The sequence below is a fragment of the Rhinolophus sinicus genome, chromosome 18 (genome assembly GCF_057876585.1).
Source record: "Rhinolophus sinicus isolate RSI-liver-muscle chromosome 18, RSI-T2T, whole genome shotgun sequence".
NCBI classification, from domain to species: domain Eukaryota; kingdom Metazoa; phylum Chordata; class Mammalia; order Chiroptera; family Rhinolophidae; genus Rhinolophus; species Rhinolophus sinicus.
In genome coordinates, this window is record NC_142518.1 from 74,779,825 (window position 1) to 74,851,913 (window position 72,089).

The 72,089-nt window shown below is 40.3% G+C and overlaps 1 protein-coding gene across 4 annotated transcripts; it reads left to right on the forward strand.

The window, feature by feature from the left end:
- Positions 1–20,466: 20,466 nt before the first annotated feature.
- Positions 20,467–27,537, forward strand: NXT2 (nuclear transport factor 2 like export factor 2). 4 transcript variants are annotated; one of them, XM_088794845.1, is made up of 5 exons: positions 20,467–20,579; positions 21,538–21,622; positions 22,631–22,717; positions 24,296–24,440; positions 25,327–27,537. In XM_088794845.1, exons 1-5 carry the CDS (start codon positions 20,482–20,484, stop codon positions 25,506–25,508), a joined length of 597 nt encoding a protein of 198 aa, XP_088650971.1. In that variant the 5' UTR covers positions 20,467–20,481; the 3' UTR covers positions 25,509–27,537. The 4 variants fall into 4 exon arrangements, with proteins under 4 accessions (XP_088650971.1, XP_088650972.1, XP_019574701.1 ...); XM_019719142.3 differs by lacking the exon at positions 20,467–20,579 and adding an exon at positions 21,199–21,358; XM_088794846.1 differs by lacking the exon at positions 22,631–22,717.
- Positions 27,538–72,089: the final 44,552 nt, after the last annotated feature.

Sequence of the window (72,089 nt, forward strand, 5' to 3'; positions counted from 1 at the left end):
AGCGCGAGCTCTGGGCAACGAGCTCTGGGCAACAATTCCCACATGGGCCAGTGAGCTACACCCTCTGCAACTAGAATGAAGTAAATGAACTGCCGCTCAGCTCCTGGGTGGCCAGATGGCTCAGTTGGTTGGCGCCCGTCCTCTCAACCACACGTTGCCAGTTGTACTCTGTGGGGACAGAGCCTCAGAGAGTAGTTTACAGGCTCTCAGCCTCACGTGAAGGGGTGCTGGCTCAGGTGGTGAATGGCCCTCGGCTGTGGCTGATTGGCCGTCGGCTGTGGCCGGTTAGCCAATTGGCCGCTGGTATAGCTGCTGCGACTACGAAGGACTGCCGAGGATTGCCGAGGAGCCGAGCAGAGCCGAGCAGAGCCGAAGAGAGCGGAAGAGGAGAGCCGAGGAGAGCGGAAGAGGAGAGCCGAGGAGAGCGGAAGAGGAGAGCCGAGAGAGAGAGGAACAGAGGGGAGAGTGGAGAAGAGTCGTCGGTCGGTCGGTTGGCGGAAAAGCGGACGGCAGGTCAGCGTCCGGTGGGCCCAGCCTCCAGTGAGACCGTGGTGGTATGGCTCCCCTACCTATGGCTCCGTGGGTGTTCCTTGTTGGCCTCACCATATCCTGCGTTCTTATGTGGGGAGCGGGACCAGAGACCCCGCAGGCCGCCCCGCACAACAAATGGCGCAGCGAGCAGGATCTCCTGCACGACAGACTCCCTTAAGGGATGGTGGGCTGCGCACCCTGCAACTACCAACACCCTGGAACTGAGCTGTGCCCTCCACAGCGAAGATTGAAAGGACAACAACTGAACTTGGAAAAGTCCCGAAAGTACACACTGTTCCTCAATAAAATCCTGTTCCCCTTCCCCAATAAAATCTTTTTTTTAAAAATGAAAAAAGATATTTGTCAATTCTTGGCCCAGACACTGGGTAGAGAGGGCAACTCCTAAGAGGAAGAGAAGCCACCAGAGCTTTAGGTAATATCACAAGACTGGGAGGGAGAACAAAAATTGAAATTTAAGGTCTGCGAAGGCCAGTTAGGTTTCAAATGGTCACAACCTGGAGAGAGGAGAAGCACAGAAACATGAGCCTGACACTCAGCACAAGAATTTTCCAATTAAGTTGCACAGGGCAAAAAATTAGAAGTCAAGCAGAGTGGCTGAAAAGTTGTGTAGAGTTTGGGGAATTTCACACAGCTGAAGAGACAAAGGTTGGAGTTCAGAAATTCTCTAGGGGGAAGGTCCCTAAGAAACATTCACCCCCTGTTCTCATTTGGGAGATCTCTATCCTAGGAATGAGAAAAACTAGAGATAGGCTGAGTCTAGGAAACAATGTAAAAGAGCCTCAAGTCACTTCAGTGGCTGATTGGATTGAGATAATTTACCCATCTGCTGCCTTGCAGATGTTAGGGTGAATCCCCTCTGGAGGGACATAGGATTTTCTAGAGCCTGTAAACCTTTTCAGGCACAAAATCTGGCAGTCAGTAAAAAATTAACTGACACACCAAGAAACAAGCTCAAGAAGAAACAAAATCCATACAATAGAAACAGACTCAGAGTGATCCAGTTATGGCAATTACATGACATGGATTATAAATATTCAAGAAAATAAAGGACAGCACGGTGCATTTCATGAGAAAGCTAGAATCTATATATAAGAAAGAATCAAATGAAAATTGTAAAACCAAAAAACATATGATAACTGAAATTAAGAATTCAAAAGATGGACCACATAAAGCCCAAGGTTTACCGCTACTCGTCACGACATGCCAACCACCAGCTATGTGATTTCCTTTGGAAGATTCCCCTCCCACATTGTGTGTAACATTTGGGGACAGCTGATCAATGTGCCCAGTGCTCCTCAGGTCAAGAAGTGGGCATGAGATCCAAGCCAAGTCAATTAAATTATCCCAGGAATTTGAATCTTGAGCTGAGCAATGCAAAGATGGAAAACAGTTGGAGCTCATTTACAGTGCCAGTGGTGCCCTAGAAAAGTGGTCCATTAGTTGCCTCTCTATAGATCCTGGAAGATGCCTTGTTTCTGAGACCTGGTTGTTTAGTTTTTCTGTCTGTGAGCTAACCCATTGCCTTCCAAATAAATTCCTTGGTTAGCCAATGTATTAGTGTGGGTAAGTAATGAACAAATCCCTAAATCTTAGTGGCTTTATAATAATGGCCATTTCTCATCCATGCCCAGTGCAAAGTGTGTCAGCAGGAGGACTATGCTCTACTATGGTCAGCAGGGACCCAGCTCCTTCTGTTTTTTGGTTCTGCTCTCCTCTAGGTCTTAGGAATTGCTGTGGACTGAATGTTTGTGAAGCCCTAATCTCCAATATGATGGTATTTGGAATTGGGCCCTTTGGTCATGAAGGTGGAGCCCTCATGAATGGGATTAGTGCCCTTATAAGAAGAGACGTGAGAATACAGCAAGGAGTCCATATGCAGAAGAGAGTCCTCACCAGGAACTGAATTGGCTGGCACTTTGATCTTGGACTTCTCAGCTCCAGAACTGTGGGAAATGAATTTTCTCCACTTATGGTATTTTGTTATCACAGCTTGAGCTAAGACAGACATCGATCTGCATCAGCTAGCAGGATCAAATGTGGGAGGTTTTATGGGAAATGGCACATATCATTTCTGCTTGTATCCCATTTGCCAGAACTCAGTTACATGACCGTACTTAGCTGCAAGGTGGGCTGGGAAGTGTAATCTAGATGGGCATGAAGAGAGAAGAGCACATTGGCATTGATGAGTACCTGCAGGCTATACCACAGCCAAAGTCAGTTCTGTTGCTTGCAAACAAAGGACCCTAATCAATACAGATGCATAGGATTTTAATAGAGCTTGAGGAAGAGGCCAATCAGATAGAAAAAAAAAAACTAGTGTAAACAAAGAGAATAGCACATCATCTACTTTGACTGGAATGTTGAATGAATGATTGGCATTGGAAGAGGTCATCAAGAGGATATGATCACCAGATGACCCGTGAGCTGGACCTGAGCAATTAGAAGCTACTCACACCTTCCCCTATCCTTAGAATGTGCATTCCACTTACTTTCCTGATGCTAGAATCTGCCCCAAGGACACAGCTTTGAGATAGTCATTGAGACCATCTGGATGGTGTATGTGACAGTTAAGGTCTCTATATAAACTTAAGATTCTGGCAGGGAGGTGCATAAATCTACTCATCTGCAGCTGCCCAAGACAAGGCTTAAAGTAAGTTCCCTTGCTTGCTAAACCTATCACCTATCAATTTGGAGTGGCTTGTCTCTTCAGTCTCTCCTTGTGCTAAGTGTACAGGGGCCAGTTTGCAAACCAACAATTGAAAGCAGTTGGAGGCAAGGTTGTAAGAAGCAGGTAGGTTCCTGAATGCCAAACTTAATTCTGTAGTTCAGGGGTTGACAAACTACAGCCTGTGGATCAAATTCCATCATCCCCATGGTTTATTTTGCAAGTGAAGTTTTATTGGAACACATCGATGATCATTGTTAAATGTATTTTCTATAAAGACTTTGTCTATACAATGGCAAGGATGAGTAGTGACAACAGAGAACATATGGCCCACAAAGCCTAAGAATATTTACTATATGGCCTTTTACATAAAATGTTGGTCTACCCCTGCTGTCGGCTATTGGGACCCACTGACGAATTTTAAGCAGGTGATCAGCATGTAATATCACAATGGCACCACTATATGGAAGTAAATTGGAATATGTGAGCTGGTTGTCTTGTTTGGGTTCAGCGAAGAGAGTGGTGCACCTGGAGAGAGAGGAGTCAGGTAGGCCAGTTAGGAAACTATTACAACAGTCTAAGAAGTAATAATAGTAGCTGCCATCTATCAAGTGGCTAGTATTTGAAAGGCACTGTGATATGTACTTTACAAGCATTATAAGATTTTTATCTTCACAACAACACTGTGAAGCACACACTATTTTTATTTCCATTTTGCAAATGAGAAAACTGAAGGTCATGGAGGTTTTACTACTTCTCAGTCTCTTTTGCTGACGTTTTCTCCTCTCTTCTTGGAGGGCAGTATTCTTCAAGGAAGTTAAGAACAAAGATTCCAAAAACAGTACTGCCTAAGTCAAAATCCCAGGTTTACCATTTGCTTTCTATATGACCTTGGTCTAGTTACTAAATCTCTCTGTGCCTCAGTTTCCTCATTAGCAAAATGATGATACAGATCAAAATGATACCTCATAGGGTTCTGGAAAAGGATTGAATGAATCACTGTATATGATGTACGTAAGACAGTACCTGGCACTTACTAGTAAGGGCTATAAACTCATTTGTTATTACAGCAGGTCCTCGAATAATGTAATTTCACTCAACATTTCTTTATAACAATGTAGAAAAAAAGTCAATTTCTGCCTGGGGCCACTGTCTGTATGGAGTGTGCATGTTGTCCCCATGTCTGCATGGGTTGTCTCTGGGTACTCTTGTTTTCTCCCACATCCCAAAGATGTGCATGTGAGGTGAACTGGTCTACATTGTTCCAGTTTGAGTGACTGTGGGGGTGTGAGTGCACCCTGCAAGGGAAGGGCATTCTGTCCCGCGCTGGGTCCCATCTTGCACCCTGAGCTATCCAGATAGACTCCCACCACCCATGGTCCTAAACTGGAATCAACGAGCTGGAAAAAAATTACCTTACTTGTTTTTACGCATCTTTCTTAAATGTACTTATAGCTCATATTTATTTCAATGTTTAAATTAGAAGTGTTTGGGGTCTTTATTTAGAAATGTGGTGATGTTTTTCTGATCAGAAATATGACGTGGGAACTTAACTCTTGTTTATATCAATTAGCCTATGGTAAAATTGGTTTCATTACATGTCATTTCACTTAAAGTCACAGTTTCCAAGAACCTATCAACTACGTTAAATGAGGATTTACTGTATTTTTTCCAACCTTTAAATCCTGGCATGCCCCAGAACTTGGTCCAGGACCCTCTTTTCTTGTCTAGCCACACTTCCCTTATGAATCTACGTAAGATTTCCTCCTCCCTTGGCACTTATTTCTCATTATCTTGTTTTCTTTCCATCAGGGCACAATCTGAAATTATATTATGCATTGTTTAGTTTATGTATTTATAATCTGTTTCTTCCACTGGAATATAAGGCTCATGAAGGCAGGCACTTAGTTTTGTTCATTGCTGAATCCTCAGAGCCTACAACAGTACCGACACAAAGATGACAATCAATAACTATTCACTGAATGAGAGAATGAATTTATCTAAATAAGTGGCAAATATAGAATTCAAACCCACATCTGACCGAGGCCAATGCCCATGCCTTTCATCACCATGCTGTTCAGCATAGTAGCCAGGAAGCTAGAGAGGAGGGGGTGTATGAAAGAAATATTTAGGAGGTAGAGTTGACATAATAGCAACTGATTTGATGGCAGTGGAGGTGAGAATGGAAGGGGTTGTGAGTCAAAAATGATTTTCAGATTTAGACCTGAATGACAGTGGGCTATAGTTATGGGTGTCATCTGCTTACTTGAAATCCAAGTAAGTACCTACAATTAAGGGAATTGGAGGAGAGAGGGAAGAACAAAAGGGGAAGGGACATATCAGGGTCCCAATAGGAAACAGATGCACACTCAAAACAGGAACACTCAAGGAGGGTTTAATAAAGGAATGGTTTATAAAGGTGTGGACAAGGTGTAGCAAAACCTCAAAGGATAGCACTATACACTGGAGGCTGGATGAAATGAGAGGAGGAAGTGATTCCCAGCACCCAAAAGGATTCATGTAGAAGGACCACTCTTTTTTTTTTTTTTAATTTTTTGGGGTGACAATTGTTAGTAAAATTACATAGATTTCAGGTGTACAATTCTGTATTACATCATCTATAAATCCCATTGTGTGTTCATCACCCAGAGTCAGTTCTCCTTCCATCACCATATATTCAATCCCCCTTACCCTCATCTCCCACCCCCCACCCCCCTTACCCTCTGGCAACCACTAAACTATTGTCTGTGTCTATGAGTTTCTGTTTCTCATTTGTTTGTCTTGTTCTTTTGTTGTTTTTGGACCACTCTTAAAATAATTGTAACTTTTTTTTTTTTAATTTATTGGGGTGACAATTGTTAGTAAAATTACATAGATTTCAGGTGTACAATTCTGTATTACATCATGTAAGGGAGATCGAATATATGGTGATGGAAGGAGAACTGACTCTGGGTGATGAAATAATTGTAACTTTTGATAGATGGACACAAACAACTCTCGATAACCCTACAAAGAAGGAGCTAGGGGTACTAAATAGCTTAACCTCATTCTCCTATCTTTTTATGATATCCTGACATAGGCTTCCAATGGCCAAACCTAACTAGAAACTAGTAACTAAAGGACAAGGGAGCCTGTTGAGGGGAACAGGGTGACAAAAAGCAGAGAAGTGAATCTAGAGGAGGAAATGGAAAATACCCAATACACTGCACTTCTCATGCAGTGTTCACTCTTACCCTTCATCGAGGTGAAGAGTTTCTTTCACAAGCCCAGGGTCACGTAAGTCCCACCAACTACTGTATGATCACATGGTGATCTCAATTCAGTCACATTTCCTCCTGAAACCTAAAACAGTCACCACTAGTGCTCTTCACATAAGGTAGTGGGGATAAAAATAGGTTTTTAAAAAGTAACATAAAATACAGCTTCTATAATCTTCATTTTTGTAGTTAGCTTAAGATCATAATCAAAGCTACCTCATCCACCACCCATTCCTCATTCATTCCCCTTACCCTCTGCCGACATCCAGGCTAGTAGGGTTCTTAAACTTGTGGGGAAAACAAACTCTTTATATCTATAGGATATGAGTTCTTTGTGGTCTTATCTATAGTATTGGATTGCTCCATTTTCCATTTTACCAGTATAAGTGGGCAAAAGAGTATAGTAACAACTCAATGAGTCACCTGGGTTCCAAAAATAGTCCTCCTTTCTCCCATTGTGTAGCAGCAACCTGATTTCCCCCTGATAACTGGGATCAGTAACTCTAGCCAATGCCCTGTTCCCTCCTCTGCTTTTTGGTTCAGTAGCATGACATATCCCAAATGACCAGGTGATGTCTCAGCTCTGACTGAGACATTGTAAACATGGCCATTTATCCTGGAGCAAGCATTCCTCCCTCAGGCAATACCACCTCTAAACACACCAAGTCTTAGCCGTAGATATAGGAAGAGAACATTATTTATTAGATATTATAGTAAGAAGGGCCACTCCCAAGTCTACTCCTTGGTTCTCATACCTATACATTCTGGCAATGGGCTGCTAGTTCTAAGCATAAACTGTCCTGTAGAACAGTACTTCAACCTCACAAGATGTTGCCATAACCGGGCCTTCAGCTGACCATTACACATTCTATCCGGAGAGCTATTTCTAGATGATGGAGAACATTACCATGTTCTCCATGATAAGACCAGAGACTTCCATGAGTGTGAACCCACTGTGTTACTTTATTTGCCTAAGTGGACTTCTGGTCAGAGGCAATGTTGGGTGGATGTATTACTCAGGATTCTCCAGAGAAACAGAACCCAAAAAGAGATATATCTATCAATCTATCTATCTATAAATTTATATATACCTCTATAGATATCTACATCTATCTATCTATCTATCTATCTGTCTGTGTGTGTGTGTGTGTGTGTGTGTGTGTGTGTATCTTTTTGAGAGAGAAAGAGAAATGTTAAGAAATTCATGAAATTGTGGAGGTACAAGTCCAAAATCTGCAGGGTAGCCTGGGAGGCTGGTGCCTCAGGAAAGAGTTGTAGTCCAAGTCCAAAGACAGCCTGCTGGCAGAATTATTCCTACTTGGAGCAGATCAGTCTTTTTCTACTCAGACCTTCCACTGATTGGACGAGGTACATCCATGTTATGGAGGGCAGTCTGCTTTACTCAAAGTTCACCTATTTAAATGTTCATCTCATTCAGAAAACATGTTCACAGAAAGATCCAAAATAATCTTTGACCAAATATCTGGACACAGCCAAGTTGACACATAAAGTTAATAATTACAGTATATTGTTTCTGGTATAGATAAATCATTCTTTAAATCTATGAATGATGGTGGCTGGGCAGAAGCCCTATGAACAGGAAAAGCAAATCTATACCAGGATATGTGTCTATCCCTGTGAAGACAAAGTACTGTCCCTTTTGTAATAGGAAAAGTCTGATATAATCAACCTGCCACCAGGTAGTCAACAGGTATTGCAAGGTAGTGGTGCCTTATCAAGACCTCAGTACTGGCCTATGCTGTTTGTAGGCTGAATACCCAGCAAGAGCAGTAGCCAGTATCAACCTTAATGAGCCTTATGCTGCCAAGTCCATGCTGAATCTCTATCCCTGGTTGCATGTCCTTTCTATGGGTTCTTGCACATGGGTCAATTGTGCAAGCACTCGGGTGTCTGAGGAAAGAATGTAGCTGGGTCACCTTTCTCATCTGATCACTGAAAACCTCTTGTGGACTAGGTACCCTCTGGTGGGCATTTACATAGGACATAAATATCTTCACATTCTGTGCTCATTCCCAGATGTCCATCTACATATCTTTCCCCTAGATCTTGTGTCATCAACAACTGTCCAATTATGTATGTTTTTCCAAGCCCCTGACCAGCAAATACATACCTCAGGCTATTTCTCCATCCACACCAAGTCGACAACTAGATGTTCCACTTGAAATTCAGTTCACTGGGAGTAATTTCCTTCGTCAGTGTCTTTCAGGGCCACTCAGTAGACCTGTAGGGTAGTGACCATATAAGTCAGAACAGGGTGAATAGAGTTAAAGTGTTCTATAGTTCTTGTATTGTTTTGGGAAGATGGCAAATATATTGATTTACTTTAAAAACTTTATTAAATGTGCATGTTAACATTTTTGGATACCACAAACATATATAACATATCACTTTCAAATAGGAGAGGAAAAAGTAGTTAAGATAAGCAGAGGTATATTTTAAAATATCAATCCAAATGGAAGCAAGAAATGAGGTAGACAAAGAGATACAAGGGAACTAGGAAAAATGAGAAATATCAAAATAAGATGTTAGAATGTGGAAATAAATCCAAACATATCAGTAACCACAAAAAAATAGACTAGACTAACATCTTCAGTTAGAATCAAAGGCTAGAGAGGAAAAACAGCTTCCAATTCCAGTTGTAAGGGAGTAGCTTTTAGCAGACTAACGTGTGTGTGTGTGTGTGTGTGTGTGTGTGTGTGTATGTGTGTATGTTGACAAACAACCAACACAGGCAGGACTTTATAATCTACTCTCCTTGAAAGATGGGATGCACATGAGGTGAAATTCATATTCATACAGGCATTTCTCAGGGGACATTTTTCCAATTTGTGGAATGGGGGAATAGACCCCAAAGAGAAAGTATCAGTATTTCTGGAATGTAGAGACAGAAGTACTGTTCAGGGCTACCAAAGTGGCTGGAAGTTGAGGGGCAAAGTCACAGAAAGAAGCAAATCACAGAGAAATTAGTTGTAAAATCTGCATATGAATTACTCTGAAATCGTTGGCAGACTCCTAAACTACACATATGCAGGCTGAAACTCTAAGAAACAAATGGTATTTTGAAGCCAATTCACATCAGTTCGTTAAAGGTGATTGTGCACATCTCTTCCCAACTTCACATTCTATGACATCACATTGGTAACTTGACATTGTCCACAGTGGCATTATTTATACCATGTAAATCAGCAAATACTACAAATCAGAACTTTAGAGAATTAGCTTATCAGAACATGAAAGCATACAACAATATAAAGCCTTCTGGTAAAGGTAAATATATAGATGAATACAGAATCCTATAATACTGCTGTGGTAGTGCATAAATCATCTTTAATTCAGGCATAGAATTTAAAAGATAAAACTATATAAAATAACTATAATTCGGGTATAGAATTTAAAAGATAAAACTATATAAAATAACTATAACTATAAAATCATGTTAAGCGATGCAAAATATTTAAAAATGTATTTTGTGACATCAATCATAATATGATAAATCTAGAAATCAATAATACATGGAAAACTGTGAAATTCACAAATATGTGGAAATTAACGCTCTTGAACAATCAATGGATCAGAAAAGAAATCACAAGGGGAATTAGAAAATATCTTGAGACAAATGAAAACAGAAACAAAACATAGCAAAATGTATGCGATGAAGCAAAAGCAGTGCTAAGAGGAAAATTTATAACACTAAAACATCTCCATTTTAAAAAAAGAAATATCTGAAATCAATAACACAAATTTACACCTTAAGGAAATAGATAAAGAAGAGCAAACTAAACCCAAAGACAGCAGAAAAAAGGAAATATTAAAAATTAAGTGGAGATAAATGAAAAAGAATAGAAAATCAATAGAGAGAATAAACAAAATCAAAAGTGGATGGGGGGAGGGGGGTTCACACAGTGTGAGGGATATAAATGATAAACGTCTAAGTTTTGCTTTGTCTTGTGCACCTGAAACTAATTTAAAAAATAAATTATAAAAAAAAAAAAAAAAAAAGTTGGTTCTTTGAGAAGATTAACAAAATTGGCAAATCTTCAGCTAGACTGAAAAGAAAACAAGAGAAGCCTCAAATAACTAAAATCAGGAATGAAAGTGGGGACATGATTACTGATATTACAGAAATAAAAAGGAGCATAAGATAATACTACCGACAAATGTATGACAACAAATCAGATAACCTAGATGAAATAAACCAATTCCTAGACTCACAAATTACCAAAGCTGACACAAGAAGAAATAGAAAATTTAAGCAGAACTATAAAAAGTGAAGATATTTAATCCATAATCAAAAACCTCCCAACAAAGAGAGGCCTGAACTAGATGGCTTCACTGGTGAATTCTACCACACATTGTAAAGAAAATTTAAAACCAAGCCTTCACAAACTCTTCCAAAAAATTAAAGAGGAGACAGCAGTTCCTAAGGCATTCTATGAAACCAGTATTAGCCTGATACCATTGCCAACAACACCACAAGAAAACTATGCCCACGGGGGGTGGGAGATGAGGGTAAGGGGGATCGAATATATGGTGATGGAAGGAGAACTGACTCTGGGTGATGAACACACAATGGGATTTATAGATGATGTAATACAGAATTGTGCACCTGAAATCTATGTAATTTTACTAACAATTGTCACCCCAATAAATTTAATAAAATAAAAAAAAAAAGAAAAAAGTATTAAACAAATACATATACATGAATGTTCACAGTAGCACTATTCGCAATAGCCAAATGGTTTAAACAACCCAAATGTCCATCGATGGAGGAATATATAAATAAAGTATTATTTATCTGTACAATGGAATATTATTCAACCATAAAAAGGAATGAACGGACTGACATCATAGGAATGATGGCAGCAGGGCCCCTTTTTGAGTTCTCCTCCAGATTTTATCACAAACGGGACATCTATAACCCATCAAATTCTCAAAAGAGTTAAAAGACTGCTAGGGCTCCGCTTATGGCCCACAGGGCTGAGGGGGCAGCATATAGCATGGCTGAACCCAACGCTCATGGCAGAGACCTCGGAGAAAACACTGAGGGAAGAAGGATGAAAATGGTGGTTTAAGCCCTCACTGCCAAGCAGACAACGGAAGCCTTACGCACTGAGACAAGCTGCCCCCTCCCTACCCTCCAAAAGCTCGCCCTGCCCCCACCTGCCCGGTGCTACAAGCAGAACAGTAGCAGTTTCAGGTCAAAAGAACAGAATATGTGCTGTTCTGAGAACTGTGGACCGCAGACACAGATTCACAGCCCAACTAGATCTGGCAAAGGGGAGGGAGCTCTGGAAGCAGGACCGGCTGTGGTGGTGGTCACAGCCATAGCTCTGGGCCACCTCTCACAACTCAACCCACCCTAGGCGCCACATATCTGGGCGGAATTTAGATCCCTGCAGGAGTAAACAGAACTGCTGAAACATACGGGCTCTGAATCTGGTGAAGGAAGAATTTTGGAACTTCAAAAGCTCTCCGCATACCCACACGGACACTGAACCCTATGACCCAAGGCAAACTATTAACAGACGGGAAGCCCATCTCCCAGGGTATCCCCCCATTGTGTGACAAGCTGGAATAGTGCAGAGAAAACATAGCACTACCATGTGAGAAAAAAAAAAAAAGGCTGCAGTCGGAGAGAAAATAAAACATTCTACCAACAATTACTGGAAAAGAAAAGAAAGACCTCATTCTATCAACCTGTTCCAGAAGCCACTCCTCTAGATATCTAGGAAGAGAAATACTAAATCAATAATTGCCATGAATAACCAAGGCAACAAGACAGCTCAGAAAGAAAGTTAAAAGTCTCCAGAAAAGGAACTTAAAGATATGGAAATATGTGACTTAAATGACAGAGAATTCAAGATTGCAGTTCTAAAAAAACTCAACGAGATGCAAGAAAACACAGAAAGGCAGTTTAATGAACTCAGAAACACAATCAAACAAACCAAGAACAATATGAGCACTTTACGATAGTGACTGAAATTTTAAATTTTAAAAAAGAACAAATAGAATTTCTGGAGATTAAAAACCCAACAGAAGAAATTAAGAATGAAATAACCAGCTTAGGTAGTAGAGTTGCACAGAGAGTGGAAAGAATCAGTGACAAAAAACTAAACTTAACCATATGCTGTCTCCAAGAGACATATTTCAGCTACAAGGACAAGCATAGACTCAAAGTGAAAGGGTGGAAATTGACACTCCAAGCAAATGGTACCCAGAGAAAATCAGGTGTAGCCATAATGATATCAGATGAAACAGACTTCAGGGTGAAAAGATAACAAGAGACAAAGATGGACATTTCATAATGGTAAGGGGGACTCTACAACAAGAAGACATAACAGTCATCAATATTTATGACCCCAAACAGGGAGCACCGAAATATACCAAGTAACTACTAACAGAACTAAAGTGAGAAGTTGACCAAAACACAATTATACTAGGGGACTTAAACACATCATTGACAGCTATGGATAGATCATCCAACCAGAAAATAAATAACGAAATAGCAGCACTAAATGACACATTAGATGAAATGGACATAATTGACATTTATAGAGCACTTCATCCTAAAACATCAGACTATACATTCTATTCTAGTGTACATGGAACATTCTTAAGGATAGACCATATGTTGGGACATAAAATCAGCCTCAGCAGATTTAAGAAGATTGAAATCATACCAAGCATATTCTCTGATCACAAGGCTTGGAAATTGGATATCAACTGCAAAACGAAAGCAGGGAAAAAAAACACATATATGGAGATTAAACAACATACTATGACTGGGTCAAAGAAGAAGTTAGAGGAGAGATCAAAAGATACATAGAAACAAATGACAATGAAAACACATCCTACCAAAATTTTTGGGATGCAGCAAAAGCAGTTTTAAGATGTAAATTTATATCATTACAGGCCTATCTCAAGAAATAAGGAAAATCCCAAATAAATAACCTCATGTTACATCTTAAAGAACTAGAAAAAGAAGAACAAGTGAAACCGAAGGTCAGCAGAAGAAAGGAAATTAAAAAATCAGAGCAGAACTAAATGAAATAGAGAACAAAAATACAATAGAAAAAAAATAATGTGACAAAGAGTTGGTTCTTTGTAAAGATTGACAAAATTGTCAAACCCTTGGCTAGACTCACTAAGATAAAAAGACAGAAGACACTAATTAACAAAGTCAGAAATGAAAAAGGGGAAGTTATCACGGACACCACAGAATACAAAGGATCACGAAAAAAATACTATGAAGGACTATATGCCACCAAATTCAATAATCTAGAAAAACGGACAAGTTCTTAGAAACATATAGCCTTCCAAGGCTGAACCATGAAGAACTGCAAAATCTAAACAGACCGATCACCAGTAACGAAATTGAATCAGTCATCCAAAACCTTCCCAAAAGCAAAAGTCTGGGACCAGATGGCTTCACTAGTGAATTCTACCAAACCTTCAAAGAGGATCTAATACCAATCCTGCTCAAACTCTTCCAAAATTTTGAAGAAGAGACAATACTCCCTAACTGATTTTATGGGGCCAACATTACCCTGATACCAAAACCTGGTAAGGACTACACAAAAAAAGAAAACTACAGACCAATATCTCTGATGAATACACATGCAAAAATCCTAAACAAAATTCTAGCAAATCGAATACAACAATGCATTACAAAGATTATTCATCACGACCAAGTGGGGTTCATCCCCGGGACACAAGGATGGTACAATATTCACAAATCCATGAACGTGAACAAAATAAATGACAAAAATCATATGATTATATCAATTGATGCAGAAAAAGCATTTGACAAGAAACAACATCCATTTATGATTAAAACACTTAATAAAGTAGGTATAGAAGGAAAATACATTAACATAATAAAGGCCATATATGACAAGCTCTCAGCTAATCTCATAATTAATGGTGAAAAACTGAAGCCCTTTGCTCTACGTTCAGGAACACGACAGGGCTCTCCTCTATCACCTCTGCTTTTCAACATAGTGTTGGAAGTCCTTGCCAGAGCAATCAGGCAACAGAAAGAAATAAAAAGCATCCAAATTGGGAATGAATAAATTAAATTATCGCTCTTTGCAGATGACATGATGCTATATATAGAAAACCCTAAAGACCCCACCAAAAAGCTATTAGAAACAATCAACGAATACAGTAAAGTTGCCGGCTACAAAATCAACGCACAAAAGTCCATTGCCTTCCTATATACTAACAATGAAATCTCAGAAAAAGAAATACAAAAAACAATTCCTTTTGCAATTGCAGCAAAAAGAATAAAATACCTAGGAATAAACTTAACCAAGGATGTGAAAGACCTATATGCTGAAAATTATAAGACATTTTTGAAAGAAATTGAAGAAGACACAAAGAAATGGAAAGACATTCCGTGCTCATGGATTGGAAGAATCAACATAGTTAAAATGGCCATATTACCCAAAGCAATATACAGATTCAATGCAATCCCCATCAAAATCCCAATGGCATATTTTAAAGAAATAGAACAAAAAATCATCAGATTTGTTTGGAACCACAAAAGACCCCGAATAGCCAAAGCAATCTTAAGGAAAAAGAACAATAATGGAGGTATCACACTGCCTGACTTTGGCTTGCACTACAGGGCCACAATAATCAAAACAGCATGGTATTGGCAGAAAAACAGACACATAGACCAATGGAATAGAATTGAGAACCCAGAAATAAAACCACATAAATATGGACAGATAATTTTTGACAAAGAAGCTAAAAACATACAATGGAGCAAAGACAGCCTCTTCAATAAATGGTGCTGGGAGAATTGGATAGCCACGTGCAAAAGAATGAAACTGGACTGCTATTTGTCACCATGTACCAAAGTTAATTCAAAATGGATCAAAGACTTAGGCATAAGACCTGACACAATAAACTGCATAGAAGAAAACATAGGTACTAAACTTATGGACCTTGGGTTCAAAGAGCATTTTATGAACTTGACTCCAAAGGCAATGGAAGTAAAAGCTAAAATAAACGAGTGGGACTATATGAAACTTAAAAGCTTCTGCACAGCAAAAGAAAACATTGACAAAATAAAGAGGCCACCAACTGAATGGGAGAAGATTTTTGCAAACAGTGCCTCCGATAAGGGGCTAGTATCCAGAATATACAAGGAACTCATGCAACTCAACAACAAAGAAACAAACAACCCAATTGAAAAATGGGCAGAGGACTTGAAGAGACATTTCTCCAAAGAGGACATACAAATGGCAAATAGACATATGAAAAAATGCTCAACATCACTAATCATCAGAGAAATGCAAATCAAAACCACAATGAGATATCACCTCACCCCAGTCAGAATGGCTATCATCAACAAGACAAATAGTAACAAATGTTGGAGAGGCTGTAGAGAAAAAGGAACCCTCATACACTGTTGGTGGGAATGGAGACTGGTGCAGCCGTTATGGAAGGCAGTGTGGAGGTTCCTCAAAGAATTACGAATAGAATTACCATATGACCCAGCAATCCCTCTCCTGGGTATCTACCCAAAAAATCTGAAAACATTTAGAGATAAAGACACGTGTGCTCCAATGTTCATTGCAGCTTTGTTTACGGTAGCCAAGACATGGAAACAACCAAAATGTCCTTCAATAGATGAATGGATAAAGAAGTTGTGGTATATATACACAATGGAATACTATTCGGCAGTAAGAAAAGATGATATAGGAACATTTGTGACAACATGGATGGATCTTGAGAGAGTAATGCTGAGCGAAACAAGTCAGACAGAAAAAGCAGAGAACCATGTGATTTCACTGATATGTGGTATATAAAACAAAAACAACAAAAGAACAAGACAAACAAATGAGAAACAGAAACTCATAGACACAGACAATAGTTTAGTGGTTGCCAGAGGGTAAGGGGGGCGGGGGGTGGGGGGTGGGAGATGAGGGTAAGGGGGATCGAATATATGGTGATGGAAGGAGAACTGACTCTGGGTGATGAACACACAATGGGATTTATTGATGATGTAATACAGAATTGTACACCTGAAATCTATGTAATTTTACTAACAATTGTCACCCCAATAAATTTAATTAAAAAATATATATATATAATACAGGGGCCAGCCCGGTGGCTCAGGCTGTTAGAGCTCCGTGCTCCTAATTCCGAAGGCTGCCAGTTCGATTCCCACATGGGCCAGTGGGCTCTCAACCACAAGGTTGCCAGTTCAATTTCTCGAGTCCCGCAAGGGATGGTGGGCTCTGCCCCCTGCAACTAAGATTGAACACAGCACTTTGAGCTGAGCTGCCTTCCGGATGGCTCAGTTGTTGGTTGGAGCACGAGCTCTCAACCACAAGGTTGCCAGTTCAATTCCTCGACTCCCGCAAGGGATGGTGGGCTGTGCCCCCTGCAACTAGAAAACGGCAACTGGACCTGGAGCTGAGCTGCGCCCTCCACAACGAAGACTGAAACGACAACAACTTGAAGCTGAACAGAACCCTCCACAACTAAGATTGAAAGGACAACAACTTGACTTGGAAAAGGGTCCTGAAGTACACACTGTTCCCCAATAAAGTCCTGTTCCCCTTCCCCAATAAAATCTTAAAAAAATAAAATAAAATAAAAAATAAAAAAATAAAAAGATATACAAAAGTGCTATCTAGACAAGGCTTCTAAAATAGCAGAGTGACGACCTCTGCAATTTCACCCATGAATAAAAGCAATGAAAACACCATCAAAATCTGTCAAAATTAACATTTCAGAACTCTAGAACTTAAGCAAACACTTGCAAAAATCTTTGAAGCATTTACTCAAGAAAAACTGCTGAACATCCATAAGGACTGCAGGGTTTGTAGTGTTGTAACTTGACCTACTCACCTATTCACATACCTCACTCCACAGCTCCACAGGTGTGAAAAGACAATCCACAGAATGAGACAAAATACTTGCAAATCATATATATCTGATCATGGACTTGTATCTAGAATATATGAAGAATTCTTAAAACTCAATGATAAAAAGACACTAATCTACTTTTAAAGTTAGGCAAAGGATCTAAATAGACATTTCTCCAAAGATGATATATAAATGGCCAATAAGCTCATGGAATGATGCTCAACATCATTAGGCGTCAAAAAGATGCAAATCAAAACCACAGTGAGATACCATTTCACACCCACTGGGATGGCTATAATCAAAAAGTTAGACAACAACAAGTATTGGTGAGGATGTGAAGAAATTGGAACCCTCATGCGTTACTGGTAGGAATGTAAAATGGTGCGGCCACTGTGGTAAAGTCTGGCAGTTCCTTAAAACATTAAACATACAGAATATTATTCTGTAATTAAAAGAAACGGAGTATTAATACATGCTACAACATGGATGAACTTTGAAAACACTATGCTAAAACACAAAGGACCACATATTGTATGATTCCATTTATGTGAAATGTCCAGAATAAGCAAATTTATAGAAGTAGGAAGTAGAATGGTGGTGCCAGGAGATGGGGTGAAAGAGAATTGGGAACTGACTGTCAATGGGAATGGGGTTTCTTTTCAGGGCATTGAAAATGTCCTCAAACTTCGTGATGCTTGCATAACTCTGTAAATACACTAACAACCACTGAATTGCACACCTTAAATAGGTGAGCTGTATGGTATGTGAATTATATCTCAATAAACCTGTTTTTGAAAGTGCTATCTAATGTGAACAGGACAATGGCACCTGGCTAACTTAGTCAGTAGAGCCTGAGACTTAATGTGAATAGGCTGGTTGCCAACTAGATACCTGAGTGGAAGGGGCTGACAGCTCAAATCACTTCTCTGATTGTTACAGAATAGTCCTTATCAAGTCCAGAGCAAGGTAAAGATTCAGATAGGGATGTTGGTAACTCAAAACAGCTTTAAGTCTGTTAGGCCTACACTTGGCCAAGAGAGATGGCTACACAGCACAAGCCACAAGAAACCCTAATCAACCCAATTTATTGCTCCTACAGTCTGCTATCCCAGGGCCTCCAACTCTCTCCCGAACTGTACTGATGCCTCTCAACACACCAAAAGTTATCTAATCTGTTCCAACTTTATACTCTCAAATAGGTGGCTGCATAATCTCATCTGCCATGGGTAGGAAAAGAATTTTCCTCAAGCAGGGACTGTATGCCAGGGACTAACTCATTTAATTCTTACAATGGTGTTATGCAATATGTATTAATGTTATCATTTCCATTTTACAGATTGAGAGACTGAGCCATGGAATGGTTAGGTGATTTGGCCAAGGTCACAGAGCTACTCAGTGGCATGGCAAGGATTTAAACCCAGACTGGTGCCAACAACAACGTGCTTAACCAATATGCCATTCTGTGTTCCAAGAAAAGCCCTTTCACACCTTTCCTGGTCACTCTCTCCACTTTTTGCACATGTGTAGTTATCTAGTAAAGAGCAATTCTGCATCTTAGTCACCTGGTTCCCATTTGTCCCGCCAAACAGTTTTCATAAGTTTCAATTTCACTGCTCTCCAATCAGAGCCCAACACTGTTTTCTACATTATCAGTTTACCCAGCCTCCCACCCTAGTAGCACATCAATAAAAGTGCACAAAATTTTGTGCAAACATTCAGTGCAAAACTCTGATCCTTTCCTCCATCTCTACCTCAGCTGTCTCTTTTAAGTACTCACAACTCTTCTCTAGTCCCCAGCGTTATTACCCCACGCCAACAGCCACTCCTTATAGCCATCAGACAGGTCATATCCTCTGGGCTTCTGGGGACATGAAATGAGGGAAGGTTTCAATGACGAGGCGTCACCAGCATTGGTCCCTGAAGGGCAGGTATAAATGGAGGGACATTTATATAAACATTTCAAAATAAGCAAAGTATAAATAAATGCATGAATAGTATAGTGTCTAAGAGCAAAGACAGTTGTGGGTTGAAATCCTAGCTCCACCAGTTGTGTCATCTTGGACAACTTATTTAACCTCTTTGAACTTCTGTTTAAATTCTTTAAAATCTACATAATAATACTTCCCTCTGCAGGGGTCGGGAGGATTGAATGAAATCATAATAAACACCAGACACATTCTAAACTCTCAACCAAAAAAAGCAATAACTAAACATGAGTCATTTTTGGCAAACAGTAGTGGTTAACTTTGCCAAAAGGTAAATTGAGACCAGACCAAGATAGGTCTTCAAAGATTAGGAAAATTTAGGGGTGGCCGGTTAGCTCAGTTGGTTAGAGCACGGTGCTAATAACACCAAGTGTTGCCAGTTCAATCCCCGCCAGGGCCACTGTGAGCTGTGCCCTCCTTAAAAAAAAAAAAGGAAAATTTTGCAAAAGTAAGAATAGAGTGATCGAAGTCAAAAATTGTGCATAGAGGAGAGAGAGAAAGAGAGGAGGGAGACAGAGAGGTTGCTTTAAAGAATGGGCAGAATCCGTCAAGTTACTTGGAAGTCCTCTGCAATTCATTAATGTTTCGTTTATTGTCTAGAACTCCCATTGCATTGTGAACTCCATGAGGTATGGATCAGATCCTTGCACAGTGCCTGGCCCATAGTATGCACTCAGTAAATATTTGTTTAAAGAGTGAATGAATCATAATGATGGGGAGTGGGGTAAACAAGAAAAAAAGATTCCAAGAATTCAAGCATTGATGACTGAAAGAATACAGAACATTGTTAGTGCGGAGGAAATGAGTTTACATTTTGGACTCTTATTAGTTTGAGAAGCCTGTAGTGCACTCTGGTGTTCATATTTCACAAAGTCCTGTATGCGGAATTGGAGCTCAGAGAAGCAGTGGGGGATGGGGATGTATTGTTGAAATTTAGTAGCATATATGTAGCAATCCAGAGCACGAGGGAGGAGAGAGACTTTAAATGGGAGACACGCCCCCAAACGTGATGCCAGTAAGGGGTGAGTAGAGGAGGGAAGCAGTTATGTGGAAAAATAGCTGCAGTTAGAGCTAAGCCAAAAGACAGAGAGCCAGGGGAGAGGAAAAAAATTAAAGTATGAGACCATTCAAAAAAGACTGGTTTCAGGGAGACAGAGGAATGCACCAAGGAAGGAGTGACCGCTTCCATGAGGAGCCGCAAACCAGCCACGCATGGTAAGACTATATGTAATTGATTTGAACCCCCAGAAGTTGTTGGTGACTTTGAGATGAGCGGTTTTATGGGATAATGGGGAATGAAGTCAGATTGCAGCCGTAAATTGCTTGAGCTTGAATCTCGACTAGTTTATGACCCTAAGCAGGTTACTTAATCACTCTGTGTGTCTTAGCTATAAAATGGAGATGATTACTTCACAGCGTTATTGTACGAGATAAGTGAATATGGGTTAAAATGCATAGTAAAATACCTTGCTCATTGTCACCACTCAGTGAAATTTTAGCTGTTGTTAGAGAGTACGCTGCGGACGGTGGTGAGTGGAGCCATAGACTGATCTTCATTTTAGGTCTATAAAGATGGAGGAAGTAGGTGAGACTTTTCCACTGATTACTGCAAAACTAAATAGTGAATAATCTTAGGAATAATACTGAGATGTTGGGGTTTAATTCAATGAGAATTGAGTCTGCCAGAATGTTCCAGATCTCTAAACTGTTCTCTACCAGTCATGCGCAGTATCATCAAGCACTCTTCAAGGTTCTCTACCAGTCATGCTCAGTAAGATTGCGCACTCTTCTCCAAGCTCCTCCTAGTTTTCCTATAGGCTGCAGGTCCGGTAGTGCTTTCCTCACGTTTCTCATTGATTTTCAACTAGCCCTGGCCCCGCCTCTTGAGGCAAGGAATTCCCCGTTGGACCTCTTAGTTTTTTGCTTGTCTCAGGGCGTGGGGTTGGAGAAGTGGACAGTTTTTTTTTCTTCCAAACTAAGTAGATATCAAACAAGTAAGTACACAAGGCGGATGGGAGGGGACAGTGGGAACTGAAGGGAAATGACTTAAGGTTGTAACATCGGGATCCTTTAAACAACGGACCCAGCTACTTCCGGGAGAGAATGGGCGGGTAGAGAGTTCCGTGTGTTTGGCGGGTTTCACTGCCTTCCTAAATATTTGGTCCTCCCACAGCGGAGGTAGCCGAACACGTGAGAACGTAGTGACTCCGCCACTGACTGCACAGGCTGCTTCGAGCTCCCCGATGGCCACGGCTGTGGTGAGTGCGGGGGCCGCGCGGCAGGGCGCCTGGGCGTCCGGGCGCCGGCTGCTGAGGGGAGGGATGCCGGGCTGGCTGCCGATCACGTGGCCAAATGGCGAATCAGGGCCTGGACCGCCGGAGTCTGGGGCGGGGCCCGCTCTCTGCAGACCCCCTCCGTCCCTACCCTCTCGACACCCCGACCGCACCGCCCCCGGCTGTGCGGTCTCTTTCGAATGATGGAAAGTACCCTAAGATGGGAACTAGCGAGACGCAACAATGTTGAGGTCCTGTTTATGGCTTTCAGCCTCCTTTTCTGGATTATCTCTAACTTTCCGTCACCTGAGAAAGAAATGGAATTGGTTCTTAATTCGAATAATAGGCTGGGGTCGGTAAATGGCTGGGGAAGAAAGTGCTTAATCTTCCTGCAGGAGAAAACTCCAACAGCGTTTCTTTTCTTCAGTTTTACAATTCCTTACAAACGGCGGTAAATTTTTATGTAATGTGAGAAAGTTTCCTAAGTACCTAGTTTTTCAAATACTTCATTGAACTTTTCTTATTTTTTTTTTATTCAACAACTTTTGATTTTGGTCATAACTTCTCACTTGAAAAGAGAACTCAACGCTTTCCTAACTTAATTCAGTAGCAATGCGCCCACCCCCACCCCCGCTTTTTTTAAGGTTCAGACCGCAACATTTTTATTAAGGTGAATGTTTTGTAAAATACTGAAAGCCTAAAGTGCTTAAAGTACCATCCAAGCAAAGATTATAAATTTATATTTGAATTGAGAAGAAAAAAAAAATCAAACTCACTGAGGGGTGACTGAGTATATCCTAAAGCTAAGTGCCTAAAACTAGTGAAAATTTTAAAAATTGGAAACTTTTGAGCTCTAACCTTTAAAATGTCCAAATTTATATGGAAGACTGTGGACTATGTATGGAGCTACATAAATCATCAGCTTCTATTGGTGGTTTTGTGTTTGTGGGGATGGAAGGGTGGTAATGTACACTTCTCGATTTTTTCCTGTAGGATTTTAAAACTTATGTAGATCAGGCATGTAGAGCTGCTGAGGAATTTGTCAATATTTACTATGATACAATGGACAAAAGAAGACGGGTGAGCATTATGGACTCTACTGTGCTTTATTACATGCCAGTTCTTTTATTGAGCCCCAATTCATCTGACTTGTAGAAGTGTTGACTGTGGAATTGTTCTTTAAAAGTGCATTGCTTAGCGAAGGATTGGTATGGTATTAGGAAGTGTGGACTCTGGAATCACATACCAGCTTTGCGTTTATGTACCCCTGTGACCTTGGGCAAGTCGCTAACCTCTAGACCTCATTTACTTTTAGGGTGGTAACTGGGAATCAATTTAAATACTGCACTTAACATAGGATCTAACATGTATTTATTGAAATATGCTACATTTTCTCAGTCCTATCATTTAACCAATTTAGTTAAAATAGTATTAGTGCTAGTGAAGGGGTCTGCCATTACAGGGAATGTTCCCGGCTTGTCCCTTTAATTACATATATTAATAGATAATTTGTAATTAAAGCTCACAGCTATAGGTGTCACTCACAAACAAAATCCCCATGGCTTGGATACTTTTAGTCTTCAACAGAGCAACGTCTCACTTCGTCAGCTTTTTTTCATTGTGATTTATCCCTGAGCCATATCTTCTAAGGAATTATTTCAGTATGTGTTCCAGCCTAGCCTACGTATCTTATCAGCATAGGACTGTATTTTAGAAAAAAAAATGTCTCTGTGCTGCAGCTACAGAAGTTAATATCTTATCTCTAAAAACATACTTTTTTAAGGCAGAAGATAAAAGAAATTCCTGGCACTGATGACATGGGACAGGGGCAAGGGATGTGACAATGGGTGTTTTGTTTATTGTGCCTTGCTGCTTTCAAATATAAAATAGCCACACACACACACACAAAAAAGGCAACATAGTTCATTACCAGATTCAAGATTTGTGTTGGCCTTTTAATCCAAGATAAATTTTAGAATTAAGCAAATAACGTGTCCTGTGGCACACTGAACTCCTGTGACTGAAGAGTTAACTGTCGAATTTTGCCTCATTGGAGCCTTAACTTACTTGACTTATCAAAAACTCTGCTTTAGCAAGTACTCATGATTCTTTTGAACTAAACATGCTGTTTGAGTACTGGTAAAAGTAGCTAACTCTTCCTAACACATACAACATTAAGTGGTTCAAACATTAAGTGTATATAAACACTATGATTGAAGTGTATAGGTAGGGCCTGATTGACAACTTTGTTAATTCTCAGAAAAGGGAGGGAGATTAAACATGGTTTGGAGCTGCAAGTGCTTTAAACTTGTGATCATTTAATTTATTTTAATACAGAAAGCAAAATTTTAGAACTCTCTTCCAGTTTGGATGCAGAGTTTTCTGGTTGTGGCTAAAGTGAAATGTGTGTGTGTGGTGGGAGGCGGCGGGTATTTATTGCCTAGTTTATTGAGAGTTGAATAATATCTATTTAAGGCCAAGATTATAAAGCAGACAGACACCTTGTTCATGTTGTCTTCCAGTGGGAGGGGCAGGGGAGTAGAGGTGGAGGTAGAACTATGAAAATGTTTATATACCACCTGTACCCTTTCAGTCCACTTCTGTAAAATGCTTACCCAGAAACAAATATATTTCCTTTTAATTTTTTTCTCTTTTTAGGCACTGCCCAGGCTCTATCTGGACAAGGCCACTTTGATATGGAATGGAAATGTTGTTACAGGGTTGGACGCCCTGGCTAACTTTTTTGATGTGTTGCCTTCTAGTGAATTCCAGGTCAATATGTTAGATTGCCAACCAGTTCATGGTAAGATCATGGTCTTTCAAGGTACTTCCTTCATTTTCCTTTAGTGAGCCCTGAGCTTTAACACCAAAAGCAGCAAGTGACTTTTAGTGGTAGGAGTATACTTTTCTGAGCAAGTTAAATATTACGAAAAGCTCAGCTGTCAAATCAAACTTTTGGTCTTCCTTTAGCTCTGACTCACTCCAGTGGATCACTAGTACGTTTTGGCAGGTTGTATGATTATGGTTTATTAAGGATTATGTGAGTAATTGAGGCTAAATGTGATTTTTGTTGATGGAGAGGACCAATGATCTATTCTCCCTAAATAGTTGCCTTCTGTGCCTTGAAATGTCTCCAGAGAAAAACTGTACTGTATCTTTGATCAGTGTGTTTTATTACCTTACAACTTATTAAAATTCCACAGAAGAAATTGACTCTATTACGTGAGAGGATGACTTTTGGCAAGACAGAATTAGATTCGGTGTAGATCAGTGCCATTTATAAGATTAACCTCTAGGTGGGTCTTAAGTTTCTTAAGTAGTAGTTCAGGGTGATTTCTTTTTCCTTTATAGTTCTTGAAAAGAACAGTAGCTTGAGAAGGAAAATACGAACAAGCTCTGTTAGAAACCCAATGAGATATTAATAAATACAGGAACCAAAGGGTCCAATGTTAGAAATAAGCTCCTTATTTTAAAACTTGAGAGTGCCCAACATCTTTCTGGATGGAAAATAATTTTAGTGTCTTTAAAATGATTATTTAGTCTTCTGGCTTTGGGCTCATGAGTATGCTTAAAGTAAATAAAGTTTATGAAATGTTGTTTTTTTTTAGTGTTAAATTATAAGGAATGTATTGTAATCTGCTTATTTAGAGATAGATACCAACCTCTTTTCTTTTTTTGTGCGGGTGAAGAGCAAGCTACTCAGGCCCAGACTACAGTTCTTGTTGTGACCAGTGGAACTGTGAAGTTTGATGGAAACAAACAACACTTCTTCAATCAGAACTTCCTGCTGACTGCTCAGTCCACTCCGAACAACACTGTGTGGAAGATTGCAAGTGATTGCTTCCGTTTTCAAGATTGGGCTAGTAGCTAAAGGGGACAAAAGTCCATCTCCTGTGGTCCATTAGTTCCAGCAACACAAATTTATGTGAATTAATTCATTTCATTGTGGAAGCACTATAAACTAGTTTGTGCTGAAACTAAATCTCTTTAATGTTTTTTATTCCTAGCAGCAGTTTTTCTAGCAGCTGCCCATTTGGCTCATTGCCCTTAAGAGCTTTAATGCTAGTTTTTTTACATGCCTTATATACATTTCACTAATGACATTCTTACAGTAATATTATAAACACATCTGTACGAACATACTCACTGTGAGCCCACCTATGGCAAAAATGAAATCCTTTTATAATACTGTCTATGGTATATCAGCACAACGTAACTCTGGGAGAAAGTGGAGTAGTATTTCTTTTTCTTATTAGTTTAATTTTAGAGCACACATACCTATTTTCAGTAAACACTGGTAATACAGTTTTAGTATAAGGCTCTTTCAAATCAGTTCAATGAAAACATTAATAATTTAGGTTTGCATAACTACTCTGACATATTAGAATCACATGTAGAGATGTTCAGTAGTCTTTTCATGTTAAGTAATGTGTGTGTTTTTTATATTGATACATTCTTATGAAGTGAATTAATCTACTACAGAGGTGTAAAATGTTATTAGTTGACACCTGAGTATTGGATGAACTCAGTGACTTAAAGCAAAATTTCTCAAAAAGATTTTTCTTGGCAGCTCCAGCTTTATAACTTTAGGTAAAGGATGGTAGTGAGACTGATAGCTTTAACTGGGAAAATGTGGAGTGAGAAATATAGAAATCCAAGGTTGGCCAAAAGTTGGGAGGGGTGGCCAAATGGTACGTTTTTGGTACTTGTTTTCTACCTCCTAAAAATGTAGCCTATTTTTAGGATTTAAGTCATTAAGGTAATAAGTATCATTGCCAAATGGTTATGAGTATCACTTTTGTTCTAAAAATGATTTGTAAAGGTTTTTATAGTTTACCTCATACTTATCGCTAATATATGTCTCAATCTATTCAATAACTTATGGGGGTAAAATATCAGCAATAAACCTGACCCTGCAGCAGGGTCTGACAGGAAAGTTGGAAACAAAGCCATTGCTGTGTCTGTCGGACACCTTAACTTCGAAGTCTTCCAGGTGAACTTCAGGCCAGTAGTCTCCTATGTGTAATCTCCCAAAGTAAGTGATTTGTTTTCTGTGTTCTATTGTTTTACACTGTCGACTGCATTATCTTTTTTCAGTCAGTAAAACATTGAATTTTCTTATTTGTTCTTCCATATGGCGTGAGCAAATAGATTTGTTTTAAAACACGTTCTTGTTATGTAGCTAACTCTTTGTTTTTGTAACAAGAAAATAGAGAGCATCAGATCTTCATAAGACCATAAACTTCAAAAGAACAAATTGCTTCTTTTTATGTTTTAATGTGTAAAGGGAAAGAAACACAGCTTTGGTTTCTGGTTAAACTTTAAACATTGTTCCATTCTTGAATTTATTGTTTTAAGGTTTTTAAACTGGATGTGCCAGATTTGTTTCTACATTGCAACTCCAAGTTAATGTTTCTTATCACTTGATTTGAAAACCAGTAATTCATTTCCTCTTGCCCCAAACTACACACCGATATTTCTCATGTATTAACAAAATACAATTAAATAGGAGAAGGGTGGAACTGCAATGTAGACCACTCCTTGTTGTAGTACTAATCATTAACTTGTGTGTCCTACTTTATTCATAGTGAGCTTATTCTGATTTCAGATTGGCTTTTTAAAACCACAGCTTTAGCATTAACAATCAGAGTGCCCCAACACTGCCCTTTCCCTTGTGGAGAGTAGTCTCAAGTAAAAGCTGCATATAAGAAGCAATAACTAGATTGAATGGTTGTATACTATTCATGAAATATGTTTTAAGACTTGTATATGAATTTCTTTTTCCAAACTCCATATAACTTTTAAATGGCTGGAACTACTATTATATGGACTAGACTGTATTTTTGACATATACATATTTTTGTAACTTGAAAAAAATAAAATTTGCCTTGTTTTCTCAACTTTGTTTTAAGGTCTCGATTTTTTTTTAAGGTTCTAGAACAGGTAGTTGTTTCTTCACAATATATAGGTTTTTCAAATTAATAAAAGTTAGAATATTGAAAGCAATGGTTGACAACTTGGACTTTGTCTTTTCTCCAGCCCACCTTGTTCTTCCTCTTTTGCTACCAAATATTCACATTCCCAAGGTCACCTGTTTGACGTAGCAGTGAAGATTCTGGTGAGACGTTAGAAATTTTAACCTTGAGAAACTAGTCAAAATGTTATGCTCAGTAGGCAGTGAAACCAAACAACAGTTGGTTTCCAGAAAGAACAGTCCTGTTCACTTTAACTCTACATTAAAAATATGTCAACAGACACTTGGAAAGGAATGAGAAGAGGCAACAGCCCTTAAATTTTTGAAAACTACCCAGTAATAATCTGCTTTGTTTAAAAAGGTAGTCCCAATGAGGTTAAAGAGTAAGTGCAATGTTTGGGAAGGGAGCAAAAGTCAAAAGCCAAAAAGGTAGCATGAGTTATTTTATTCTGGAACATTGCTGGAAAGACTTGCCTGAAATTAGTGAGGCAGAAAATTTGATAGAGGGGCTTCAGTTGCTGATTTTTGTTATGATTTATTATAGGGTAGAAAAGGTAAGTATAGATGTGCTTTAATAAAGCATGTATTTGGGGAAAATGGCACATTAGGCTTTTTGATTTAACAGTTGGCTCTATATAATAAAAATATTTCACCAAAACACTTGCCACCAAACTCTGTTCTATTAATATTTGCCCTTTGCCAAAAGCAGCTTTCTATACAAGAGATTTCTTGGTGACTCTCAGTGGGCTCTGTAGGTCCGTCCTCTATATAGAGCAGCACTAAAAAGTAGGGAAATGTCAAGTATTGTTGAAGCCTAGATATGGGATTGAGGTATATGCATCCTCTACATAAGTAGCCTTCCAAAGTTTTGCTCTAACCCACAGTAAAAAGTAGAAAATGCCACAGCCCAGTTCACAGATTCATAAATATTACAAGCTAATAAATTTTATATCCAAAAAACTCCCGCATACTACAGTTGATTATTGAGCATCACGGGAGTTGGGGCACTGACACCCCCTTGTGCAGTCAAAATTCCACATACAACTTTTGACTCCCCCAAAATCTAACTGCTAATATCATACTGTTGACCGGAAGCCTTACCAATAACAGTCAACTATCGTATCTTGTATATGTATTATATACTGTGTTCTTATAATAAAGCAAGCTAGAGAAAAGAAAATGTTAAGAAAATCATATGGAAAAGAAAATAACTTTTACAGTACTGTATCAATACTGTAAGTTTACATAGTCTGTTTACAAGAATGGAAAATCCATGTATAAGTGGGCCTGCAAAGTTCAAACCTGTGTTATTCAAGTGCTAACTATTGCAGTGTGTTTCTGGCATTTTTTATTTTTTTTTAAATGCTGATCATAGCCTGCTGAATTGATCTTTACAACTTCCTAATGGATTTTGCCAGCAGTTTGGGAAACATGAAAATAGAGCAAGCATAATATTTTCACTATCACTGTCTATGGGGGCAAAGCATTGGCATAGACAACAATCACTCTGTGTCAGTGATGTCCCCCTGACTTAGAAATGATCAAAAACTCCCTCCTCTGAGGCATGTGATATTTGTGGAGGGCAATGAAAGGCAGTACTGCTTTCTTCCCACTCCTTAACACCCAAAGTTTAGAGCTAAGAAAGCAACTGTATAGTCTTTAGGTAGAATCTGGGAATAGAATGTGTGGCAATGAAGATGAGTTGAAACACGAGGAGCCTGCCCTATTTCAGGTATCTGAGCAAATAATTGAGAAGGCATTCCAACAGAACCACTTTTGAACATGGTTTGATACCACATAAAATGTATTTTGTTCTATTGTAGGTCAATTTCATGTGTGTTTTTATTTTTCCTTTCCCATCTTGGACACTCCAAACATCTGCATATCAACCACCCTGGTTTGACAAAGGCTGTGGTGGTCTCTAAGGTGTAAGTCCTAGTCCAAGATCTTAAAGAGACCTGTATTCTAAGGCCATTCTGCCCCTGATGTGCTTTGTGACCTCTGTCTTCAGCTGTTGGCTGGAGATTTGCCTTATCTGTCCCACCAGCTGGTTGTGAGGATCAAATACGACAACAAATGTGAAAATATTTTGAGCAAAGTGTTGCACAAATATAATGGTTATATTTTTTTTGGCTTGATGACTGCCTTATCCCTCTCCCTAAATTCTGTTTAGAGGAAAACAATTGATAGGGATCACCACCCACAACCTGACACTCATTCTAAACTTTGCCATTGCCTTTATAAGACTTAACCCAGCTCTGCAAAAAACCGAAGATTAGAAGGATCTAGATAGAGATGGCTATTTTATTGTAAAAAAAAAAAAAAAAAAAAGATTCAGGAAGCAAGGATAACAATTTGCAAATATTTTCTGAGGTCTTTCTGTAACGGGGGAAAAAATGGACTGGAACATTATTGATTCCGATTGTCTTACTCAAGGACAGGAAATCAGTGAGAAGAGCCTGCAACACTAACCAAGTGCAGGCATTGTGGTCGGTCTTGGAGCCCTGAGCTGCTGAGGTGCCAACGTGCTCCTTATTCCCCGACCCATTTCTGTCATTTCAGAAAGAGCCTTTGGGAATATTCTCTAATCAGCTCATCTGTCCATCTGTGACACCCAGGATTCCCAGTGGCCCCGGACCCAATCTCAGAGCTAATAATTCATTGGCTTTGGATGCTGCTGGAGAGAAAAGGCAAGCCTGGGCGAAGGGACCAGAGGAGAAATTGGCTGGGGGGAAGGGCTGGGACAATTGGGGAAATAGTGCCTTCAAACCACTGAAAATAAAAGGAGAGGAAGTGGGGGAGAGAAACCAGAAAATATAGCCTCCCTTGGAAAAGAAATTTACAATCACTCCAGGAGAGAAGGTATGGTGGTTAAGGAAGCCCTTGAAAGGAGAACTGCAGCTAAAAAATGCATACACTCACAAGTCTATGGGAGACCAGTGGCAAAACTAAGAATTAGGGGGACGCTTTCCTCCATGAGCCCCTCTTCCCATCCTTCTGGGGCCCTACTTTATTATGCTTCCCAAGGTCCCCACAGTTGCAGACTCTGGACCTATCCCTCAAGTCCCACTTCCCATCACATCCAAACTTCTTTGCCCTAAGAATCAAGTCAACTTTGTTAACTTATAAGCTCACTGTGGAGGTGATTGGCTTTTATCTCAGGGTTGTACCATTCTGTCCGGAAGCAACTGGAACAATACCATAACTTGAAGGAATGGCTCGCTAATCTTGGCTTTTCAGACATATGTTGAATGTGAGGGGTGAGAGGAGTTTGATTTGAAGATCAGGGAGATGGATGATTGGTACCCCTCAAATTATACCTTGCAGTAGATGAACTACATACCATTAATCATGGACTATAAATTAGCCCAGCATATAACCTCCCACATATCTTACTGATTATGTGTTCTTTTGACTTCTATTGGCTGACAAATGGCTTTCATTCCACTGCTGCTCTCTCACCTAGTTGTTGGGCTGATAACACTCCCAAACCCTGTTTCTGTCCCATGCTGCTTATTAGCCTGCAGAGTCCCTTTGGCAACAGCCCAGGAAAACTCTAGAAGGTAGTGTAGTGTGAGCTAATGGGTCAAAGAGACCTGGAAAGTGAATTGCAGATTTGCCAATTACTAGCTGTGTGATCCTTTAGCAAGTTATTGATCCTCTACCAGAGCCACGATTTCCTCATCTATAAAAGGGAACTAATACTTACACTGCAAGGTTATTGTGAGGCTTAAATGAGGTAATAACTGCACTGTGCTGGGCAAACACTCATAATACAACTAACCGCCATTAAGCAATTATTTACCAGGCTATGCTAAGCACCTCACATGCCTTATTATCTCGTTTGACCTCACAGTAACTTCAGGAAATAGATACTATTGTCAGAACCATTTTGCAAAAGAGGAAATTGAGGCTCAGAAAGTCATCTTCTACAATTCCTCCCCCCCTCTACCCTCTGGTAACCACTAAACTGTTGTGTGTCTATGAGTTTTTGTTTATTTGCTTGTGAGGGTAAAGGGGGTCAAATCTATGGTGATGGAGGGAGAACTTACTCTGGGTGGAGAACACATACTGCAATATATAGATGATGTAATACAGAATTGTACACTCGAAACCTATGTAACTTTACTAACAATTGTCACACCAATAAATTTTAATTGTATTTTTTAAAAGAAAGAAAGAACTTACTACAAATTGGTAGTTACAAAAGAGCCACAGGGATGTGAAGTACAGCATAGGGCATATAGTCAATAATATTATAATAACTGTGTATGGTGCCAGGTGGGTACAAGACTTTCAGGGGGATCACTTCATAAATTATATAAATTTCTAGCCACTATGCTGTACACTTGAAGTTAATATAAAATAATATTGAATTTAATATAAAATAATGTCAAATGTGATTGAGAAAATAAATAAACCTGTTGATCCTAAATAAATAAATAAATAATCTTTTAGCTGTGATGAGGACACTTAGCTGACAGCCTCCAGCTGCAGTGCCTGCAGGATCCACTGCAGTATTTGAGCCAAGGCTGTGGTCTTCTGGTGCAGCCTCTAGTCAATGAACACAAGGATATTAAAGCTTGAGCATTCAGTCCCTTGCAGAACTTTTCTAATGAGCCATCTTCACTCTGCAATTCTTCCCTAGATTGGCTGAGGCTTTCAGATCCAAATGACAGCCTAACTCTGCTTTTGTCCTTCTTTCCTTTCACAAATGTCATATTGTGGGGACAGAACCAGGAGTGCAGTTTCCAGGCTATAGGCCTCATGTGGAAAGGTGTTGGCTCAGGTAGTAAATGGCCATGAACTGTGATTGGATGGCCATCAGCTGTGGCTAGTTGGCCGTCAGCTGTAACCAGTGAGCCATTGGCCACTAATATAACTGCTGTGGCTGCGCTAGCAGAAAATGGGGGCTAGCAAGAAGATGGTGGCTGGCAAGTGCGGATTGCAGAAAGCTGGATGCCACCAGCGAGAATATAGTGATATGACTCCCCTTTCTATGGCTCCGTGGGTGTTCCTTTTTGGCCTCACCATATCCTGCATTCTTATGCGGGGAGCGGGACCAGATACCCCGTGTCATGCGGGGGACCCTGCTCGCTGCACCATTTGTCATGCAGAGCGTCCGGTGGGGTCTCTGCTCCCGCTCCCCATACAAGAACGCAGGATATGGTGAAGCCAAAAAGGAACACCCACGGAGCCATAGGTAGGGGAGTCATACCACTATATTCTCTCTGGCGGCACTATACTCTCACTGGAGGCTGGATCCACACTGTCCGCAAACCGCCATCCACACTTGCCAGCCTAGCCGCCATCTTCTTGCCAGCCCCCATTCTTCCTCTTTCTTCCTTCTTCTCTGCTAGCGTAGCCACAGCAGTTATATTAGTGGCCAATGGCTCACTGGTTACAGCTGACGGCCAACTAGCCACAGCTGATGGCCATCCCATCACAGTTGGCCATTTACTACCTGAGCCAGCACCTGTCTATGTGAGGCCGAGAGCCTGGAAACTACTTTCTGGGGCTCTGCCCCCACACTCCACCCCTACAGGCTCTCGCCTCACAATCTACGCGACAAGTGTCTTCCGCGAGGGGACCTGTGCGAGGAGCCTGGAGGTGAATGCAATATCCTGGACACAGCCAGGCTCTCTGGGCACAGCTAGGGTTTCTCAGGGCACCACCAGTGCTTCTGGGCACGGCCAGACTTCCTGGACTTCTTAGGGTACCACCTGTCTTCCCGGCCACAGCCAGGGTTTCTCAGGGCACCACCAGTGCTTCTGGGCACGGCCAGACTTCCTGGACTTCTTAGGGTACCACTAGTTTCCCCGGGCACAGCTAGGATTTCTCAGGGCACTGCCACTCTCTGTGGGCACAGCCACACTTCCTGGACACAGCCAGGGTTTTTCAGGGCACTGCCACTCTCTCTCTGTGCACAGCCACACTTCCTGGACTCAGCCAGGGCTTTCAGGGCACTGCCACTCTCTGTGGGCACAGCCACACTTCCTGGACACAGCCAGGGCTCTCAGGGCACTGCCACTCTCTCTGTGTCTCTCAGGGTACCCTGCTGGAACAACAGCGACTCACAATCAAGGTGCTTACATATTCTCAATGGCGGCCAGTCAAGAGACAAAAGCAAATATCCCCCAGTTCCACTAACAACAGTTCCCAAACAAACAGTCAAGCAGTCCATTAAATTAGGGATGGAAGGCAATTCCCCATAGTCCATAGTCATTCACCAGGGCTGTCCTGGGGGTGAGGGACGACCTTGACCTCACCCTCATCTCCCACGGAGGACTCAGCAAGCGTTACCTCCTGGGACTATAAGTCCTGCATCCAGGCTGCCTGAGCAGGAACCTCCCAGCCCACAGGGCCGCAACGACCTTTGCTTTCTCCAGCCTGTGCTGGTTGGGGAACCATCCACATCTTTCCACCTCTCCACGGGGCTCCATCTCTGCAGCAGCTGCATGGCTTTTCCTGTGCTGGTGGGAGAACCGTCCACGTCCTCCCACCCCTCCACGGGGGTCCAGCTCTCCGGCAGCTGCTCCTCCTGGTCTTCCTGAGACTGAGTGTTCACACGCACAAACTGCTCCACCGTCCTTTGAAGAGCTTTGGCCGGCACCATACCCTGCTCGCTGCGCCATTTGTTGTGCGGGGCGTCCGGTGGGGTCTCTGCTCCCGCTCCCCATACAAGAACGCAGGATATGGTGAGGCCAAAAAGGAACACCCACGGAGCCATAGGTAGGGGAGTCATACCACTATATTCTCTCTGGCGGCACTATACTCTCACTGGAGGCTGGATCCACACTGTCCGCAAACCGCCATCCACGCTTGCCAGCCTAGCCGCCATCTTCCTGCCATCCCCCATTCTTCCTCTCTCTTCCTTCTTCTCTGCTAGCGTAGCCACAGCAGTTATATTAGTGGCCAATGGCTCACTGGTTACAGCTGACGGCCAACTAGCCACAGCTGATGGCCATGCAATCACAGTTGGCCATTTACTACCTGAGCCAGCACCTGTCTATGTGAGGCTGAGAGCCTGGAAACTACTTTCTGGGGCTCTGCCCCCACACCCGCGTGCCACCCTGCATGACACATATATACATCAATGTTGGAAGACCTCCCTGCCCAACCCTGCTTCCTCCCTCTTTATCTTTCATAGACATTAACCCCCAATAAACCTCTTCCACTAAGTCCATCTGAGTATCAGCTTACTAGAGAACCCAAACTGACCCAGGGAGTTTTGTTGTCTGTCCTTCACTGAATTGAACAACTGATCAGTATTGAGTGTGAGTGGTAGCTTCTCAGGTAGGTATCTTAGTAACCTGCTTGGCCATTGCTATGGAAATTTCCACAGGAAAGGAAAACAAAAACAGGAGATAAGAACTCATTGCAAAGCCCTGCACCCAGGTTGTGGGAGAGGATTCCCAGCCACTTGGGCAGAAAGCTTGGGGTCCTGGCCAATTGCATTTGGTCTTGTGAGGGTTGGAGTTGATGAGGGGATGAAGAGACATTTAGTCCGTCCAGGCCTGGAAGGCAGGGGCAGGAGATGGAAGATTGGGAGGGGAATGTTGGGGAATGGGAGTATATGGCCCAGATAGCATTGTTAATATTCACTAAGAGACCCCCAGCATCCCAGTGTCTTAGCCTCTTGGCAGCAAAATCTTCACCTAACCAGTTCTTTCCAAACAGAAACTGTTCTGCCAAAGATTTCTATATATTACCTGGCCTTCTGCCCTGCCCCACCTCCCCCTCTTGCCTTTGTGTATCCTCACACCATTTTTCCAGAACAGAGATTCTGAACCTGGTCTGGGGTCCACAGACCTGCTGGAACTTCAGGAGGGTGGTCTGTGACCCCCCAAGGAAACGTTATGAATATTTACCTGGGGACAGAGACTATAACTTTTATCAGCTTCTCAAAGGGGACTGTAATGCTAAAGAGATTAGGAACTATAGGTCCATGGAAAGTGAGTCTTTCCTTATGGATTTAGTAGGGAGAACTAGCACAGAGTAGGTGCCCAAAAATAGTTGTTACATGAATGAATGAATAGAAAAAAGAAATAGCTACAGGTTGCAAAAATTAATTTAAATGAAATAAAACATAAAACACTAAGCATGGTGCCTGACTCACAGTAAGCATTCAGTAAAAAATTATTATAATAATGATAATCATCATCATCATCATCATCACATGGTCAATCTTTTGAACGGGAATCTAGTACTCCAGACTGACTGAAAAATAAGGTGTTTAACCATTTTCTATCATTGGATATACCAGTTTTCTCCATTTATTTTCTGTTACAAACCATGCAGAACTGAACATCTTGTACACATATTTTTGCACATACATGTCAGCATACCTAGAAGATAGTTTATTTTTTCTGGGATATTCTTGATCATACTGGTTCAGACAAATAGCAATGCCTTAATTAGTTCTAGCATTCGTCCCGTCCCTCAAAACACTGTCCTCAGCATTCTGGGGCTTTATTTCTTAGGCTGTAATATGTTTCCATAGTCCATCTAAGGGAAACCGTGTACCCTACAAGTGGACCATTCATGAGTGATAGTTTTTCCCATTCCTATGAGAAGAACTCATGTCTTTGGAGTAAGCTCACATCTTCCCCACCAGCAAGGCTCCTTCTTTCTCTCCTTTCACAGCTAACTTCATACTCAATAAGGAAAAGTTAAAAGCATTTACCTTAAGATCAGGAACAAGACAGGGATGCCCACTTTCACTACTTTTATTCAACATAGTATTGGAAGTCCTTACCACAGCAACCAGACAAGAAAAAGAAATAAAAGGCATCCAAATTGGAAAGAAAGAACTGTCATGATACTATATGTACAATACCTGAAAGATTCCACCAAAAATACTATTAGAACTGATAAGTGGATGCAGTAAAGTAGCAGTATACAAAATTAGTATTCAGAAGTTGGTTGCATTTTTATATGCCAATAATGAACTGTCAGAAAGAGATATTAAGAAAATCCCATTTACAATTGCATCAAAAATAAAATACTTGCAAATAAATTTAACCAAGGAGGTAGAAGATCTGTACTTGGAAAACTATAAGACACTGAAGAAAGAAATTGAAGAGATACAAATAAATGGAAGCATGTACCACATTCATAGAAAGACTTGATAGTTAAAATGTCTATACTACCCAAAGCAATCTATAGATTCAGTGCAATCCCTATGAAAATACTAATGGCATTTTGCTCAGAACTGGAACAAATAATCCTAAAATCTATATGGAAACATAAAAGACCTCGAATAGCCACAGCAATCCTGAGAAAGAAAAACAAAGTTGGGAGGTAATCTATTCATCTTCAAAGAGGACATACAGATGGGCAATAGACATATGAAAAGATGCTCAACATCACTAATCATCAGAGAAATGCAAATAAAAACCCAATGAGATATCACCTCACACCTGTCAAAATGGCCATCAACAAATCAGCAAACAACTGTTGGCAAGGATGTAGAGAAAAGAGAACGCTTGTGCACTGTTGGTAGGATTGAAAATTGGTGCAGCCACTATGAAAAATAGTATGGAGATTTCTCCAAAAATTAATGATAGAATTACCTTATGACCCAGCAATTCCACTCCTGGGTGTTTATCAAAAGAAATCAAAAACACTAATTCAAAAAAAAAAAAATATGCACCGCTATGTTTACTGCAGCGCCATTCAAAATAGCCAAGATATGAAAACAACTGAAATACCCATCAATAGATGATTGGATAAAGAAATTGTGGTATATTTATACAATGGAGTGTTACTCTGCCTAAAAAAGAATGAAATAGACTTCCGGAAAAATGGCGGCGTGAGGTGAGCCTCTGTAAAGCTCCCCTGGAATTTACAACGAATCGAACAACAAAAACTCCACAAAGGACTCCCTGCACAGCAGACAGGCAAGATGAAGAGGCCCACTACCGACTGAAATCACCTACAGGTGGGAGATTCGCGAGAGAGCGGGGGGAGGAGGAAAGTGAGAAGTGCGTGGAGACGGAGCCCCGCGGGCACAGGACGCAGACCTAGCTTAGTGCTCCGAGCTCGCTGCTTCCCGGAACCACCGCAGCTGCGAGTGAGGGAAGAACTCGGACTGCTAGGGCTCCGCCAGGGCTCCACAAGGCTGAGGGGACAGCATATAACACGGCTGAACCCAACGCTCATGGCAGAAACCTCGGAGAAAAGACTGAGGGAAAAAGGCTGAAAACGGTGGTTTAAGCCCACACTGCCGAGCAGAGAACGGAGCCTTAGGCACTGAGACTAGCCGCCCCCTCCCTCCCCTCCCAGAGCTCGCCCCGCCCCCACCTGCCCGGTGCTAGAAGCGAAACAGTAGCAGTGTCAGATCAAAACAACAGAAAATTTGCTATATTTGAGAACTGTGGCCCACAAACACAAATTCACAGCCCAACTAGTTCCAGCAAAGGGGAGAGAGCTGTGGAAGCAGGACCGTCTGTGGTGGTGGTCGCGCCATTGCTCTGGGCCACCTCTCACAGCTCACCCCGCCCCTGGCCCCACCTATCTGGGTGGATCCCTGCAGGAGTAAACAGAACTGCTGAAACATACGGGCTCTGAATCAGGAGCTGGAAGAGCTTTGGAACATCAAAAGCTATCCGCATACCCACCAGGACACTGCGCCCTGTGACCTAGACGAACTATTAACAGAGGAGAAGCCCGTCTCCCAGGGAATCCCCCATTGTGTGAGAAGCAGGAATAGTGCAGAGAAAACAGCACTACCGTGTGGGAGAAGAAAAATCAATTGCAGTTGGAGAAATAATAAGATATTCTACCAACAAGTACTGGAAAACAAAAGAAAGACCTCTTCCTATCAACCTGTTGCACAAGTCACTCCTGTAGATGTCTAGGAAGAGAAATAGTAAACCAGTAATCGCCATGAATAACCAAGGCAACAAGATAGCTCAGAAAGAAAGTGAAAAATCTCCAGAGAAGGCACTTAAAGATACAGAAATATGTGACTTAAGTGACAGAGAATTCAAGATTGCAGTTCTGAAAAAACTCAACGAGATACAAGAAAACACAGATAGGCAGTTAAATGAACTCAGAAACTCAATCAAAGAACAGCATGAGCATTTTACGAAAGAGATTGAAATTTTAAAAAAGAACCAAATAGAATTTCTGGAGATTAAGAACTCAATAGAAGAAATTAAGAATGAAATAACCAGCTTAGGTAGTAGAGTTGACCAGATGGAGGAAAGAATCAGTGACATCGAAGATAGAAACCTGGAAATTACACAGATGGAAGAAGAAAGAGACTTGAGACTTAAAAGAAATGAAAGAACTCTACAAGAACTTTCTGACTCCATCAGAAAGAGCAATATAAGAATAATGGGCATACCAGAAGGAGAAGAAAGAGACAATGGAACAGAGAATATATTCAAACAAATTGTCAATGAGAACTTCCCAAATTTGTGGACAGAACTGGACCCTCGAATCCAAGAAGCAAATAGAACACCTAGTTACCTCAATCCCAACAGGCCTTCTCCAAGGCACATTGCGTTGAAGCTGTCTAAAATCAACGACAAAGAAAGAATCCTCAAGGCAGCCAGGGAAAAGAAGATGGTAACTTACAAAGGAAAGCCCATCAGATTATCATCAGATTTTTCAGCAGAAACTCTACAAGCCAGGAGGGAGTGGAACCAAATATTCAAACTATTGAAAGAGAGAAATCATGAGCCAAGAAGAATATATCCAGCAAAGATATCCTTTAAATATGAAGGAGGAATAAAGACCTTTCCAGACATACAGAAGCTGAGGGAATTTTCTAATACACGACCTACACTACAAGAAATACTAAAGGAGGCTATTCGACCACCATCAACAGGGACAATTTGTGGCAACCAAAACTCAAAAAGGGGGAGAGTAAAGGCCTGAACCGGAATATAGGAATGGAGAAAGTAAGCGTGCTGAAGAAAATGGAATACTCTAATTATCAAACTTTCTTTTACATAAACTTAAGGGTAACCACTCAAAAAAAAATCCAGAACTGAAATATATACTGAAATAAAAGAAGAAACAGAGGGAAACATCATAGAATACCACCATACAGAAATAATAGACAACAATAAAAAGGCAAAGAAACAATGGAGACACAGCCTTACCAGAAAAGTAAAGATACAATGACAGGAAATCCTCACATATCAATAATCTCCCTAAATGTAAATGGACTGAAGTCACCAATAAAAAGGCACAGAGTAGAAGATTGGATCAAAAAACTAAACCCAACCATATGCTGTCTCCAAGAGACACATCTCAGCTACAAGGACAAGCATAGACTCAAAGTGCAAGGGTGGATATTCACACTCCAAGCAAATGGTACCCAGAGAAAATCAGGTGTAGCCATAATGATATCAGATGAAACAGACTTCAGGGTAAAAAGATAACAAGAGACAAAGATGGACATTTCATAATGATAAAGGGGACTGTACAACCAGAAGACATAAGAGCCATCAATATTTATACCCCCAATCTGGAAGCACCGAAATATACCAAGAAAGTACTAACAGAACTAAAGGGAGGAATTGACCAAAACACAATTATACTAGGGGACGTAAACACACCATTGACAGCTATGGATAGATCATCCAAACAGAAAATAAATAACGAAACAGCAGCCCTAAATGACACATTAGATGAAATGGACATAATTGACATATATATAGAGCACTTCATCCTAAAACATCAGGCTATTCATTCTTTTCTAGTGTACATGGAACATTCTCAAGGATAGACCATATACTGGGACATAAAATGAGCCTCAGCAAATTTAAGAAGATTGAAATCATACCAAGCATATTCTCTGATCACAAGGCTTGGAAATTGGATATCAATTGCAAAAAGAAAGCAGGAAAAAAACAGAAATACAAGGAGATTAAACAACATTATTTTAAAGAATGACTGGATCAAAGAAGAAATTAGAGGAGAGATCAAAAGATACATAGAAACATATGACAATGAAAATACATCCTACCAATATTTTTGGGATGCAGCGAAAGCAGTTTTAACAGGGAAATTTGTATCATTACAGGCCTATCTCAAGAAACAAGAAAAACCCCAAATAAGTAACCTCATGTTACACCTTAAAGAACTAGAAAAAGAAGAACAAATGAAACCCAAAGGCAAGAGAAGAAAGGAAATAATAAAAATCAGAGGAGAACAAAATGAAATGGAGAACAAAAAGACAATAGAAAAAATTAATGTGAAAAAGAGCTGGTTCTTTGAAAAGATTAACAAAACTGACAAACCCTTGGCTAGACTCACTAAGATAAAAAGAGAGAAGACACTGTTAACAAAATCAGAAATGAAAAAGGGGAAGTTATCACGGACACCACAGAAATAAAAAGGATCATCCAAGAATACTATGAAGGACTATATGCCACCAAATTCAATAACCTAGAAAAAATGGCCAAATTCTTAGAAACATAGAGCCTTCCAAGGCTGAACCAGGAAGAACTGGAAAATCTAAACAGACCAATCACCAGTAACGAAATTGAATCAGTCATCCAAAACCTTCCCAAAAGCAAAAGTCCGGGACCAGATGGCATCACTAGTGAATTCTACCAAACCTTCAAAGAGGATCTAATACCAATCCTGCTCAAACTCTTCCAAAAAATTGACGAAGGGACAGTACTCCCTAACTCATTTTATGAGGCCAACATTACCCTGATACTAAAACCTGGTAAGGACAACACAAAAAAAGAAAACTACAGACCAGTGTCTCTGATGAATACAGATGCAAAAATGCTAAACTAAATTCTACCAAATCTAATACACAAATGCATTGAAAAGATTATTCATCACGACCAAGTGGGGTTCATCCCCGGGGCACAAGATGGTTCAACATCCGCAAATCCATCAATGTGCTACATCACATAAACAAAATAAAGGACAAAAATCATATGATTATATCAATTGATACAGAAAAAGCATTTGACAAAACACAACATCCATTTATGATTAAAACACTTAGTAAAATAGGTATAGAAGGAAAACACCTTAACATAATAAAGGCCATATATGAAAAGCCCTCAGCTAATCTCATAATTAGTGGTGAAAAACTGAAGCCCTTTGCTCTACTTTCAGGAACACAACAGGGCTGTCCCCTATCACCTCTGCTTTTCAACATAGTGTTGGAAGTCCTTGCCAGAGCAATCAGGCAAGAGAAAGAAATAAAAGGCATCCAAATTGGGAATAAAGAAGTTAAATTGTCACTCTTTGCAGATGACATGATGCTATATATAGAAAACCCTAAAGACTCCACCAAAAAGCTATTAGAAATAATCAACGAGTACAGTAAAGTTGCTGGCTAAAATCAACGTACAAAAGTCCATTGCATTCCTATATACTAACAATGAAATCTCAGAAAGAGAAATACATAAAACAATTCCTTTTGCAATTGCAGCAAAAGGAATAAAATACCTAGCAATAAACTTAACCAAGGATGTAAAGGACCTATATGCTGAAAACTATAAGACATTTTTGAAAGAAATTGAAGAAGACAAAAAGAAATGGAAAGACATTCCGTGCTCATGGATTAGAAGAACCAACATAGTTAAAATGGCCATATTACCCAAGGCAATATACAGACTTAATGCAATTCTTATCAAAATCCCAATGGCATTTTTTAAAGAAATAGAACGAAAAATCATCAGATTTGTTTGGAACCACAAAAGACCCCGAATAGCCAAAGCAATCTTAAGAAAACAGAACAATAATGGAGGTATCATACTCCCTGACTTTAGCTTGCACTACAGGTCTACAATCATCAAAACAGCATGGTATTGGCAGATAAACAGACACATAGACCAATGGAATAGAATTGAGAACCCAGAAGTAAAACCACTAAATATGGACAGATAATTTTTGACAAAGAAGCTAAAAACATACATTGGAGAAAAGACAGCCTCTTCAATAAATGGTGCTGGGAGAAGTGGATAGCCACGTGCAAAAGAATGAAACTGGACTGCTATGTGTCACCATGTACCAAAATTAATTCAAAATGGATCAAAGACTTAAGCATAAGACCTGGCACAATAAATTGCATAGAAGAAAACATAGATACTAAACTTATGAACGTTGGGTTCAAAGAGCATTTTATGAATTTGACTCCAAAGGCAATGGAAGGAAAAGCTAAAATAAACAAATGGGAATATATGAAACTTAAAAGCTTCTGCACAGCAAAAGAAACCATTGACAAAATAAAGAGGCAACCAACTGAATGGCAGAAGATTTTTGCAAACAGTGCCTCGAAACAACCAAAATGTCCTTCAATAGATGAATGGATAAAGAAGTTGTTGTATATATACAGAATGGAATACTATTCGGCGGTAAGAAAAGATGATATAGGAACATTTGTGACAACATGGATGGATCTTGAGAGTATGATGCCAAGCGACATAAGTCAGACGGAAAAAGCAGAGAACCATATGATTTCACTGATATGTGGTATATAAATGATAATCAACAAAAGAACAAGACAAACAAATGAGAAACAAAAATTCATAGACACAGACAATAGTTTAGTGGTTACCAGGGGGTCAGGGGGGTGGGGGGTGGAAGATGAGTGTAAGGGCGATCAAATATATGGTGATGGAAGGAGAAGTGACTCTGGGTGATGAACACACAATGGGATTTATAGATGATGTAATACAGAATTGTACACCTGAAATCTATGTAATTTTACTAACAATTGTCACCCCAATACATTTTAAAAAAATAATTTGCATCTTTATGTTAGCAACAAAGAGTTAGAAATTTTAGTAGTAAAAAAACATAATTTCAATAGCAATGAAAATTGTAAGGTACCTAGGACTAAGTATAACAGAAGTTTGCAAGACATAATCAAGAAAATTATACAACTTTATAAAAAGACATTAAATAATGTCTTAAAATAATTTGAGCGATGGATCATGTTAATAACTAGTCACAGTTAAGAATCATAAAGATACTGGTTGTTCCCAAATTAATTTCTAGATCCAATGAAATTCCAATCAAAATCCCAATTGGATTTTTCATTGAATTTGGCAACTGATTCTAAAATTTGTATGGAATAACAAAGTACTAAGACCACTCCTAGAGAAAAATAAAGTGGGGATAGTTTCTGATCAGAGACTTATTATAAAGTCTTATTATAAAGACTTATTGAGACTTATTATAAAGCTGTAGCAATTACTATGCTACTCATGCAGGAATTAACCAATTGACCAATGGAATTAAATGGTAGCTCAGAAATAGACCCACATATATATGGAACTGTGATATACTAGAGAGGCAACACTGCAGATAATTGAGGAAGGAGTGATTACTTAATAACTGGTTTAGGACAAGTGGTCATCCATATGCCCAGATGGATTGAAGACCTAGATGTGAAACATTAAACTTTTAGAAGAAAACATAAGAGAATATCCCTCTGACTTTAAAGTAGTAGTGAATTTCTTGAACAAAACACACACAAGAAACACTAATCATAAAAAAAAAACTGATGAATTAGACTACATTAACATTGAGAACTTCTGTTAAAAGAGACCATTTAAAAGTGAAAAGACAAAATATAAACTTGGAAGAGACATTTATAATATATACAACCAAAAAAAGGATTCCTAACCAGAAATATGAAGAATTTCTACAAATTAAAATGAAAACAAATGTAAAAATGGGCGAAGGCCATGAACAGTCTTTTGCACAAATGGCCAATAAACCTATGAAAAGATGCTACACTTCATTAGTAATCAGGGAAATTAAAATTAAGGCCACAATGAAATAATATTTTATGCCTATGGCAAAAATTTAAATGTCTGATAACACCAAATGTTGAAGAGAATGGAAATAAACAGGAACTCTCATACATTTCTGGTGTGATTGTCATTAGGTATAATCACTTTGGGAAACAATTTGGCATTATTTTGTATTTGCATACTCTACAATCCAACAATTCCACTCCTTGGTCTGTTCTCTCGCACATTTGTACCAGGATTCAAAAATAGAAATATTCATGCAACTATTGCTTATAATAGCAAATATTTTGTGGCAACACAGATGTTCAGGGTTTAGGGAGAGAGTGGGGTGGGATAGATAGGTATAAATTATTAATAATGTTCTATTGCTTGAGTTTTGGTGGTGAATTCATGGGTATTTTTCATATTATACTGATTTTTTAAAATATGTGTGTCTTATGTATAGTTTTATGTATCAAATAGTACATTTAAAGAGATGAAAAATTAAGCATGCGGTACACCTCCCTGGTAGTGTGGTGCTTAGGGTTTGGTGCTCTCACCACCATGGCCCTGGTTCAATTCCCAGTCAGATTTTTTTTTAAGATTTTATTGGGGGAAATGGACCAGGACTTTATTGGGGAACAGTGTGTACTTCCAGGACCTATTTCCAAGTCAAGTTGTTGTCCTTTCAATCTTAGTTGTGGAGGGTGCTGTTCAGCTTCAAGTTGTTGTCCTTTCAGTCTTAGTTGTGGAGGGCGCAGCTCAGCTCCAGGTCCAGTTGCCATTGCTAGTTACAGGGGGCACAGCCCACCATCCCTTGCGGGAGTCGAACCGGCAACCTTGTGGTTGAGAGGACGCGCTCCAACCAACTGAGCCATCCGGGAGCTCAGCGGCAGCTCAGCTCAAGGTGCCGTGTTCAATTTTAGTTGCAGGGAGCGCTGCCCACCATCCCTTGTGGGACTCGAGGAATCGAACTGGCAACCTTGTGGTTGAGAGCCACTGGCCCATGTTAAGAGTCCACTGGCCCATGTGAGAATTGAACCGGCAGCCTTCGGCGTTAGGCGCATGGAGCTCTAATCGCCTGAGCCACCAGACCAGCCCTCCCAGTCAGATTTTAACCCAAGCCTTGTTCCCTGCAGCCACCCTATGGGGGGAAAAAGGAAAAATAATTAAATGTGAGGTATAAAATAATTCATATTTCAATGCATACATACATGGTTATGAGTTCACTAAAATAATATTGAAGTATTCAATTGTTTATACCCTTATGTTGAAGCAACCATGTCTGCAACAGCATATTAGTTTGTGGCATTTTTAACTCAAATACCATGACTGATCAGTGTTGTGGTTTTCCAAAATGGTAAATAATTCTTGGCAGAGTTTCAAACAAAGCATAGCACAGTTTTCTCTCAATTTATGTAGTAGTTACATTCTTGGAAAATTCAATATATATCGAAACCTTTTAAAAGTTCCATTGTATTTATACCTAACATAAAGTTAGGTTCTGGACTCAGATAATTATAATCAGGTTTTGCACCCACATGACTATCCAGCAGAACATTTGAAAGTCTCATGGGATGATTCTTTGCTGTGTGGGAATATTTTGAGCATTACTGAAGTTGAGTATCCTCAGCCCCCTCGATGTTAATAATGTCCCCCAATCATTTGGACAATCAAAAATGCCCTGACATATTTCTCAGTTGCTCCCTAGGAGGGACAGTATCAACAGAACCACTGCCCAAGTGGAAGGTGGTAAGTGTGGGAAGCCACCAGCTTTTCTGTGATTGGGACTCCTATTTGAATAGAACAATTGGCTCATCAAAGAAGCTTTCACACCTGGCCACTTGGGATTTCTATGAAAGAGAGAGAGGGGTTAGGGAGGGGAGATAGCTTGTTTTGGTTTGGAAAGATAAAGTGGACAGGGTCCAGAAGCAGAACAAGGCAGAAAAGGAAGAGAAGCCTGATGCCAGGTCCCCAAACTGGGAAAGTTATTCTAGACAGTGTGCTTTGAATTTTGAATCTGACACTGTAAAACTCCTCCGTGAGTGGTGTACCTATCAGGACCACTTTAAGACCCAAGGAGACCTTTAAACACCTAATAGGGTGGAGGGGAAGAATCTGTACCTATGCTTGGAGTGGGGTTGCGGGGGTTGAATCCAAAACATGAGAGTACTCCAATCTGGGTCAGCAGAAAATGGACCTCAATAAATAAAGTTACACAACTTTATTAAATGTGTGAGGTTGCTGTGCCCTGAGCAAAAAGGGCAATGAAGCCAACATGTGGCTTTCCTGCCAATGCCTACAAATGACACTAGGGAGGACTCCACCAGCTTTACTCCCCCTTTACTGATATTTGCTCAGAAGTCCCAGCTGTCCACTGACCTCAGTTTCAGGGGAGGGGGCAGAGTGAAGAGGGAAACAGGCTTAACAGATATGCAATTGAGCCAAAGGATAAGGTGGCCCAGAATAACCTAGCAAGACAAATAAAGCACTTGATACAGGTGCGGTGCCAGGAGTCAAGGACCGGAGATTGGATCCAGTTGCGGAAACTGGGCATCCTGAGTGTGTCTAAGATAGCTGAGCATTGGAAAGGCACACAGTATGGGGTAGTAACAATAAGGATAACTGCCAGCATATAAAGTCCAGCCTGGGGTCAGCCAGAAATGTGGGGAAGCAACTGTTAAGGTGATATATTGTAATAATCATCTGCCCATTAGTCAGCTGAAAGGGAGAAGTCAGGTAAATACATATGAGGCCACAGCTATTGGCTTACAAGAAATAAGTTATAAGTTATTACGTTAAAAGGAGAAATACAAATCTCTCTTGCAAACCAGATTGGGGGAGAGGATGTCAAGAAGGAAATTAGTCCTTATAGAATTCACAGTCTAGAGTGGAAGGTTTCCCTCCCACATATTAGTTCATTCAACCCCACCAATCACAGAATCAAAAGACAATGAGTTGACATATTGTTTCAAGGGGAAATTGTTTGGAGAGTAATGTATAGGGTATAATCTCATTTAAATATTTTATCTACCATGGGGAAAACAAACACATACACACAGACATTTGTGAAAATGCAGAGAAAGGTATGAAAGGATACACACCAAACTATTAACACTGACTACTTTTAGGGGGTGCGGCTGATGATGGGGACGGATAAAAAGGTTTATATTTTTCTTCATATACCTCTGTATAACTTGACTTGTTCAACTGTCATGTGAAATTTTTTTTTTAAATTAAATCTGATAGAGACTTGAGCTCACTCCTCCCTTCTGCAGATTCAGCAGACATTGGGAAGAGGAAGAAAGATGTTGACATTCAGCAAACACTGGAGGCAGCAGAGACATGGGATGTGATCACTGCTGTAGGGAGGGGTGGGGCATGTCCCTGGAAAGGGGAGGTGGGGACATAGGGGAAGAAAAGGGTAAAAAGGAGAGCACTTAGAGAAGGAATAAAGAAAGGGGGCAAATCAGTGAAGGATGCCCATCCACTGGAGTGCTGGGCAGCTTTTACGTGTGATGCCTCCAAGGACCAAGGCAATGAGGCCTTGTGCCTTTGTAAGGGAAAGAAGTAGCTAGGCTATGGGCACAATGCTTATCCTCACCCTCAACTTGGTGAGTCTTTGGATCAACCACCTGTGCCTAGAACTGCTTGAACTTTCTTCGGGGTCCAAGGTATATGGTATACTTTAGAGAAAGACAAATGTGGCAGCAGAACAGGGAGCCAAGAGGGAAACAGCTGCCTTACTTCCTTCATGGACATTGACAGCACCTTCACTGTGGAATCTGGGGTAGCAAGGAGTACCTACCTGCACGACTGTGGACAACAGGGTTTCAAGGATAATCTACCCATGGATGGCGATCCCGCTGGAGAGACAGTAAGGTCCATTTCCCCTACTTCCCCCACCGGTGGTAGCTAGACGCACCTTGAAGGTTAAACACTAAAAGGGACCACCACCCACATGCAGCTACAACCTGAAGCAAACCAGATACCTAAGTTCCTTTTACATCATCAAAGAAAGAATCATCTGTTTTGGTATGGCTCCAATATTAATTTAACTTTTGAAAATTATTAATGTCATGTATCAGTTCAGTAATTCTCCCCAAGTGAACGGTGCTCAGAGTTAGCTGAGGGTGGTGGGGCGGAGTGCTTTTTAAATCCAGGTAACCCTGGTCCCAGCCCTAGGTGAGAATCCCTGCCTTTGTGAGCCATTGCTATGAGTAGAAGTGTGTCATAGCACTCAGATGTGTTGGGACAGAAGTGAACAAATAAAAAGGTGAGAGCCACTCATCTAGCTCAGTAGTTCTCAAAGTGTGGTTTCCAGACCAGTAGCATCGGCATCGCTTGGGAACAGTAGAAATGCAAATTATCGGGCCCCACTCCAGACCTTAATGAATCAGAAACTCTGCGGGTGTGATCCAACAATCTGTTTTAACATACCCGCCAGGGGACTCTGATGCACACTGACATTTGAGAATCACTACTCTACCCAAATCCAAAGCTTTTAAAAATCATTACCCTCCTTGGCAGACCCCCTCACCTTTATACCCCTTTTAATAATTGAACCCGTTGGAACACCTCCTTTTGTTTTAACTATCTCATGCCTGAGTTTCTCTAATTCTTCCCATCTTATTTTTCCTTCAATGTCTCCTTTTCCACTTCCCTTTCATTAAATGTGAATGTATGTCCGACGCTCAGCCATTCATCCCTACACCCCTCCTTCTCCATTCTTCTCCCTTCTTTCACTGTCATGATTTCAAGGATCATTACTATGTTGATGCAGCTTGACATCTAAGCCCCCTATGACTGTATTCCTATCGGCTAATATCAAACAATGTTTTCCATCAAGTGACTATCTAGTCATTGCTTCAAATTCAACATTCTCCACTCTCCATGGTGGCCTCTCCAAACCTTTGAAGGTTCTTTCTCTCTTCTTACCTAATCCATTGAAACATACTATTTAATGTTTCTGCACAATGTCTCCTGGATCTGTCACTCTCTGTTCCTTTTAATTACCCGAGTCTAACTTGTCAACATCTCCCACTGAACTTCCTAAATGATCTTCAAAATCTTTTCCAGTCTTCCTTCCTTCAGTCCCTTCCAAACTGCCCAACAGCTGTTCACAATACCATTGTTTGTATCATATTACCTCCCTGCTCAAAAATCTATGGTAGCTTCCTATTATTCACTGCTTCAAATCTAAATTGCTTGGTCTGGTTTTTAAGACCCAGCACAATCTGGTCTTTTTCTTCCCACCCGTCCATCCTCATGTACTGACGATATCTGTACTGTAGGTGCCATACTGTAACTGGTACCTAATGTTAGCCGTGACTGTTGTAGGCACTCTCAATGGACTATTCCTGATTTCTCTTAATCAACTGCCTCTTATCCCCCTGGATATCCAATCCCTGACCCTTGTTCTCACTACTTTCTTTTTGCTCCTTAGTTTTGATGAATTGGTCCAAATCGCCTCTCTGTGTTACTGGACTCAGCTTCCTACTTGACCCTTGCCTCTGCATACTGCTCTGGCTTCAACATCACCTCCCTACAGCTTAGGGGGAAAAGTCTCTTCCACCAATATTGGTCCTGAGGAACCCTTCCAGCTATACAACTCATCCACTACCTCCTAGTTTTTCCCCATCAGAGGAGCTTCTTGGACGTTGCCTGTATATTAAACCTTCCATTCCAGTAAAGCTGGTTACTCACTGAGCAACCACACACATACACACATTCTCATCCTCATAGTGAGCTCTTTGTTTTTTCGGTTCCTCTCATATCCCATCCGTCTTTGAAGACCCATCATATCCATCCTGTCTGAATTCCCTGCACTCATATGGCAGACTAGCTTGGATACTAGCTAGCAGATCAGAATCATTAGGTTGGGTTTCAAGGGCCCGCAAAGGCAGATATAATTTTCCAGGTTGCCCAAATCAGGAAGAGAGAGAGAGAGTAGTAGGTCCAGTCTAAGCCCAAGTCTTAGAAAAGGAGAAAAAGGTCAAGAGCTAGTGAGACAAGATGCAAATATCCAGTTCTAAGGACTACAGCAGGGTCATAAATAAGATGTTGACTTTTGAATTGGATTGTGAGAAGTAATAGCACATCAGAAAAAATGAAGACATGTATTGGAGCATGGAGAGTGTTGGAATATTTGCCATGAACGTTGTTGGACATTCATCAAGCTCATTTTATAGGATGGCAAAAGCATGAGGGTGCTATATTGGCTTAAAGATTTAAGGTTGAAACAGATACCAATTCTACCTTCCAGGTTATGGCATAACACTTCTTTTTCCTGCCCACATTGAACACTCCCTCTGTAAATTCTTTTGTAATTGCAGCCTGTGTTTAACGATCAGCATCTTTTAAAAACTCTGTCCCTCTTTCTAAATATCACCCCATTTTTTTCTTCAAAGTCTTAATAACTTTGTTGGATGTTATTATAAATTTAATAATAAATATAATTCATGTGTAGCAGATTTGATTAGAGGGCATAAAGGAAGAGTTACTGGGCATTAAAATAAAATGATTGCCAAATTTAAAACTTTAGTAGAAACATGGTCACTGCTGAAAACAAAATTAGTTTTCCAGAAGATGAACTAGATAAATTTCCCACAATAGTAGAGCAATAGCACTGGAAAATTGAAATTATGACTGAAAAAATAAGAGCTATACCTTGAAAACTTGATATACAAATAATAAGATTTCAGGAACGAGAAAAAAATGAACACATATAAAAGTGATAATCGAGGAAATGATAGAATAAAATTTCCCTGCACTTACAAATTCCACAGATAAGGAGAACATTTTTACAGGCTTTCAGACAAAGAAGAGGTTTCTTTTTGTTTGATTTTGTTTACCAAAGAAAGAAGCAGACTAGAACCAGAGCTGTCATCTTCCTCAGTAAAACCAAGAAGATGATGGAATAATATCTATACACAACTGAAAAAAGAGGGCTACTATCCAATAAATTTATACTCATTCAATATGTCTGGGCAAAAGGTATTTTCAGATATTCAAGGACTTAAAATATTACTTAAAATAACTCTAATCAAATTTAAATGAAATCAAAACACAGATTTTAAGATAGGTAAAGATTTAAGGCCCAAGAAACAGTGGTTATAATATACAAGATTAAATATAAAAGACGATAATGTCACAGTTGACTATAGTGTGTTTTAAGTAAGAGTACTTGAAACAAGATATATATACATATATACATATATATATATATATATATATATATGTATATATATATATATATATACACACACACACACACATACATATCTTTTCCCCTCAAAGGGAAAAACTTATCTGAATTTATACCAATTATTACTTAATTCGTCTTCCTACATCTTGTTAGTCCTCTATAATCAATTCACTTTGCAGTAGTCAATGATCTTTGTAAAATGTGTGGTAGAATGAGGGGAACATGCCTATTAATTAATGTTGCTAGATCTAAAGAGAAACATAGCTTAAATATGATTGCTAAAAATAGAATGTAACCACTAGCAAAACAGTGCCATATTTAGAGAGCTTCTAAATTCCTTAAGGAGAGGAAAAGGGCAAATAAGGATTTTTTTTTAAAAAAAAAAGATTGCTACATCTAGCAAAAGTAAGGAAACAAGAAAAAGTAACACAAGAAGTATAACAAACAAAACATTAGGGAAAGAATGAGATAAAATATATTTGTTATCACAGTAAGTTAAGATGGGTCATGTTACCCTTTCCTCAAAAAAAATGAAAAGGACTCTCTCTCAATTTTAGTTTACAAAAACACAACTACGTGATATTTATAATGAATGCTCCTTTAAAAAAAGAACAAAGAAAGGCTGAAAATAAAGCTATAGAAAGGTCTACATTAGACAAATGCAAACAAAAATGAAACAAAAGTAGCAATATTAAAATCAGGTAAAGTGAAATTCAAGGCCAAGAGAATTAAGCAGAACAAAGATATGTTCTTTTAATGATAAAAGGCACATTCCAGAAAGAATTTGTCATAAACTTTGAGCACTACACAACATAGCAATGAATACATAAGGGAAAATCTAGAAACACAAAAACAACTGAATAGAAAGCCAAGGTACAGTGGGGAAATTTATATACCTCTTTGAATATTTAACAAATAAATGGGAAAAAATAAGCAAGGATATAAAGAATCTGAATAATGCAATCAACAAGTTCAATTTAATATAAAATCAAACCTTACCAGGTAGAAATTTATAGGATGCATTCTCCGACTGAAATAAAATAAAACAAGACATTAACAAAAAAAGATAACTCCAAAAATTTAATATTTGGAAATGAAATACTCTTCTGAACAGTCACTGGATCAAACAGGAAATAAAAATCAAAGTTACAAATTATCTAGACATTAATTAAAGAAGAGCACTTCGTAAAAAATATCTATGAAATGTGGCTAGAGTTAAACCTTGAGGAAAATTTGTAGCCTCAAATATTTTTGTTATTAGAAAAAGAAAGTGAAAGTAAATAAACTCAAAATTTAACTTAAAAACTAGAGAAAAGCAACATTAATTTAAAGAAAGTAGAATGATTTAATAAAGATAGAAGCTAAAATAAAAGAAATAGAAACTACCACCACCACACAACCTCCACTACAACCCCCACAAACAGAGAAACACAAAGAAGAATGGATAAAACGAAAATCAAAAGATCTACAATATAAACCACCTCCTTCAGCTGCCCAATTTTTTTTTTCTTTTAAGATTTTATTGGGAAAGGGGAACAGGACTTTATCAGGGAACAGTGTGTACTTCCAGGACTTTTTTCCAAGTCAAGTTGTTGTCCTTTCAATCTTAGTTGTGGAGGGTTCTGTTCAGCTTCAAGTTGTTGTTCTTTCAGCCTTAGTTGTGGAGGGCGCAGCTCAGCTCCAGGTCCAGTTGCCGTTGCTTGTTGCAGGAGGCACAGCCCACCATCCCTTGTGGGAGTCGAACTGGCAACCTTGTGGTTGAGAGGACACGCTCCAACCAACTGAGCCATCTGGAAGCTCAGCGGCAGCTCAGCTCAAGGTGCTGTGTTCAACTTTAGTTGCAGGGGGCGCTGCCCACCATCCCTTGTGGGACTCGAGGAATTGAATTGGCAACCTTGTGGTTGAGAGCCGGCGCTCCAACCAACAACTGAGCCATCCGGGAGGCAGCTCAGCTCAAGGTGCCCTGTTCAATCTTAGTTGCAGGGGGCAGAGCCCACCATCCCTTGCGGGACTCAAGGAATTGAACTGGCAACCTTGTGGTTGAGACCCCACTAGCCCATGTGGGAATCGAACCGGCAGCCTTCGGAGTTAGGAGCACAGAGCTCTAACCGCCTGAGCCACTGGACCGGCCCTGCCTAAATTTTTTTTAAAGAACAAAGATTAAAATATACACTATTAGGATAAAAAATGAGATATAACCACTTAAAACTTTGAAATAATTTTACAACATAAAATAAAAGCAACTTGGTCAACAACTTTGAAAATCTAAAGAAAATGAACAGATTTCTAGCAAGACATAGACTATCATAATTAACTTAAGAAGTGGTAGGAAATCTGCACAGACTAGTAACCATAGGAGGAAGAAATAGAAAATTTCTAAGTTCCATCTGCCCTTCAAAAAAAAAATTGTGTGTTATTCAAACTGTCCCAGTTTTATATAGGGCACCCCACCTTATTCTACACATGACCTTTAAAAAATGTAATGGCAGAATACAACAAAGAGAAAACTATAGACCACTTTATTTATAAATATAGATGCAAAATATTTTAATAAAATATTAGCAAATATATTCCAGCGGAGTAGTGAGAAAGTTAATTTTCTCTGATTAAGCAGGATTTACTTGAGGAATGCAAATATAGTTAAATTAGGCAATCTATCAATATAATTCATTACATCAAAAATTAGAGATGAGGGGTAGCCGATTAGCTCAGTTGGTTGGAGCGTGGTGCTGGTAGCACCAAGGTTGCCAGTTCAATCCCTGCTGCACCCTCCTTAAAAGAAAAAAAAAAAGAGATGAATGTTATGTAATTGTATCAAAAGGTAATGAAACTGAATTTGATATAACTCAGCAGGCAGGGTAATAATAAAACTTTTAAAAACAAATTTAGAAGGAAGCCATCTCAATCTGATAGACTGCTTAGCAAAATCCAATGAATACTATGGGAAATACTGAGAAAAAGAGGTAAACCAAAGCCTTAGGCTGCTCCAAGCTTGCCTGACAAAGACCTTGGTCCCCCACAGCACTGAAACAAAGTTAAGATAAATGGAAATGTTGTGTCTGTCTTGATATTTCTATGGAACTGCCCCTGGGTTTGACCATCTGTGTTTGCTTGCAGGCCTCAGGTCTTCATGGTTCGAACTAAACATATGGAGAAGCAGACATTGTTTTTCAGTGAGAAAGAATGTGCTTTGGCTAGATAACTGGTATCAAATTGTTAGACTGTTGCCTTGTGCCGTACTTAAAATAAATTCCGGATGGAATAAAGATTTAAATTTTCACATGCAAAGCTTGAAGAAACTAAAAATAATATTTTTATAACTACAGAGTTGGAGAGGCCTTCTTAAGCAAGACAGGAAACTTAGAAGCCATAAAGATTGACAAATTTGACAGCATAAGTTAAAACCCTCTGTGGGGCAAAACACTCTGTAAAAATGCCACTGAGAGAAAATATCTGAAATTAAAATGAAAAAAATATATATGAGTAGCCTATAATATAATAAACTCCAAAAATCATCTATGAAAAAGCCAACACCCTAAAGACTATGGCAAAGGTTGGAAATAGGCAAATCACAGAAGTAGACATACAGAGAATAAGCATATGAGAAGTTACCAACCTCATGAGATGTCAAGGATACAAAATATTATAAATAATGGGGTAGCATTTTTTTTTAACCCTCGGACTGGCACCATTTGAAACATTGATAATATTCAGTACTGGCAAGAATATGGGGAAAAGGCAACTCTCTTACTCTAGTAGACTCTCTTATCTCTAGAAGAGTGAGCTGCTACAACCATTTTAGGAGATAATGTGATATTAACTATCAAAAATTTTTAATTTACAAATCTTTGATTTGGCAGTACCTCTTCCAGAAATTTATCCTAATATGCTATTTTAACACGTTAACAGAGACCTATGCTAAAGGAAGTTCACTACAGTTGAAAGTGGCAAAATAAACAAGGAAAACAATGTGAAGGCCCATCAAAATGGTAATGGTTCAGTAAGTAACAGGACAGCCATACACTGGAATACTGAAATGATGAACTAGATCACGAGTTATAGCTCTACATCTGTTGGCCAACAGAGTTGTCCATGGTGTATTGTTGTTTTTGTTGTTGTTTTAAAAAAGATGGAGGATTGGGCGAGGAAAAATGGCGGCGTGAGGTGAGCCTCTGTAAAGCTCCCCTGGAATTTAAAACGAATCGAACCACAATAACTCCACAAAGGACTCCCTGCACAGCAGACAGGCAAGACAAAGAGGCCCACTATCAAAATCAACTACAGGTGAGCGAATCACACGAGCAGGGGAGGAGGTAAGGGAGAAATGCGGAGACCGAGCCATGCGGGAGCAGGACGCAGACCTAGCTCAGTGCTCCAAGCTCGCTGTTTCCCGAAACTACCGCAGCTGCGGGAGAGGGAAGAACTCGGACTGCTAGGGCTCCGCTTATGACCCACAGGGCTGAGGGGACAGCATATAACTCAGCTGAACCCCACGCTCACGGCAGAGACTTCGGAGAAAAGACTGAGGGAAGAAGGCTGAAAACGGTGGTTTAAGCCCTCACTGCCGAGCAGAGAATGGAAGCCTTAAGCACTGAGACTAGGCGCCCCCTCCCTACCCCCCCAGAGCTCCCCCTGCCACCATCAGCGAGGTGCTAGAAACAGAACAGTAGCAGTCTCAGATCAAAAGAACAAAATATTTGCTGTTCTGAGAACTGTGGACCGCAGACATAGATTCACAGCCCAACAGGATCCGGCAAAGGAGAGGGAGCTGTGGAAGCAGGACCGGCTGTGGGGGTGGTCGCAGCCATTGCTCTGGGCCACCTCTCACAACTCACCCAGCCCCTGGCCCCACCTATCTGGGCGGATCCCTGCAGGAGTAAACAGAACTGCTGAAATATACGGGCTCTGAATCTGGAGCTGGAAGACCTTTGAAACATCAAAATCTCTCCGCATACCAACCGGGACACTGCACCCTGTGACCTAGACGAACTATTAAGAGAGGAGAAGCCAGTCACCCAGGGAATCCCCACATTGTGTCAAAGCTGGAATAGTGCAGAGAAAACATAACAATACCGTGTGGGAGCAGAAAAATAAGCTGTAGTCGGAGAAAAAATAAAACATTATACCAACAAGTACTGGAAAACAAAGAAAGACTCTTCCTATCAACCTGTTGCAGAACCCACTCCTGTAGATGTCTAGGAAGAGAAATAGTAAATGAGTAATTGCCATGAATAACCAAGGCAACAAGATAGCTCAGAAAGAAAGAGAAAACTCTACAGAAAAGGCACTTAAAGATACAGAAATATGTGACTTAAATGACAGAGAATTCAAGATTGCAGTTCTGAAAAAACTCAACGAGATGCAAGAAAACACAGATAGGCAGTTTAATGAACTCAGAATCACAATCAAAGAACAGCTTGAGCATTTTACGAAAGAGATTGAAATTTTTAAAAAGAATCAAATAGAATTTCTGGAGATTAAGAACTCAATAGAAGAACTTAAGAATGAAATAACCAGCTTAGGTAGTAGAGTTGACCAGATGGAGGAAAGAATCAGTGACATCGAAGATAGAAACCTGGAAATTACACAGATGGAAGAAGAGACATGAGACTTAAAAGAAATGAAAGAACTCTACAAGAACATTCTGGCTCCATCAGAAAGAGCAATATAAGAATAATGGGCATACCAGAAGGAGAAGAAAGAGAGAAGGGAACAGAGAATATATTCAAACAACTTGTCGATGAGAACTTCCCAAACCTCTGGACAGAACTGGACCTTCGAATCCAAGAAACAAATAGAACACCTAATTACCTCAATTCCAAAAGGCCTTCTCCAAGGCACATTGTATTGAAGTTGTCTAAAATCAACTACAAAGAAAGAATCCTCAAGGCAGCCAGGGAAAAGAAGACGGTAACTTACAAAGGAAATACCTCAAATGTATGGTGATGGAAGGAGAACTGACTCTGGGTGGTAAACACACAATGGGATTTATAGATGATGTAGTACAGAATTGTACACCTGAAATCTATGTAATTTTACTAACAATTGTCACCCCAATAAATTTAATTAAAAAAAAAATTTAAAAAAAACAAAACGAATTTTTTTTAATATATTCTCTGTTCCCTTCTCGCTTTCTTCTCCTGGTATGCCCGTTATTCTTGCATTGCTCTTTCTGATGGAGTCAGAAAGTTCTTTCATTTCTTCTAAGTCTCAAGTCTCTTTCTTCTTCCATCTGTGTAATTTCCAGGTTTCTATCTTCGATGTCACTGATTCTTTCCTCCCTCTGGTCAACTCTACTACCTAAACTGGTTATTTCATTCTTAATTTCTTCTATTGAGTTCTTAATCTCGAGAAATTCTATTTGGTTCTTTTTTAAAATTTCAATCTCTTTCGTAAAATGCTCATGTTGTTCTTTGATTGTGTTTTTGAGTTCATTAAACTGCCTATCTGTGTTTTCTTGCATCTCGTTGAGTTTTTTCAGAACTGCAATCTTGATTTCTTTGTCATTTAAGTCACATATTTCCATAATTTTAAGTTCCTTTTCTGGAGACTTTTCACTTTCTTTCTGAGCTCTCTTGTTGCCTTGGTTATTCATGGCAATTACTGATTTATTATTTCTCTTCCTAGACATCTGCAGGAGTAGCTTCTGCAGCAGGTTTATAGGAAGAGGTCTTTCTTTTGTTTTTCAGTACTTGTTGGTAGAATGTTTTATTTTCTCTCCAACTGCAGCCTTTTTTTTTCTCTCTCATACGGTAGTGCTATGTTTTTTCTGCACTATTCCAGCTTTCACACAATGGGGGGATTCCCTGGGAGACGGGCTTCTCCTCTGTTAATAGTTCTCCTGGGTCACAGGGCGCAGTGTCTGTGTGGGTATGTGGAGAGCTTTTGAAGTTCCATAGCTCTTCCTGCACCAGATTCAGAGCCTGTATGTTTCAGCAGTTCTGTTTACTGCTGCAGGGATCCGCCCAGATAGGTGGGGTCAGGGGCGGGGTATGTTGTGAGAGGTGGCCCAGAGCAATGGCGGCGACCACCACCACAGCCGGTCCTGCTTCCACAGCTCCCTCCCCTTTGCCGGATCCTGTTGGGCTGCGAATCTATGTCTGCGGTCCACAGTTCTCAGAACAGCAAATAATCTGTTCTTTTGATCTGAGACTGCTACTGTTCTGTTTCTAGCACCGGGCAGGTGGGGGCAGGGCGAGCTCTGGTGTGGTAGGGAGGGGGCGGCTAGTGTCAGTGCGTAAGTTTTCCGTTGTCTGCTCAGTAGTGAGGGCTTAAACCACCGTTTGCAGCCTTCTTCCCTCAGTCTTTTCTCCGAGGTCTCTGCCGTGAGCGTTGGGTTCAGCCGTGCTATATGCTGCCCCCTCAGCCCTGTGGGCCATAAGCGGAGCCCTAGCAGTCCGAGTTCTTCCCTCTCCCGCAGCTGTGGTAGTTCTGGGATGCAGGGAGCTCGAAGCACTGAGCTAGGTCTGAATCCTGTACCAGCGCTGCTCCATCTCCGCACTTCTCCCTTCCCTCCTCCCCTGCTAGTGCGCGCGATTCGCCCACCATTAGGTACATTCAATAGTGGGCATCTTTGTCTTGCCTGTCTGCTGTGCAGGGCGTCCTTTGTGGAGTTATTGTTGTTTGATTAGTTGCAAATTCCAGGGGAGCTTTACAGAGGCTCACCTCACGCCACCATTTTGATGACCCATCTTTTTTTTTTTTAACAATATGCTCACTGTGCTCTTTCTTTCTTTCTTTCTTTCTTTCTTTCTTTCTTTCTTTCTTTCTTTCTTTCTTTAAGATTTTATTGGAGAAGGGGAACAGGACTTTATTTGGGAACAGTGTGTACTTCCAGGCCTTTTTTCCAAGTCAAGTTGCTCTCCTTTCAATCTTAGTTGTGGAGGGCGCAGCTCAACTCCAGGTCCAGTTGCTGTTGTTAGTGGCAGGGGGCACAGCCCACCATTCCTTGTGGGAAACCAGCAACCTTGTGTTTGAGAGGATGCACTCCAACCAACTGAGCCATCTGGCCACCTGGGAGCTGGGAGCTGAGTGCCAGCTCATTGACTTCATTCTAGTTGCAGAGGGCGCAGCTCGCTGGCCCATGTGGGAATCGAACCGGCAGCCCCGTTGTGCTTTAACCAACTGAGCCACATGACCGTCCCTGCACAAATCTTAACCAAGTGATTCAACAGGTTGTGACAAATGGACATACCGTATTTTGCCGTGTATAATGTGCACCCATGTTTTTGGCCCCTACTTTCAGGGCAAAAAATCTTTCATTTAAATTTTTTTTTTTTAATTAAAGTTTATTGGGGTGACAATTATTAGTAAAGTTACATAGATTTCAGGTGTACAATTCTGTTACATCATCTATAAATGCCATTGTGTGTTCATCACCCAGAATCAGTTCTCCTTCCATCACCATATATTTGATCCCCTTTACCCTCATCTCCTACCCCCCACCCCCCTTACCCTCTGGTAACCACTAAACTATTGTCTGTGTCTATGAGTTTTTGTTTCTCTCTTGTTTGTCTTGTTCTTTTGTTGTTAATTCAAGTTTTTATTTGTTTACATTTAGCTACTTGTTTTTTTGTATTATAAATGAATTTTAGCATTTATTTTTTATTTTTTTTATTTTTTATTTTTTTAAAAAGATTTTATTGGGAAAGGGGAACAGGACTTTATTGGGGAACAGTGTGTACTTCCAGGACTTTTTTTCCACGTCAAGTTGTTGTCCTTTCAGTCTTAGTTGTGGAGGGTGCCATTCAGCTTCAAGGTGTTGTCCTTTGAGTCTTAGTTGTGGTGGGTGCAGCTCAGCTCCAGGTCCAGTTGCCATTGCTAGTTGCAGGGGGCACAGCCCACCATCCCTTGCGGGAGTTTAAACCGGCAACCTGGTGGTTGAGAGGATGCACTCCAACCAACTGAGCCATCTTGGAGCTCAGTGGCAGCTCAGCTCAAGGTGTCGTGTTCAATTTAAGTTGCAGGGGGCGCTGCCCACCATCCCTTGCAGGAGTCGAGGAATTGAAATGGCAATCTTGTGGTTGAGAGCGCACTGGCCCATGTGGGAATCGAACCGGCAGACTTCGGAGTTAGGAGCATGGAGCTCTAACTGCCTGAGCCACTGGGCCGGCCCCAGCATTTAATTTTTAAAGATATTATTGTACAAGAAATTTTATGTAACAAATAATTAGAAAACACAAGAACAGATAGATACAAGGTACAACATCTTTTATGTACCGGTAACAAATTTATGATATTTATGCATCATAGAAGGCCAAGAACTCTTTGTCCTTGCAAGTTCATTGTAAGTTCAAGAAAACTGATTATCATATTCCAGGGTATTGTTTTGCATATGGGTATCATTATTGATTTCTAGATTTACACTTTTAACTCATAAGCATAAATAAAAGAATTGAAAACATTTATATAGATACGGAATTAGTATCACCCATGGATAATGTGCATCCTTATTTTTCTCTCACGAATTCGGACAAAAATGTGTGCATTATACACAGCAAAATCGGGTACCTGTGCAACACAAATCTGTTCCAAGACATAGAACATTATCATCACCCCAAAAAGTTCCCTTGTGCCCACCCTAGTCAATCTCCACCCTACTTCCTTCTGTAACTTTGAAAATATTTAAATAAACTTTTAATTTTAGAATATTTTAAAATTTACAGAAAAATAACAAAGGTAGTGCAGAGCTCTCGTATACCTGCATACCTAGTTTCCCCTATTGTTAACATCTTACATCACTATGATATATTTGTCACAATTAATTAACCGATATTAACACATCATTATTAAGTGAAGTCCACACTTTATTCGGATTGCACTAGTTTTTCCCTAGTGTCTTTTTTCTTACTTAGGATGCCATCCAGGATATCACATTATATTTAGCTATTATATTTCTTTTGGTTCCTCTGGGCTGTGACAGTTTCACAGGCTTTCCTGACTTTTGATGATCTTGACAGTTTTGAGGAATACTGGTCCAGTATGTCATAGAATGTCCCTCAATTTAGACTTGTTTGATGTGCTTCACTGTTTGGCTGTGGATCTGTAACTTCTGCATAATCGTGTTTAATTGTAATCAGACTTAATAAAGTTACATATTTGAAAGGCATGATTGTGATGAGGAGTGAGGTGGCTGATGATGAGTAACTAAAAAGAAGCATGTCTACTTTGAGCAACTTGGGAAAAAATAAATGAGAAAGTGAAAGATTATGGCTGCTCAGAGTGGTCCAGGCTGAGCACATGCAGGCGCATCCTTGCGGTGGTTATAACCTGCCTGAGAAGAGGCTGGGGAGGGGAGAGAAAAATGGGGGGGAAAGATTCCCCAAAGGGGACTGTGATCTTTCCATAACAAATGTCTCCTAAATCAAGAGCTTTTCTAATCTTGGAGGATTGACTACTCAGCACTACATGAAGTGAGAATTCCTCACCACCTTCTGCTCTCATAGAGACTTGAAGTTGGATAGTGAAACCAGTTCTGGGAATGCTTAGGCATGAGCACAGCCTCAGCACTGGGTCTATCTTGGGAACATTTGGACATATTCTTCAGCATCATATTTATACTTTGGCAAAATCAGTGCAGGTTCAAAGAAATAATCCTCAGTTTCCTCCTTACACCCCACATTTTCATCTATAGAATAGCATATTCTGAATGGAGATGGGGAGCGTGGGATGGTTGGTTAACCATCATTACTTGAACATCTGTGGGGGTCTACTTGGGTTTGAAACAGCAAGTGTTCATTATGCGGGGTTAATGGGGGCAGAGAGGGATCAAGTCAGTGAAATGTGAGAGAATCCATACGCGGAATGCTTGACCATAGCACATTCACACATTTCACAGAGGAAGGAGGCTAGGGTTACACCCAGCAACTGCAGATGCTTGAGGGAAAAACCAACTTTAAGTATTTGCTGGCTGCCTTCAGCACCCCCCAAAGGCCTCACAAGCTGGGCTCCACATCCTTTCTTGGTTTTCTCTAGGTTTCTGTCGGTGGCTTAGGACTGTCTCCCCCAAACCCCTCCACCTGTCCTCCGTTTCACAGAGACTTGGAACAGAGGAGGCTTGGGTGTGCGCGCGCACAAGCTTGCTTCACTCTCCTAGTGAAGGTGTGCCCCAAGGGAATGTGTTGGGGAGGAGGCACAGCGGGCTGGTGGAAAATGAGCAACCAGCTGGAGACACTCCAAGGCAGGATAGAATTTTAGATCTGTCACTGATAGAGGCAGGAAGAAGAGATGGGGAGGGGTTGGAGGTGGTGGAAGGAGCCTCTGTGGCTGTTAAGGCTCAGCACCTGGTCTAGGGCTCTGCACACAAATGACACATTAATTAATGTTCTAATAATAACCAAGATTTACTGAGTACTTAAATTTTCCCAGGCGCTACATACTTCATATACATTATCATCTTTAATCTCTTTTCTCTCCTTCCTCAATACCCTGTTGGAGGTGTAGTATAATATTTTTGTCCCTAACTTGAACAAGGTCACAGTTAGCAAGTAGCAGAGTTGGGATCTGAATCCAGGGCCTGGGCGCTCAACTTCTTCCTTCCTGTGAAACACCTCAAAACAGTTGGTCAGGATTGGCAGGATGAAGGGGCTGAGTTCCTAGCTGACTCTTCAGCCCCGCACTCTTCCTTCTCAAAGTCAGGCCTCCCCCTGTTCCCGAGTATTCCTCCCATCCTTAGTCCCATGGGTCTGTCCATCCCCAGGGCATAGAGAGAGGAGCCTTTCACCGGCTCTCCTTTAAAGGGCAGGGCGCAGTGTGAGGTGGAATGGGAATAACTGATTTGTCTCCGTCCAACTCCTGTCCTCTGCGATCATCTGCGCTTCCTCACCGATCATCTGCGCTTCCTCACCTCCTCCTCCAGATTCTCATCCTCTTGTGACAAGAGGTACATGCCGCATTTGAGCTTAATGGCTCAAGGGGTGGGTGGCCCTTGCCTACGGGAAGTGGGGAGGGAGCGCCCACAGGGGCGTCTCTGTGGAACCCGCTCCGGAGCACGGGCAGCTGACTCCACCCGTCTGGCTTTTCCGCTGTGGTTTCTGCAGCAGCCGCTCCTATCTGCATGCATTGCTCTCCTTCCCTTAGGTGCGGCTTCAGAAATTTACTACGTGAGATCCTGCTTCTTCTTGCATTATTGGAGCGCCCGCCAGTCCTGGCTGCTGCACGCAGCTGGCGCAGAAGTGCGGGGATTAGCCGCTCCCAGGCTGCGCCTGACCTCCAGGCCCGGCGCCCTGTGCCCTGCAACCGAGTCTTTATCTACCACGCCTTTCCTTTCCTTTTGTTCTTTTCTCTTTTTCCTCTTTTTTCTTTCATTTGCTTGGTTGTTTGCTTGCTCTTTCTTTCTCTCCTTCCTGAATTTCTTTTTGCTAAGTGCTATTTTAGATTACATACTTGTTAGCAATCAATTCAATGATGTACTCAGAATAAAAACTGCCCCTTCTTATACAATCTCTGGAGTACAACAAATAGTAACAGTTTGTTGTTTGCCTTTCACACATTTCTCCATGACTATACTAACACACACACACACACACACACACGCACACACACACACACACACAATGTGATTTAAGTTTTGATACAGGCAGTCTTCAGACTTGAAGACTTGCCAAAACTGTAGATGTCCTCTGTTTGAACACTGTGGCTTATTACATATTCCTTTAATAAATATACCAGGATAGCCACAGAAGTGAAGCATTTTGGTTTGCTAGACAAGGACACATTTAAAATGTAAATGTTCAGTGGTAGCTTGTTATTCAAAAACGTTTCATGAACTGCATTGAGTAGAATTCAGAGGAGGATGGGACTGTATGTGAGTGTGGGCAGATCATCTTCTGAGTCTTACTCAAGCACTTATATATATGCACATGGGTATATGGCCCCTTCTGCCACCTATTTTAAAATAAAAATAGCATCATACTATGCACCATACTCTCCATCTTTTTCTTTTATTTTCTTTTTTTTTAATTTATTTTTAAAATTTATTGGGGTGACAATTGTTAGTAAAATTACATAGATTTCAGGTGTACAATTCTGTATTACATCATCTATAAATCCCATTGTGTGTTCATCACCCAGAGTCAGTTCTCCTTCCATCACCATATATTTGATCCCCCTTACCCTCATCTCCCACCCCCCACCCCCCTCCCCCCTTACCCTCTGGCAACCACCAAACTATTGTCTGTGTCTATGAGTTTCTGTTTCTCATTTGTTTGTCTTGTTCTTTTGTTGTTTTTGGTTTATATACCACATATCAGTGAAATCACATGGTTCTCTGCTTTTTCTGTCTGACTTGTTTCGCTCAGCATTACTCTCTCAAGATCCATCCATGTTGTCACAAATGTTCCTATATCATCTTTTCTTACTGCCGAATAGTATTCCATTGTGTATATATACCACAACTTCTTTATCCATTCATCTATCAAAGGACATTTTGGTTGTTTCCATGTCTTGGCCACCGTAAACAAAGCTGCAATGAACATTGGAGCACACGTGTCTTTATGTATAAATGTTTTCAGATTTTTTGGGTAGATACCCAGGAGAGGGATTGCTGGGTCATATGGCAATTCTATTCGTAATTTTTTGAGGAACCTCCACACTGCCTTCCATAACGGCTGCACCAGTCTGCATTCTCACCAACAGTGTATGAGGGTTCCTTTTTATCCACAGCCTCTCCAACATTTGTTACTATTTGTCTTGTTGATGATAGCCATTCTGGCTGGGGTGAGGTGACACCTATTGTGGTTTTGATTTGCATTTCTCTGATGATTAGTGATGTTGAGCATTTTTTCATATGTCTATTTGCCATTTGTATGTCCTCTTTGGAGAAATGTCTCTTCAAGTCCTCTGCCCATTTTTCAATTGGGTTGTTTGTTTTTTTGTTGTTGAGTTGCATGAGTTCCTTGTATATTCTGGATATTAGCCCCTTATCGGAGGCACTGTTTATAAAAATCTTCTCCCATTCAGTTGGTGGCCTCTTTATTTTGTCGATGGTTTCTTTTGCTGTGCAGAAGCTTTTAAGTTTCGTATAGTCCCATTCGTTTATTTTAGCTTTTACTTCCATTGCCTTTGGAGTCAAGTTCATAAAATGCTCTTTGAACCCAAGGTCCATAAGTTTAGTACCTATGTTTTCTTCTATGCAGTTTATTGTGTCAGGTCTTATGCTTAAGTCTTGATCCAATTTTGAATTAACTTTGGTACATGGTGACAAATAGCAGTCCAGTTTCATTCTTTTGCACGTGGCTATCCAATTCTCCCAGCACCATTTATTGAAGAGGCTGTCTTTGCTCCATTGTATGTTTTTAGCTTCTTTGTCAAAAATTATCTGTCCATATTTATGTGGTTGTATTTCTGGGTTCTCAATTCTATTCCATTGGTCTATGTGTCTGTTTATCTGCCAATACCATGCTGTTTTGATTATTGTGGCCCTGTAGTGCAAGCCAAAGTCAGGCAGTGTGATACCTCCATTATAGTTCTTTTTCCTTAAGATTGCTTTGGCTATTCGGGGTCTTTTGTGGTTCCAAACAAATCTGATGATTTTTTGTTCTATTTCTTTAAAATATGCCATTGGGATTTTGATGGGGATTGCATTGAATCTGTATATTGCTTTGGGTAATATGGCCATTTTAACTATGTTGATTCTTCCAATCCATGAGCACGGAATGTCTTTCCATTTCTTTGTGTCTTCTTCAATTTCTTTCAAAAATGTCTTATAATTTTCAGCATATAGGTCTTTCACATCCTTGGTTAAGTTTATTCCTAGGTATTTTATTCTTTTTGCTGCAATTGCAAAAGGAATTGTTTTTTGTATTTCTTTTTCTGAGATTTCATTGTTAGTATATAGGAAGGCAATGGACTTTTGTGCGTTGATTTTGTAGCCGGCAACTTTACTGTATTCGTTGATTGTTTCTAATAGCTTTTTGGTGGAGTCTTTAGGGTTTTCTATATATAGCATCATGTCATCTGCAAAGAGTGACAATTTAACTTCTTCATTCCCAATTTGGATGCCTTTTATTTCTTTCTGTTTCCTGATTGCTCTGGCAAGGACTTCCAACACTATGTTGAAAAGCAGAGGTGATAGGGGACATCCCTGTCGTGTTCCTGAACGTAGAGCAAAGGGCTTCAGTTTTTCTCCATTAATTATGAGATTAGCAGAGGGCTTGTCATATATGGCCTTTATTATGTTAAGGTATTTTCCTTCTATACCCATTTTATTAAGTGTTTTAATCATAAATGGATGTTGTATCTTGTCAAATGCTTTTTCTGCATCAATTGATATAATCATATGATTTTTGTCCTTTATTTTGTTTATGTGATGTATCACATTGATGGATTTGCGTATGTTGAACCATCCTTGTGCCCCGGGGATGAACCCCACTTGGTCGTGATGAATAATCTTTTTAATGCATTGTTGTATTCGATTTGCTAGAATTTTATTTAGGATTTTTGCATCGGTATTCATTAGAGATATTGGTCTGTAGTTTTCTTTTTTTGTGCTTTCCTTACCAGGTTTTGGTATCAGGGTAATGTTGGCCTCATAGAATGAGTTAGAGAGTACTGTCTCTTCTTCAATTTTTTGGAAGAGTTTGTGCAGAATTGGTATTAGATCCTCTTTGAAGGTTTGGTAGAATTCACTGGTGAAGCCATCTGGTCCTGGACTTTTGCTTTTGGGAAGGTTTTGGATGACTGATTCAATTTCGTTACTGGTGATCCGTCTGTTTAGATTTTCCAGTTCTTCATGGTTCAGCCTTGGAAGGCTATATGTTTCTAAGAACTTGTCCATTTCTTCTAGGTTGTTGAATTTGGTGGCATATAGTCCTTCATAGTATTCTTGGATGATCCTTTGTATTTCTGTGGTGTCCGTGATAACTTCCCCTTTTACGTTTCTGATTTTGTTAATCAGTGTCTTCTCTCTTTTTATCTTAGTAAGTCTAGCCAAGGGTTTGTCAATTTTGTTAATCTTTTCAAAGAACCAGCTCTTTGCCACATTAATTTTTTCTATTGTCTTTTTGTTCTCTATTTCATTTAGTTCTGCTCTAATTTTTATTATTTCCTTTCTTCTGCTGACCTTGGGTTTTACTTTTTCTGCTTTTTCTAGTTCTTTAAGGTGTAACATGAGGTTATTTATTTGGGAGTTTTCTTGTTTCTTGAGGTAGGCCTGTAATGAGATAAATTTCCCTCTTAAAACTGCTTTCGCTGCATCCCCAAAATTTTGGTAGGATGTATTTTCATTGTCATTTGTTTCTATGTATCTTTTGATCTCTCCTCTAATTTCTTCTTTGACCCAGTCCTTCTTTAAAAGTATGTTGTTTAATCTCCATGTATTTGTGTTTTCCCCGCTTTCTTTTTACAGTTGATATCCAATTTCAAAGCCTTGTGATCAGAGAATATGCATGGTATGATTTCAATCTTCTTAAATTTGTTGAGACTGATTTTATGTCCCAATATATGGTCTATCCTTGAGAATGTTCTGTGTACACTAGAAAAAAATGTATAGTCCGATGCTTTAGGATGAAGTGCTCTATAAATGTCAATTATGTCCATTTCATCTAATGTGTCATTTAGGGCTACTATTTCGTTATTTATTTTCTGTTTGGATGATCTATCCATAGCTGTCAATGACGTATTTAGGTCCCCTAGTATAATTGTGCTTTGGTCAATTTCTCCCTTTAGTTCTGTTAGTAGTTGCTTGGTGTATTTCGGTGCTCCCTGATTGGGGGCATAAATATTGATGACTGTTATGTCTTCTTGTTGTACAGTCCCCTTCACCATTATGAAATGTCCATCTTTGTCTCTTGTTATCTTTTTCACCTTGAAGTCTGTTTCATCTGATATCATTATGGCTACACCTGATTTTCTCTGGGCACCATTTGCTTGGAGTGTCAATTTCCACCCTTTCACTTTGAGTCTATGCTTGTCCTTGTAGCTGAGATGTGTCTCTTGGAGACAGCATATGGTTGGGTTTAGTTTTTGATCCAATCTGCTACTCTGTGCCTTTTTATTGGTGAGTTCAGTCCATTTACATTTAGGGTGATTATTGATATGTGAGGATTTCCTGTAATTCTATCTTTAGTTTTCTGGTAAGGCTGTGTCTCCATTGTTTCTTTGCCTTTTTCTTGTTGTCTATTATTTCTGTGTGGTGGTATTCTATGATGTTTTCCTCTGTTTCTTCTTTTATTTCAGTATATATTTCGGTTCTGGATTTATTTTGAGTGGTTACCCTTAAGTTTATGTAAAAGAAAGTTTGATATTTAGAGTATTCCATTTTCTTCAGCACGCTTACTTTCCCCATTCCCATATTCCGGTTCAGGCCTTTACTCTCCCCCTTTTTGAGTTTTGGTTGCCACAAATTGTCCCTGTTGATGGTGGTTGAATAGCCTCCTTTAGTATTTCTTGTAGTGCAGGTCGTGTATTAGAAAATTCCCTCAGCTTTTGTATGTCTGGGAAAGTCTTTATTCCTCCTTCATATTTAAAGGATATCTTTGCTGGATATATTCTTCTTGGCTCATGATTTCTCTCTTTCAATAGTTTGAATATTTGGTTCCAGTCCCTCCTGGCTTTTAGAGTTTCTGCTGAAAAATCTGATGATAATCTAATGGGCTTTCCTTTGTAAGTTACCGTCTTCTTTTCCCTGGCTGCCTTGAGGATTCTTTCTTTGTCGTTGATTTTAGACAGCTTCAATACAATGTGCCTTGGAGAAGGCCTGTTGGGATTGAGGTAACTAGGTGTTCTATTTGCTTCTTGGATTCGAGGGTCCAGTTCTGTCCACAAATTTGTGAAGTTCTCATCGACAATTTGTTTGACTATATTCTCTGTTCCCGTCTCTCTTTCTTCTCCTTCTGGTATGCCCATTATTCTTATAATGCTCTTTCTGATGGAGTCAGAAAGTTCTTGTAGAGTTCTTTCATTTCTTTTAAGTCTCAAGTCTCTTTCTTCTTCTATCTGTGTCATTTCCCGGTTTCTATCTTCGATGTCACTGTTTCTTTCCTCCATCTGATCAACTCTACTACCTAAGCTGGTTATTTCATTCTTAATTTCTTCTATTGAGTTCTTAATCTCCAGAAATTCTATTTGGTTCTTTTTTGAAATTTCAATCTCTTTCGTAAAGTGCTCATGCTGTTCTTTGATTGAGTTTCTGAGTTCATTTAACTGCCTATCTGTGTTTTCTTGTATCTCGTTGAGTTTTTTCAGAACTGCAGTCTTGAATTCTCTGTCACTTATGTCACATATTTCTGTATCTTTAAGTGCCTTCTCTGGAGATTTTTCACTTTCTTTCTGAGCTATCTTGTTGCCTTGGTTATTCATGGCGATTACTGGTTTACTATATCTCTTCCTAGACATCTACAGGAGTGACTTCTGCAACAGGTTGATAGGAAGAGGTCTTTCTTTTGTTTTCCAGTACTTGTTGGTAGAATGTCTTATTATTTCTCCAACTGCAATTTATTTTTCTTCTCCCACACGGTAGTGCTGTTTTCTCTGCACTATTCCTGCTTCTCACACAATGGGGTGATTCCCTGGGAGACGGGCTTCTCTGTTAATAGTTCGTCTAGGTCACAGGGCGCAGTGTCCCGGTGGGTATGCAGAGAGCTTTTGATGTTCCAAAGCTCTTCCAGCTCCTGATTCAGAGCCCGTATGTTTCAGCAGTTCTGTTTACTCCTGCAGGGATCCACCCAGATAGGTGGGGTCAAGGGCGGGGTAAGTTGTGAGAGGTGGCCCAGAGCAATGGCAGAGACCACCACCACAGCCGGTCCTGCTTCCACGGCCCCCTCCCCTTTGCTGGAACTAGTTGGGCTGTGAATTTGTGTCTGCGGCCCACAGTTCTCAAAACAGCAAATTTTCTGTTGTTTTGATCCGACATTGCTACTGTTTCGCCTCCAGCACCGGGCAGGTGGGGGCGGGGCGAGCTCTGGGAGGGTACGGAGGGGGCGGCTAGTCTCAGTGCCTAAGGGTCCGCTCTCTGCTCAGCAGTGAGGGCTTAAACCACCGTTTTCAGCCTTTTTCCCTCAGTCTTTTCTCCGAGGTCTCTGCCGTGAGCGTTGGGTTCAGCCGTGTTATATGCTGTCCCCTCAGCCCTGTGGAGCCCTGGCGGAGCCCTAGCAGTGTGATCTCCCGCAGCTGCGGTAGTTTTGAGAAGCAGCGAGCCCGGAGCACCGAGCCAGGTCTGTGTCCTGCGCCCGCGCGGCTCCGTCTCCACGCACTTCTTCCTTTCCTCCTCCCTCCACTCACGCAAATCTCCCACCTGTAGGCGATTTCAGTTAGTAGTGGGCCCCCTCGTCTTGCCCGTCTGCCGTGCAGGGAGTCCTTTGTGGAGCTTTTGTTGTTCGATTTGTTGTAAATTCCAGGGGAGCTTTACAGAGGCTCACCTCACGCCGCCGTTTTTCCGGAAGTCCCAAAAATATTCTTGATGAGAACTTCCCAAACATATGGACAGAACTGGATCCTCGAATCCAAGAATCAAATAGAACACTTAATTACCTCAATCCCAACAGGCCTTCTCCAAGGCACATTGTATTGAAGCTGTCTAAAATCAACTACAAAGAAAGAATTCTCAAGGCAACCAGGGAAAAGAAGACGGTAACCTACGAAAGCCCATAAGATTATCATCAGATTTTTCAGCAGAAACTCTACAAGCCAGGAGGGAGTGGAACCAAATATTCAAACTATTGAAAGAGAAAAAATATGAACCAAGAATAATGTATCCAGCAAAGATATCCTTTAGATATGAAGGAGGAATAAAGACCTTCCCAGACATACAAAAGCTGAGGGAATTTTCTAATACACGACCTGCACTACAAGAAATACTAAAGGAGGCTATTCGGCCACCATCAACAGGGACAATTTGTGGCAACCGAAACATAAAAAGGGGGCGAGTAAAGGCCTGAATCGGAATATGGGAATGGAGAAAGTAAGCGTGCTGAAGAAAATGGAATACTCTAATATCAAACTTTCTTTTACATAAACTTAAGGGTAACCACTGAAAAAAAAATCCAGAACTGAAATATATACTGTAATAAAAGAAGAAACAGAGGGAAACATCATAGAATACCACCACACAGAAATAAGAGACAACACCAAAAAGGCAAAAAAACAATGGAGACACAGCCTTACCAGAAAACAAAAGATAGAATGACAGGAAATCTACTATACACATACGTTTTTAAATGGGATACAAATATACACATACAGTTCTGCGCTCACTATTTTCATTTAATCATTTATCTTGGGTGTTTTCCCATGCATTATTTTTAATGTGGCTGCATAATATTACATCACGTGTTTACACAATAATTGATTTTCTTTTGAAGGAAATTTTAGTTGTGTGCAAGGATTGTTGTTGGGTTGTTATATCATTGTACATATATCTTTGTGTACTTGTGTGGGTAGATCTGTGGAATAAATTGTTAAAACTGTAATTCCTGGGTGCAAATGTTGTGCTAGTTTGCACTTCCACCAACAGTACATGAAATTTTAGTGTCCCCACATCTCTACAACACTAATTATTACTGATTTGTTTTTGTAAATCTGATAGGTGAAAAATATAAGTAATTATTG

What these genes read in the sequence shown, in the direction of transcription:
- NXT2 (XM_088794845.1), top strand. Translation starts at nt 20,482, where the DNA reads ATGAGACCATTCAAAAAAGACTGGTTTCAGGGAGACAGAGGAATGCAC. An exon ending in CCCCGATGGCCACGGCTGTG is followed by an intron (nt 21,623 to 22,630) that starts GTGAGTGCGGGG and finishes TTTTTCCTGTAG; the next exon opens with GATTTTAAAACTTATGTAGA. An exon ending in AGATTGCCAACCAGTTCATG is followed by an intron (nt 24,441 to 25,326) that starts GTAAGATCATGG and finishes GTGCGGGTGAAG; the next exon opens with AGCAAGCTACTCAGGCCCAG.